Source organism: Nicotiana tabacum, chromosome 13 (genome assembly GCF_000715075.1).
Source record: "Nicotiana tabacum cultivar K326 chromosome 13, ASM71507v2, whole genome shotgun sequence".
Classification (NCBI taxonomy): Eukaryota; Viridiplantae; Streptophyta; class Magnoliopsida; order Solanales; family Solanaceae; genus Nicotiana; species Nicotiana tabacum.
In genome coordinates this window covers 57,387,866-57,445,337 of record NC_134092.1, presented here as the reverse complement: position 1 = coordinate 57,445,337, position 57,472 = coordinate 57,387,866, and the positions used below count along the sequence as shown (strand labels likewise).

Below are 57,472 nucleotides of genomic sequence, written 5' to 3'. Positions count from 1 at the left end.
TAGAGCACATGGTCTCACTCAACTTTAAGTACCATTATTCGCTGGCTTGCTTCAAGCCATAAAGTGATTTATTCAACTTGCGGACTACCCCTGGCATGCTGACTTCAAGGCCTGATGGCATTTCCATGTAAACCTCGTCGTGCAAGTCACTATGGAGGAATGCATAGTTAACATCAAGCTGTGAAATATTCTAGTTCTTCTTTACTGTAATAGCTATTAATGCCCATATGGTGGTCATCTTAACAACTAGAGAAACTATTTATGTATAGTCAATCCATACCTGTTGAGTGTATATCTTTACAACCAACCTTGTTTTAGATCTCTCAACACTCTCATTTGCCTTGTGTATCACCTTGTATACCCATTTATAACCAATGGTTTGCTTCCTTACTGGTAGGGGCACCAAGTCCTAGATATTATTTGCATATAAGGCTTCAAATTCCTATGTAAAGGTTGTATGTCAACCAGGATTAATAGTTGCCTCTTCACATAAAGATGATTCATCTTCACTGTAAACATTCATCACAAAGAATTGACTGTCATGAACTATAGATTCATATGGAATATGGTTATGCATTGAAAACAAAGTAGTTAAGGGAAGGAGTGAATCAGAATGATTATCAGAGGCAGGTTTAAGTTTAGGGATAAAATAAATACTGCGAATGTGCAGGCAGCTTGTGTTCCCTCTCTGATCTTCTTGGTTCAATTATAGGTTCTTGTGTTGAGTTGGATAAAGATAAATACAGAGGAGATGCGTGGTTATGAGTAGAGGGTGGCGATACAGATTGATGGATGGCTATGTTTGAGTCATTATGAGCAGGTGACAGTTCAGTAGATGTAACACCTATATCACTTGAATCATGTGTAGATTGTAAAGAGTTATGCTCTAGATGATCAATAAAAAGCAGTGAATACAAATCAAAGGAAGAGAAAGTAGTTACAGAAGATGTAGCAAAAGGAAATATATTCTCATAAAAAATACCATCCCTGGAAATGTATATTCTTTTTGTGTCTAGACTCGGCACATTTTGTAACCCTTAGTATCAAAAGGATAACCAACAAAGATATGAGGTGTGGACCTAGGCTCAAATTTGTCTTTACGGATTTTTGGCACTGTAAGGTAACATAAGCAATCAAAACTTCTTAAGTGAGTGTAAGTAGGCCTTCTTTTATATAATATCTCAAAGAGGCATTTATTTTTCAGGAAAGTAGTGGGCCGCCTATTTATGAGATAAGTGGAAGCTAATATATATTCCCCCAATATTTCATAGGTAATTTTTATTGAGATAAGATGGCTCTAGCAATTTCAAGAAGATATTTGTGTGTTTTTTTTATCACACCATTTTGTTATGGTGTATAGGGACAGGATTTTTGGTGAATTATGCCTTTGGATTGGAAGAAGGAGGTTGCCTCTGTGCTAGTGAACTCCGGACCATTACTTGAAATAATTTTAGTTGTAAGCTGAAACTGAGTCTCAATTAAAAGGACAAAAACCATTATAACGTGGAGTGCATTACTCTTGTAGTTGTTGTCTATTTCTACAAGATAAGGACCCCATAAATTTACATGCAAATAATCAAAGATCTTTTTAGAGGAAGTACTAGTTCTGGAGGGAAGCATGTCTAGCTATTGGACAAATAGAACAAAGGAAAGGTTCTTTCTGGGAAACAATTACTGGTATGGAGGGAATCCCTTTCATTTTAATAAAGAGCACACGTCCTATTCCATTGTGCCACAATATATCAACATCACCCACGAGATGAAGATGAAGCAAAATATGAAGTAGAAGAATGTAGAATGGAAGGAAGTGCCTTATTGGATGTGGAATGATGTACAACTGGAGTGGACTGACACTTTGAACTTCCCACTTCACAAGCAATAAGTAGAGAACATGAAGCAGAAACATTATAAATAGCTATTGGAATAGGACTACCATTTTTCAAACAGTGTGAGCAAAAAAGATGCAGACCATATTTTATTTTACCAATCTCCAGAGGCCTCTTCATTGAAGGGACATGTAGCATACATAAATAAGCCGTAAAAGCAATCAATGAATTAAGGTTTGCTGCGAATGAGGAAATAGAAATCAAACTGAACTTGAAGGAAGGAACAAAAACACTTTATGCAGAGTGATTTGAGGTGAAGTGTTATACTACCAACTTTTGTCACCTTAACTCTGTAACCATTTGGAAGTGCAACAAGAGGATAGGGTAAGTTTTTGGTGTGAGAAAATAGGGATTTGTTATATGTCATGTGGTGTGATACTCCAAAATCTAAAATCCAGATATTAGTCATTGTTTTGAGACATTTACAAGACACTGAGCCAAAAATAGTAGAAGAAGAATAGGTCATTATACCTGCGAAGTTGATAGCTCCACTGGTAATGTTGGTGTCGCCAAATTTTTTCTCCTCCATTATGAAGATGTTGCAGTAGGTAAGCAATCGTTTATACTGCTCCTTGGTAATTCCTGTAGTTTCCACATTTTGATACTCATCATGATGATGTGGATCAGTGCCATGAAATTCATTCTTTCAACAGATGTAACATGATCATTTACCACAGGTCTCTTGCCCTTGTTGAATCTGAAACCCTGAATCTGATTTGGATTGGGACCTCGAGGATAACTTTGAAGTTTGTAACATTTATCCTTAGCATGTCCAGGTCGTTAGTAGTAGTCACAAAAATGACAAGGCCTATTCACAGAGGAATAGTTACTATTAGGGGATTAATTTTTTCTAAATTTTGTGTTGCTTTGTACATTGACATGAAGGGAAGCTGATTCAATGACAAATTGATTTGAAGGCCCCATTTCCCTTTGCTTCTCATCCTAAATTGGCAAAGAAAATGCTTGTGCCAGTGAAGGAAGAAGGTTCATCATGAGTATACTCCCTCGTACCACTGTATACACCTCATTAAGATCCATGAGAAATTGGATCAGCCTCCTGTCTTGCTCAACCTTGTACATATTCTCCTTGGCACCACAAGTACATTGGAAACTACATTGTATTTTCACACTCAAATTGTTCAACTCCTCCCAAAGTTTCTTCATCTTAGTGTAGTAATTTGTGATGTCAAGGGCTTCATGAGTCAGGTCGTTATTCCCTTTTGAATTTGGTACAATCTAGCACCACCGATTTACTCATAGTGATCTTCTAACTCTATCCATGGCTCCATGGCATTGTTTGCATATACCACACTATCTGTAATGTCATTCAAAAGGGAATTTAATATCCAAAACGTCACTATATCATCCCAACTTTACTACTAATGATTGTTATGTGATTGAGGATCCGGACGCTTGCTTATATTAAGCAGACAAGCCTCTCATTACGTTATGCTTCCAGGAACGATAACAGATTCCGCTGAAAGGTATTGAAACCAACATAGTACTAGGATTATCATATGGATGCAAATATAGAGGACTGCTAATATCGATACTAGTATTCAAATTCACCTCGGTAGTCACTCTGATTCTGACATTCGCATCGAATCTATCTCATTGTTTTCATCGAGTATAGCCATGAGATCTAATGAGATTAATCGATTAGAGACAATAAGATAGAAATCAAAACCTGATGTTGCGATTTGATGCCAAGCAAAACACCACTGCATTGTTCGATCAAATTAGGGCACATGTGAGACCAAGACGAGAAATGTAGAAACCTTCTAAGAAGAGGAGAATTAGCGACTCCTGAGCTCTGATACCATGTTAAAATATGAGAATGGAGAAAGAGATAGAGCTCACATTGAGCATCAATGGAAGAATCTAGAGACGTCCACGAGAGGAGAGAGAGAGGGACAAAAGGTCTGTATTTGGGAAATGAAAACTTTTTCTATTAATCAGTGGTGAAAGTCATGCATACAGGTTAAGTAACTATCCACTAATTGTCAGCATAAGACACGACCAAGCTAGTAGTCTGTTTGGTCAAGCTTCTTCAAAATAAGTGTTTTTTTTTAAAGTTGAAGTGTTTGGCCAAACTTTTCGAAGAAAAAAAAAGTGCTTTTCGAGAAGCAAAAAAAATTAGCTTCTCTTCAAAAGCACTTTTTTGAAAAGTACTTTTGAGAAAAATACACTTATAACCTTTTTGGCCAAGCTACAAAAATCAGCTTATTTTGAGAAGTGCTTTTTCTCAAAAGTGCTTTTTTCAAAAGTACTTTTGGTGAGAAGCAATTTGTGTTTGGCTAATTTATTTGAAAAGCACTTTTGAGCAGCAATTAGTGTTTGACCAAGCTTTTAAAAACTGCTTCTAAGTGTATTTTTTCTCAAAAGTGCTTTTCAAAAAAGTATTTTTGGAGAAGCTATTTTTTCTACTTCTCCAAAACTGCTTCTGCTTCTACTCAAAAGCAATTTTTTTTGCTCCAAAAGTTTGGCCAAACACTTCAAATTTAGAAAAAAATATTTTTTTTGAAAAAAAAAGTATTTTTGGCTTAGAGAAGCTTGGCCAAACAAGGTATTAGAAGCAGTTTTTAAAAGTTTGGCCAAACACTAATTGCTACTCAGAAGTGCTTTTCAAATTAATTATTAGCCAAACACAAACTGCTTCTCACCCAGAGTACTTTTTAAAAAAGCACTTCTCAAAATAAGCTGATTTTTACAGTTTGGCCAAACAGGCTATAAGTCCTAACTAACTAACTAATTGTATGCATCACCAGCTAATTGAATACACTGAACATACAAAAACACAAAGTACATAAATATACCTTATATCTCAATAGTAATTGGCTAGAAATTTAAAGGGGTCGACGGTAAATATAAAAAAAAATTATTACATCAAGATTGGTTTGTTTATGGATAAATTATGTGTGATTATAATAATTGTAGTGAGTGATAATCACTGAATTATTTGGTAAGCATGCATCTCCTGTTGAATATCTAGTTTATTGTTTTAAAATTCAAGAGATATGGTGTACAATTTAAACATACATTTGGGAAACTTGCGGGGAAAAAGAAGGTTTCCATTATTAACCCTAGCAAATGCATCACTTCTTTGTCATCTTAAAGAACGAATGTTTATTTCATGTTTTGATTAAGGAAATGCAAGTCTCTATTTGGTTTTGATTAGGAAACTGATTTCAATAAGAGTTACCAGATAACTAAAAGGAAAAAGTCATTATTTTGAACAATGAAAATTTATCTTTTTGTTAAGAGATAGTGACTGTCTTAACAGGAAGCATTATGATTAACAGAAAGTTCAAAGATGTGACGAAATTTGAGATAGTCCAAAATGGCATCTCAGACGTCTTTCCAAGTTTCGTACCTCCATTTATGTAGTCGAGTTCCCCGGTCTCCCGAGCATCCTTTTGTATGGTGTAAGCAGTAACCCTGTTGAAGTATTTGGCAAATCTTTACATTCAATCAAAAAAAAAAAAAAAAAAGGATTGATATTTTGAGCCCAGAGAGTTTTCATATTTTTGTTCCTCTTTTCCATATTTTTTTAAGACTCCATCATCTGTTTCTAGTAATATAAGAAGTAGTAATAATATGAAGATGTAAGATGTAAGGGTCCACTGAGGCCACTCATAATTTATCGTTTAACCATCTTGTTATAGGGGGTCCTTCTTTTGGTTTGCAAATATTTTGATGTCATTTTAATGTTTATGATTTAATGTCCTTTAAAAGTTGAAATTTAATATATGCAACGGTGTATAAAATATATTTATGATAAACTATAAAATATACAGTTTATTTGGCGATATTTCCTTTTAGTATATACCAAGAAGAATGTAAGTTTTTAATTCAAAAAACTTAAACCTCTTATTTTACTCTAAATGATAAGCTTTATAGTCATATAAATATTATATGATATTAAAGATTACAAATTTCAGAATTTTATAATCACAAATATTATAGCATATTATGATTACACGTTTAAAAACTTTACCTCTTTTTCTTTAGCATTTTGCTTATTCAAATGCTCATAAATTGTAAGGGAGGTAGTATACATTATAGAGCCCAATTCACCTCTAACCGTAGCCCTTTCCCCACCATTCGACTACATCACCAGATTAGCTAACGCCATCCCCACAATTATACTTATTATATTATATTCATTTATCTTACAAAAAAAAAAAAAAAAAAACCATATGCTTCTCATTATTTCTTTTAAATTAGTTGATAATAAGGCTTTTCTTGTGACAAAAAAGTAAATATATACCCTGTTGTTGGTGTAACGATGACATCTGCCTTGGAAAATATTCTTTTGTGAATCTGAAGCTGCCGATTTCTGGAGATAAAATAAAATATTAAAACATGAGCGTTTGATCTTATCAGAACTGGGGACCTAGTTCCTGTTTTTTTTTTTTTAAAAAAAAAAAACAGGAGCAGCGCGGACGTATGCAAAGAAAAATGAGACAGCACCTGATTTCTCTTAAGGCTTGGATGATATCTCATGTTGGGAAAGTCATGTTGACATGGGCATTGATACAATGAAACAAAAAATAACTGTTTGTACCCGTATGTTGACATGGTTTTCCTATTGTAAATGTGAACAAGGTGGATCAACCTATTTGCTCTTTCTGCTTATTATCTGCACAGGTAAAATATTGAGAGAGAGTATCTTTTGACTTAAAACTTCGTCACTACTTTATCGAGATTAGTTAATATACTTACAGAGTATATGGGGTCGGTTGTACTCATACTACGTATTTTTGCACCTTGGGTGCACATCTTGGAGCTGCGTAGCTCTGGAAGACGAAGCCTGGTATTGAAAACGTTCCAGTGTTCCAGATTCAAGCTACCTCTTGTTCATGGTAGTTTAGGACTTAAATTCTGTTTATATTTACTTCAAACAGATGTTGTATTATTTTCATACCATCTTTGTAAATCTGAGTCTTAGAGGCTCGTGACTTGTTCTACTAATCCTTGGGTTATACTGAAATTCAGTTATTTCACTTACTGATTTCATATTAATTTCAGTAGAAATGAATTGACTATTATTTGGCCTGCTAGCGGATTGGGTTAGGTGCTATCACGACTAGGCGGATATTGGATCGTGACACAAAGTTTATTTATGCAGTTATGGAAGTGATATCAGAATAGAAGTGGATCGAGAGCGGTAGACTAAACTAGATCTATTTAAGCCTTGTCATAAGCTAGTAAAACAAAGAAGCGGTTATCGACGAGAAGTTTACCACAAAAATAAAATTTCTTTTCAAATCAATATAACTTGCTCATGCATGAAAGCATCAAAATCGCTCAATATTTGTATGATAAATGTAAGTTAGAGTCAAATCAAATGTGTCATGTCTAGTAAGTAGTAACCATACGTCACATATGGACTGGACCAAGACCAGCAAATCTAGTTTTCAATCGTAAAAAAGAGGAAACAAAAGCATTCTCCATTTGGGCTTACCTAATTCTCTGGGCATTCAAGTACTCCTGGCTACTAAAGGAACCATACACAGAAAGTGCAACCCTAGCATCCCATCCTAATTCTTCCTTATTCCTATGCCAATATTCAGAGATCCACAGTGTCAAAACAAATTTGTGTATAACTTCAAAGAAGAGTAATAATTCTTAAAAGTGGAAATCAAGTACTTTCAAATTCAATGTGCGGAATGTATGTAGACGTTTTAAGATACCAATATCCACATCGAAATCATGAATATAACCACTCCACTTTTAAGAATTATCCCCTAATGTCCATGTGTATATATTGTTAAGAGACAAAGTGAAGAACTTACAGCTTTTCTAGTTCACGAGCAATTGAGTTATTGCATTCAGATCCAATTGTCACATAATGTGCCAAGCGCATAACCTCTATCTCAGGTACGGTAACTTCTATAGTCTTTTAAAGAAGAAATAGAAAAAAGAAGATGTTAACATGGTCAGAAAACATGTGTATATAAGACGTTTCCTGCCTACTTAAAGAATTGGTTTGCTACAGATTTCACCTATAAGGGTGTACATGCATGTTGGATGGATAAAGAAACAAAAATGAAAGTTAAAAATCAAAGCCATGTTTCGAGGATATTGCGAGGCTGGTGAGTCCTGGAAATAAGGAAAATCACGAGGACATCAATTCAAGTGGAAGGGACCTAGGCAGGGCAACTACCTCACAATGATGGCCACACCTTGAGAGAGGACCCTAGCCTAGGCAAGGCTTGCCAATAACCTCGACAAGGATCAGATTACAAGGATCTGATCCTTGTTTCTTAAGGCATTTTCCTAAAATCTGTTATAGTTTAAGGGCTTTTAAATATGATTTGAAATGTACAAGTATGTTCATGGAGGCAACAAGGTGTGCGTCACACCATATTTTGTTTAATTGTGCATTGGTTGAACTAAAATGAAATGTAAATTTGCTTATCTAACGATATTTAACTTCAAACTTTGATATATGAAAAATAGCTCTAGATAATTATATGATTTCAAATATAATTTTACGAAGGATTACATATGTGTTATGTGTAAATATATGTTAAATCATGAATTGATAGAGCAAAATACATACACAAATCCTTGAACTTGATTGAATATTTTTTCATCTAGACACTTGAACTATGGACACTTGATATTGGATGAAAATGTACCATTTTGATATACTCTGGCCACATGCGTGTTTTTCACTTTTTATATGAGCATATGTTGCCATGTGACCAGGAGGTCACGGGTTCGAGCTGTGGAAACAATCTTTTGCAAAAATGCAGGGTAAGACTGCCCACAATAGACCTTGTAGTCCGGTCCTTCCCCGGACCCCGCGCATAGCGAGAACTTAGTCCACCGAGTTGTTTTTTTACGGGAGCATATGCCTAATGTAGCTATATGGGTCCCAAAACACACCTGTTGGTACAAAAAAAGGAAAAAATATCTTTATTCTTTTTTCTCTCTCTTCTTCTCTCTAGCTAGCCAACATTTTTCGTTCAAGACTCTAGTGATGGAGCTCTACCTCTATTCCACCCTATTTCTAAGCAAATATAAATCCTCACTAACTCACCTTCCTCAAAAATAAAGAAACCTAACAAATACACTACTTTCACCATCTACCACCCATTTTTATTTCCTAAACCATCCACTCTCAACTCTCCGGCAACCTTCAACACTGCTCATACCGGAAAATGTTCGAGGTATTTAACTTTTAGTCTTGAAAATTCCAATTTATTCTCGACGTCTAGCTCCTCGATTGGATTTCAGTTTGGTCATATTTTATTATTTATATTGGGGAAGGGAACTTATGTTTTGATTGACTACATATGACTCATGACTGTGATACTGGAGGTAGAAGATAAGTGAGTGGTTGTACTCACTGTATAGCAGTTCCAATTGTTGAAACATGAAGAAATTAATAAAGACGAAAAAATGAAGAGCACAAAATCTCAAAAGTATTTATTGTAACTTTCTGGGATGGAGCTGACGAAAGAAGACGTGTACTTTCCTTTTTAGTATGTTTCAAAATAAATGACATATTTTTAAATTTGAAAACAATTTAACTTTAAACTCTTCATTTGTTTTACATTTAATGAGAAATTTTTATAACCACACAAATGTAATGCCCCACAAAGCTTTTACCTCGTAAGCTTTTAAGACCACAAGTTTCAAAAGTCTTTTTTTTTTCTTAAACTCCGTATCGAATCAAACTATTTCATCTAAATTGAAACGGACGGAGTATTTTATTGACAGATGTGAAATGGCCCCACACAATGCCATGATGAACTTACATGTTGGCTGAGGCTCAAGGTGCCACTATTGTTAATACGTATAAATTATTTTAAGAATAATTGAGAAGAAATATTTTCAAATGACTTGCTTAACTCAAGGATTATTTTTCGTATGTCTAGGGAGGTCGATGATTTTACCGAGTATGTAATTACCTAATTAAATTTTTGTTGATGGACTAAACAAGCCCAATAATGCTTTTATGGTCTGATACTATCTGTTTTGGGTAAGCCTCCAAGATTTTTCCCAAAATATTTCATACCATTAAGAGTTTCATTCACCTTATATGTAAGCTCCTAATCTTTTTAGCTATTAATGTGGGACTTTATTCGCACACCTAACACTCTTCCTCTCGAACTAAATTCCATGTGGCTCATCAACACGATTCATGGGTCTCTCTCTAGAACTAAGTTCGGCGTAGCCCATAACCACGATCCACAAGTCAATTTCTGAGTTTTACTACGTACCACTCACATCGTTTAGAGTATTTATAGAAACTGAAGCTCGCAACTAGCTTCTTGTTGTTGTGTGTGTGTCTTCACTCTCGTAAGGGTAAGAAAACAGAGACTTGCACTCCATCACTCTACCATCGCAATATTCATCCTGTCGAACCGGGGCTCTGATACTGATTGTTAGGCTAAACTAGCCCAATAAGTTCTTAGTTTGATATGATACTGCCCGTTTTAGGTCAAGCCCACAAGATTTTCTCCAAAAAGTCTTACATTATTAAGAGATTGCTACATATTGTATAAGCTCTCAATCTTTTGAGCGATACTGCAAGCCAGGCTCTAAACACCTCTATACCTAACTAACTTTTGCTAATTCCCACTATGTCATTCAATGGTGGCAATATTTTTAGTTGACTCTTATGCATAGTCAAATTGCATCCCTAGCCTTACATATTCTTTTTCATTCATAAAGGCTCCGATGACATACTTTGGGAATATTGCATATTTCATTGGGTTGTTTTTATGAAGATTCATTTCATTATGTTATTTTATTTATGATGAGATCGGTTTACCAAAGTTATGTTTTACTCTCCGATTACTTATAAAGTATTGCTCGTGGTGACTGATGAGGATGTATGAAAGTATTGCTTGTGATGGGGATATATGAGACGCAAGATTTGCTTTGATCGTTGTGCGGTGTATAATGATGTGTCTTTAAGATTTTTGGGGCGTGAGAGGTAAGTTGTATCTAGTAGTATTATACTTTTGATAGAAATGGGCCTTAAGTAACCTTAAGGTTGGAATGGGAGTGTACTCTATTAAGGACATTTCTTAGTAGTAAAATAAAATAGAAAATAATTTTCACCCAATATTATATTCGAATTACCTTCCAGCCATAACTGTTGTACAATTTTGCTAAAGCTTGAGAACAACAAACTCTTATGTCATCACTGCAGTCATTAAACCACTAAAAAGAAGAAGAAAAAGTTGAAATTAAAAAAAAAAAGGAAAGAAAGAAGCCAATAAATTGGTATAATAATATAATTATACAAAGGAAGGAAAACTTTTAGAAATTAAATTGCAATGCTAATAAAAATAAACAAACCTCCCCATATTTGGCCAATTTGATATTAGGTATAAGCTTTGGTGACTTCAGCAGAGGGAAACATAGTTTTGCCTAGAATAAAGAAATTTGGAAGAGATAAATTATAATCAGTTATAAAGAGAAAGAATGAAATGATTGCAAATAAAATTCTTCGTTTTTCCTTATTTTTTATTAACTTTCTTGGATAAAATTGTGAGAGTACATCATCTTTTTTGTATTACAACTTCGGTAATAAATTTTACTCTAATGATCACTTTGTATTGGTAAAATACGGTTATGACACGTGGTCAGAACGATAGTTGACACGTGACAAATACTTCTTGATCAAGACCACATCACATATAGTTATTTGGAACGAAGACTAAAGATCCAAGAACTAATTTTGGATCTGCATAAGCACAACTCAAATCAGACATGGGATGTTCCGGAGCTGTACTTCTGCTTAGACATAAGAGTCCTGATAGATACTCATCCTGCAACATCGAACTCTGGCGAGATCCCCCCTCAACCATGCCCGTTAGTTACAACACAGGTACATGTAACTGAGTAGATTCGCGCTTACTGCAGATAATGGGCGTAACGTTTAGGCTAAATATTAGGAGGATAGTTACATTAAGGTTAGACTATAAATACACATGTTTCCACAATTATAACCCATTATAATTCAACTTGACTGACGGATATTATACTTCAGCTCATTTCTCTTAATTATCAGCATTGATCATCAGATGTCATTCACTGGAGTTTCTTCAATAAGAATCTCTCTTTGTCGTTCCTTGCTCGTTTCGTTATTTCAATTACTTCATAATTTTTATTATATTGCTTTTCATCAGCACGTAACGACCCGACCGATCGTTTTGTATATTTGAGCTTCATTCTCCTACTTGATATTTCTTGTATTTGTATTTGTTATTTTATGACTTTTGGGATAGTTGATTTGATTTTGGGAAGGTTTTGAGAGGGATTTGAGACACTTACTCTCTTTTTGGAAGTTTAAGTTGTAAGAATTGATCAAAGTTTGAATTTTGTACAAACGGCCTCGGATTGATGATTTGAGGGTTCCGCTAGGTTCGTAAGGTGATTTTGGACTTGTGCGTATACCCGAATTTAGATTTGGAGGTTCCTTTGATATTTTGGTGCTATTAATCGAAAGTTAGTAATTTAGAGGTTTGGAGAATTCCTAAGTTTGACCGGGGGTTGACTTTGATGATATCGAATTTAGATTTTTATTGCGGAAGTTGGAATAGGTCCATTTTATCATTTGAAACTTGTGTGCAAAGGTTGGATTTAATCCGAATTGGTAAGGCTTGAATCGAACGCTTGGTTCAAAATTTGAATACCCTTGTTGGACACCACGTGCCCTAAGAACGCCACTGAACTAAGCCAGAACACATACTTGGAGAACTTTGCATAAAGTTTGTCCTCCCTCAATCTCTGTAACACAATTCTCAGATGCTGGGCATGCTCCTCCTAGCAACGAGAGTAGACCAGGATATCATCAATGAATACAATAACGAACGAGTCAAGATAAGGCTGAAACACACTGTTCATCAGATGCATGAACGATGTTGGGGCATTGATCAGCCCAAAAGACATCACAAGGAAATCATAATGGCCATATCGGGTCCTGAAAGCTGTCTTAAGAATATCTGAGTCCCGAATCTTCAGCTGGTGATACCCTGACCTCAAATCAATCTTAGAGAACACCATCACTCTCTGAAGCTGGTCAAACAAATCATCAATACGCGGCAAAGGATACTTGTTCTCGATTGTGACCTTGTTCAACAGTCTGTAATCAATGCACATTCTCATAGTACCATCATTTTTCTTCACAAACAGAACTGGTGCACCCCAAGGTGACACACTAGGCCAAATAAACCCCTTATCAAGGAGTTCCTAAAGCTGCTCCTTCAACTCTACCGGTGCCATACAATACGGTAGAATAGAAATAGGCTGAGTGCCCAGCACCAAATTAATACCAAAATCAATATCCCCGTCGGGCGACATGCCCGATAGGTCTGCAGGAAAAACATCTTGGAAATCTCGTACCACCGGAACAAAATCAATAGCAGGGGCCTCTACACTAACATCCCTCACAAAGGCCAGATAAGATAGACAACCTTTCTCAACCATCCAATGAGCTTTCAAGTATGAAATCACTCTATTGGGAACATAGTCTATAGAGCCACTCCACTCAACCTTGGAAATCCCGGAATCGCCAACGTCACGATCTTAGCGTGATAATCTAGAACAGCATGACATGGAGACAATCAATTCATACCCAAAATCACGTCGAAATTGACCATACTAAGCAACAAGGGATCTACTCTGGTCTCCAGACTCCATATAGTCACTACACATGACTGATATATACGGTCCACAATGATAGTATCACCCACTGGAGTAGATACATGAACAGATGAAACTAGAGACTGACGGGGCATAACCAGATAATGAGCGAAATACGAGGACACATATGAATAAGTAGAACCAGAAATAATACAGAGGCATCTCTATGGAAAACTGAGACAATACCTATAATCACATCATCCAAATCAATGGCATCTGGTCTGGAAGGAAGTGCATAGAAACAGGCCTGGCCACCCCCTGATCGGCCTCCCCCTCTCGGGTGACCCCTAGATGACTAGGCTCCACCCCCAGCTGGCTGAGCGGGTGGTAAAGAAACTGGTGCTGATGTCGTAGACTGGCTCTTCTACTGCATCAGACCTCCTGTAATACGGGGACAATGTCTCCTGATGTGGCCCAACTCTCCACACTCATATTAACTCCCTGGTGCTGGTGCTGGGGACTGAAGGGAGCCCCGAGCACCTGGATGACTGGTAGAAGGACCTGGCATAGACGAGCCCTGACCCGATGGAGCACGGGATGAACTCTGAGTTGGGAGGGCACTGAGAGATGAATGTCCCTATTGATAACTGTGTGAACCATGGCAAGATGATGCACAACGGTGGACTGGGCGAGATTTGAGCATGTCTGAAAGGACGACCCTACCGTGGTGGAACTGCCCCCAGAAGGAACACCGCTAAATCCACCCTATCCATGAGGCCTCTTGGCCTCCCTCTCAACCCTCTCCTGACTGTGAACCATCTCAATCTGATGCGCAATGTCGACAACCTCATCAAAAGTAGCACCAGACACACTCTCTCTGGTCATAAGCAATCGCAGCTGAAAAGTGAGGCCATCTATAAACCTCCTGATCCTCTCCCTATCTGTGGAAACCAACCAGATAGCATGACGGGCCAACTCTGAGAATCGCATCTCATACTGCGTCACAGACATATCCCCCCTGATGAAGCTGCTCGAACTGCCTACGCAGCTCCTCTCTGCGGGTATGTGGCACGAACCTCTCCAGGAATAGGCCGAAAAACTATTGCCAGGTAAGGGGTACTGCGCCGACCGGCCTACGCCTCTCGTAATCCTCCCATCAACTGAAGGCAGCCCCAGAGAACTGAAAAGTAGTGAACGAGACCCCACTGGCCTCTAAAATACCTGATGTACGGAGTATCCTCTGACACCTGTCCAAGAAATCCTATGCATCCTCTCCCTCTACACCACTGAAAGATGGAGGTTGCAGTCTCCCAAACCTCTCCAATCTACGCTGCTCATCCTCAGGCATAATTGGAACCACATAGTCCTGAGCAGCTACAACCGGCTAGGCTGGTGGTGCCCCCGATGTCTGGAGTCCCTATACTACCTTCTCAGGTGTGCGGGTGGTGGGATTGTGAGTGCCTCCCCCGGCCTAAGAAGAGGCTGCTGCCTTCGAAATAGAGACCGCCTGAACAAGGCCGGTGCACAAGGTCAGAATCTGAGCTAAGGCCTCCAAAAGGCCAGGAATCACGATGGGCACAGGTAGTGCCTGAGCTGGTGCATCAACAACTGGAATCTGGTCCTGATTTAGGGCAATTGGTGGATCTACAGGTACTGCCCCAGCTATTGTGTGGGTTGCACCTCTGCCCCTACCGTGGCCTCTACCGCGACCTCGGCCTCTCGCTGCCCTGGCTGGTGGTACTAGTGGTTGTCCATCCTGCCTAGTGGTACGAGTCCTCACCATCTGTGAGAGGATGAAACAATAGATGTTTAGTTACTAGAACCAGCAGATTCGCATGACAAGAATTCAAGAATGTGGAGTTTCCTAAGGGTTCTGCAACCTCTCGAAGATAAATACAGACATCTCTGTACCGATCCGCAAGACTCTACTAAACCCGCTCATGACTCGTGAGACCTATGTAACCTAGGCTCTGATACCAACTTGTCACAACCCAAATACCTAACCCGTCGTGATGGCGCCTATCGTGGAACTAGGCAAGCCGACATTCTCAATATGCTTTCAATATATGACAGAAAGGACCTAAATCAATTAAATTAACCTGAGGTTTACACAATAACGGGGTAAAACCCCAAAATATAAGTGCGGAATAATAGCCCGACATCGGGGTGTCACTAAGTCATGAGTATCTAACAACCAATCTAGAAAGAGAGTCTACTATAGTTTGTGCCAAATTCCAATACAAGAGAGAAAAGATAATAAGAAAGGAGAAACATGGACTGCGGACACCGGCAGCTACCTCGTAAGTCTCCGATAATCAGCTCGCGCACGAACTCAGCGAGCGTCAGAACCGTACACACCAGGATCTGCATATGATGTGCAGGGTGTAGCATGATTACAACTAACTCAGCAAGTAACAGAATTAAATAAGGAACTGAGAAGCAGTGACGAGCTATAAAAATACAGATCATCTCAAAAGTTTTCAGTAAAGAGTGAACATGCTTTCAAATCCGGTGGTATAAGTCAAATCAGTTCGAGCTCAAGTAAAACAGATATGAGTCTTTTAGAAATTTCACAACAACAACAGATGACAACATGCATCAATAAATAAAAGCAAGTACATTCTCTCAAGGCAGCAGTCACTCAGCTCATCTCAATAGCTCATACTCTCAGCTCTCAGCCCTCAATACATATTCTTAATAGGTACCTGCGCTCACTGGGGGTGTGCAGACTCTGAAAGGGTTCCTTTCAGCCCAAGCGCTATATCGCCGCGGCATGCAGCCCGACCCAATCATATAAGTAGCCATAAGGCGCGTTGCGGCGTGCAATCCAATCCACAGTCCATAAATAGCCATAAGGCTCGTTGCAGCATGCAACCCGATCCATATACCCTCACATAGTTCACAACTCGGCACTCAGGCCCTATCTCAGTCACTAACCTCTCCAGCCCCTCGGGTTCACAGAATATCATAATAATTAGCCCGACAAGAGAATACAACAAGTATCAACAAGAAATGAGAGGGAACAAAGATGTAACACACTAGTAAGACTTTGACCAAGTACAAGACAGCAAATTAGCAGTCAATTCAACAAGTATACGACCGCTGCGAGTCCCAACAGTGATATCATATGGCCTAAGTATGGTTTCTAACATGAAAGGTAGTCAATTGCTTAAAGGCAAGGAAGAACAAGTAATAACAATGGCTATTCGACTTTACAGTCTCACGGGACGTACCAAGTCACGATCTCTCATGGTGCACGCTCATACGCCCGTCACTTACCATATGCGTCACCTCCAAACACTCACATCATACCAATTCTCGGGGTTTCATACCCTCAAAACCATATTTAAGACTGTTACTTACCTCAAACGCACAAAATCCTACTCCGCAATGCCTTTGCCCCTCGAATCAATCTCCAAACGCTCCGAATCTAGCCACAAGCAGTACGGTATAATTAATATAAGCCAAAAGAATCAATCCCACAAGAAAAACACGGAACTATAAGCCAAAAATCTGAAATCGGCCAGAACCCCCTCCCCCCCTCCGGGCCCACGTCTCGAAATCTGACAAAAGTCACAAAACCCGAAAGCCCATTAACTCACAAGTCTAACCATACCAAATTTACTCTAATCCGATAACAAAATCCCATTCAAAACCCCAAAAATCTAACTCAAGAACACTTCATCTTCTTCCCCAATTTTTCACCCCAAATCACAAATTAGATGATAAAATTAAAGATATAATCATGAGTTTTAACCAAAATCAAGTAGGAATCACTTACCCCAATCAACTCCACAAAAATCCCTTCAAGAATCGCCCAATTTCGTGTTCTCTAGTTCAAAATATGCAAAAATGGGTTCAAACTCTCATTTTTAAAATTAATACTGTCTGCCCAGATTTCCATCTTCGCGAACGCGACTGTCCTCTCACGTTCGCGTAGACCAACTCAGACTGCCTCTCAACTTAACTCTTTGCGAATGCGACCTAAGCTTCGCGAATGCAAAGCTTTGCAAACTCAGATCTTCGCGAGTGCATCCCTTACCTCACGAACGTGTAGAACAAAAGATTGGGGTCCCCAACTGCCTCACTCCCCTTCGCGACCGTGACGCCACTCACGCATTCACGATACACACACTACCATACCTTCGCGTTTGCGTCCTCTCTTTCGCAGACGCGTAGAGCAAAATCTCACCAAATCAAAACACTCTTCACGAACGCGAGGCTCCTCTCGTGAACGCGTAAGAGGAAACCAGAAAAAAATGCAGCAGCAGATATCAGCTATCTCACCAAGGCCAAAAATGATCCGTTAACCACTCAAAACTCACCCGAGGCCCCCAGGACCTCAACCAAGTATACAATCATGTCCCAAAATACTATACGAACTTAGTCGAATCCTCAAACCACCTCAAATAACATCAAAAACATGAATCACTTTTCAATCCAAACTTAATGAACTTCGAAATTTCCAAATTCTACAAACGATGCCGAATCATACCAAACCATGTCCGATTGATCTCAAATTTTACACACAAGTCATATTCAACATTACGGACCTACTCCCTACTCCAACTTTCAGAATCGGAATCTGACCCCGATATCAAAAAGTCAACCCCCGATCAAACTTTCCAAAAATTCGACTTTCGTCATTTCAAGCCTAAATTAGCTACAGATCTTAAATTCACTGTCTGGACGCGCTCCTAAGACTAAAATCACCCAGTAGAGCTAACGGAACCGACAGAATTCCATTCCGGAGTCGTCTTCATACAGTTCTGACTACGGTCAAAATTTTAAGACTTAAGCTTATGTTTTAGGGACTAAGTGTCCAAAATCACTCCAAAACCAAAAACAAGACCTCCCGACAAGTCACGTAAGCAGAAACATATACGGGGAAAATAGTAAATAGGGGATCAGGGCTAGTACACTCAAAACGACCGATCGGTTTGTTATATTTTAGGGGCGACCAAACATTGCTACAAAATAATTAGTATTTGTGGCGACCAATATTGCTACAAAACTTCATGTTATTTTGGCGACCAGAGCTGCCACTGAACATACAATTAATTTTGTGGCGACTACAATCGCTACTATAAGTTGCTCATCAGTGGCGACCAACCTCAAACCTATTTTGTGGTTGGGTTTTTACTTCACTTGTTGTGGCGAGTTAAGTCCCTACAAATGTATAGTTTTTGTGGCGATTTTCAGAAGTCATCACAAATAACATTCAGTTACAGTTGTCACAAATCGCTACCATGCTTTAGTAGCAACTTTTGTCGCCACTAAAAGTTCGATTGCTTTTAGTGGAAACTTCTCTTCAAAATCCTTGGTTGTGTTGTGCTTTCTAGGAATGATGGTGCTCACCATAGGAGGGGCAGCATCATCGGTGCTTTTTTTTTTTAGAGAACTTGAGTTCTTGGAGGAGGAGGCCATGATTAGCAGAATATAGTAAGAAATCTTTGAAGAAGAATATTAAAGAAGAGTGAAAGCAAGAAAGAGTTGATTGCAAAGAAGTTGAGAGAGTTTGAAAAACTATAAAGGGTAAAAGAAGAAGAATGAGGCGTATAAGTAAAGGAATAGATGGCTAAAATCGTGGACATAATTACCTCAAGAATCGGAGAAATTATTGTTAAATCGTGGAGTGACGCATGTTCGGGGCATTAAATGCGGAGAGACGATCAAAAAGTTTCCCGCCAAGAAAGGTATCTTCACCAATTTTCCAATAACACAAAGATGTGCCACCGGAAAGCAGAGGGACTATCTGTCGGTTCATATTAAATACTCAAATGATAGAGAGACATGTAGAACCGGAGATAGATGAAAAGCGAGGCAAGTAGAAACCAAGACCGGGGACAGCAGCTTCGGTTGGCACCGAAAAGACCACGAATGGAATATTGCTAATGAAGACAAACGAATGTTTGCCATCCGATGATATTGAATGAAGAATATTCTTCAGTATTAAATACACAATCCGTTATAGAGAATTTGGGCATTCATAGCCTTCCATTACACACTCATCAATGCCCTCCATAATTGTCATTAATGAGGGGCTTGATCCTAGGACCTTGTTCCCTGGGTGTAGCCATAAATGGTGTCTTCAACAGCCCTTGTAAGGGACACGAATTTTCTCACAAACTTATGCCACACATTAATCTAAGCTCAATAATATTTTATTTCTTGTCTATTGTTAGTCTTATTACTGTCTTTGGAAGCTGCTCCCGGAACCAAGCTATTTACTGTCTTATCTCGATTTCAATGCTAAGTCTTGTATTTTATTTAATTTATTTATCATTTTGGGATCAAATCGATTCGTTTGTCTGTAAACCATGTTACAAATTCAACTGTACCATTTTACGGATAAACAGTTGTGACATGCTGTCGTTTGAGGAAAGAGTCTCTCATTTTGATGGCTTGTAAACAAGGCAGGGTTAGATGTGTCTGTCACCCGCCAGGTGAATAGAAACAAGGAGGAGCAACACAATCATAGCTTTTACATCATGGACGTTACACAGTTGCAACTTACACCCCGGGTGTAGTTGCCATGTTATATGCTGCCTAACTGAAGTATTTAACTGTAAATACTAGTTAGAAAAACTTATGAGTTTTTTGTTAGCGAAAGTGGATCTATAACAATTACAATTTGAGTCATCGATCAGTAGAAATTATCACAAATTGAAAGAATTCCTTGTTTTTCACAACCTAGAAATTCCCTTGGAGATTCAGAGAGTTTTCTTCAATACCCTAATCGTTATAATCCAGAATGAAAAACAATATACTTTTCAACACCCATAATGGTGTTTTATACTTTTCAACACCCATAATGGTGTTTATATACACTAGCATTAGGGTTTAGGTGGAGACTAATTAACGGTCTCTTGTGAACTATTTACCACCCCTCGTGGGTGAATCCGGTCCAATAATATTTTCCAACACTAACTCACTTGTGACACATAAGAGGAACTGCAGTGCTCCACCCGTTTCAATTTATACGATATATTTTTCTTATTAGTTTACTCCAAAAAGAATGATACAAGTTTATATTTTATAATAATTTAATATTAATTTTTATATTCTATCTATTTTGCCTTTAATGGGAAGTTTTTATAGCCACACAAATGTTATTCGCCTACAAAGCTTTTATCCTTTAATAAGACCACAAGTTTTAAAAATTATTTTTTTCTTAAATGTGTCGAGTCAAACTACCTCATATAAATTAAATCATAGGGAGTAGATGACTCCTACGAAGAACAAATGCATTAAACCGTGTTGAAGAGGTTATAGGCTTTTGATTCAAAGGTATTCATTATCTTCTTTGCTTTATATTTTAGTAAAATATTACTCCCTCCGTTTCAATTTAGATGAGGTTGTTTGACTCGGTACGGAGTTTAAGAAATGAAAAGAAAACTTTTGAAACTTGTGATCTTAAAAGCTTAAGGGATAAAAGCTTTGTAGGGCCTTGACTTTTGTGTGATTATAAAAGCTTCTCATTAAGGGTAAAATGAGTAAAATGAAGAGTTTAAAATTAAATTATTTCTAAATTTAGAAATATGTCATTTATTTTGGAACAAACAAAAAAAGAAAGTATCTCGTTTAATTTGAAACAGAGGGAGTAACTCTTAGTCAAGAGATCGATGACCTAGTTTGATGAATATGATCCTGTGATGAAGTGAAAAGTTGCATTATATTCGTTCGTCGACAGTTTAAATAGGCTCATTCAATAAATTTAAAAAAGCACATGCATGTGGACACCCCCCCCCCCCCTACAATGCGCAATGCTGAACGCAGGCGAGCACGTGCTATACTCATCTAGTTCTATATATAACCAAACATAACATGAAAGTAGTTGTATGAATCCAGGCTATCCAGCCCCCACTGCGCTGCAGCCTGCAGATCAGATTAGCGGAATTCAACTACTTCCCCAATAGATCAAAGAAAACCTCTGGCCTTTTGTATTCAGAGATGCATAATGCCTGAAAAACCAAGATACGCTATTTCTTAGTCCAAAATCCAATTTTAATAATGTAAAATATGATAAGCATTCTCTTTTACGACTCATAGATTTGTCTAATTAATATGAGATCTTGCCTTCTGAAATGAAAATTTGGGGATTTGAAAACCGCATGACAATCCAAAATAAAGATAAAGATGATCAGGGATCCAAACATTCACTTACTTGCATGGCAAAAGCTATATGAATCAGTAAGGATTCATTCCATGGCTTCCCAATAAATTGAAGACCAATTGGCAAACCGGACATATCATAACCAACCTACCCCCAAAAGAATATATATATGAGTAAACTTTTAAAATAAATCTTGACAGTGTAACTAATCTTCAAAAGGTGGGGAAGTTTTCAACTGTTTGGATCACAGTTTCCACTGCAATATTCTATTTGTTGTTAGAATGGGGCAGATGATTTGACAATGGTAAATACTTACCCACATGGGTGTTTACACAACTAATTTATTTAACTTTACTAGTTAAAAATTAAAGTAATAATAAATATATACCATTTAACCATAGTCAACTGATAAATGTGTATATTTAAGACACTGTCTTGTACTACTTTAGCATAAATACTTAGAGCCGTTTGGACATAAGAATTTTTTCACTTTTTTTCGAAAATTTTTCATTTTTTTCGAAATCAATGTTTGGCCATAAAATTTCCAATTTTTACTGGAAGATGAATTTTTGAATTTTTTCAAAATTTGAAAAACTCCAAAAAGCTGTTTTTCAAAATTTTCATTCAGATCACTCACAAAACTTCAAAAATAACCCAAAATTATATTCATGTCCAAACACAACTCTAATTTTCAAATACTATTTTCACTTGACAAGAAATTTCATTTTGTTTTTGAAATTTTACAATTCTTATGTCCAAACGCCCACTTAATATGGGTAAGTTATTACCATTCGGGAATTTTCAATGTAGTCCCTGATCTGAATCTTAAAAAAAATATAGATGTAGTAGAAATTGATGAAGAGCATACTGGTATAGTAACAGCAGGCAGTCCCAGAAAATTTCCTGCTATCTGGTATCGAACTAGTGCAGCTGAAACAATGAGGCACATAATCGTAACGGGCACAACTGATAACTATTATGACTAAAGGCCACTCTAAAACGTTAATCAATAAATAAGTACATATTAAAATACAATGCTTTAGCGATGTGGAAAGTTTTAATCTTATTATTCAATTTTTGAAAATCTTCAGCTTTTGAGTTATAATTGTTTAACAATTTCAGTTACATACAACTTAACTTACTAACTATCAATTGCCATTGCACATGTGTAAGTTCCTTCCCATTGTAATACCATATATCTAAGACTGTCCCCCAAGGGATCTCCATAAACTTTCCGCTAATACAAAACATTGATTACATTAATGAAAAAATGTCCAACCTGACCAGCAAGGCCCAGGATCAGGATATACTGAAGGAACAAGAGGGAAACGATCAGCAAAAACCAGAAGCTAAACCCCCAGACTCAATGGAAGAACTGTATAATGTCCCTGTGGGTCTAGTGCAAGAACTGGAAACAGTTTCTGGTGACAAGCTCAATTAGGAATTGTTCATGGAATGTATTGAAGTTGAACTAGAAAAATCTCTATCAGATGATGAAGTGATCAGGGGGGATATCAGTAAATCTTACTCTGAAGAGGAGCTAAGCTTGCAAGACAAGAAGCAGACAAAGATCTTTAACACCAACAACCTATCACCAAGAAACAAACACAACATGGGAGGGAGTCATATTTTCAGAGACAAGTCGATTGACCCCTCAATACCAGACCAAAGCTCCCCCCGATCCTAGACCTTCCCATGATTAGTATAATATCGTGGAACATCAAAGGTATAGGGTCCAAAGGATCTCTTGAAAGACTCCAAACTTTAAAACTTCAATATCAACTCCCCTCATCTGCCTTCAAGAACCTATGGTGGATAGTGGCAAGATAGAGAAATTCAAAAAAAAACTAGGAATGGTAAAAGCCTACTTTAATTGCTCCAACAAGGTTTGGATCTTCTGGACCAATGACATCAACATTACTATCTTACAAGACAAAAGCAGCATGTTCATATTAAAGCTGAGCACAACAATTGCCCCTCCTTCCTTTTAACGATTGTTTATGCTAAATGCACATAAGAATTGTGAAGGGAGCTATGGTCAGACTTAAGGAACTTAACCTCTACAATTCAAGAACCATGGGGAGTCATAGGTGATTTCAATGTGATTACTAATAGAGAGGAGAAATTGGGAGGCAGACCTCATAGACTAGAGGAAAGCCTGGAGTTCATAGAATGTCTCAATGAATGTGGCCTTCAAGATGCAGGTTTTACTGGTGCTAAAGTGACTTGGTGTGATAACAGGTATCCACCCCTCACCATATGGAAGAGACTTGATATATTGGTTTACAATTCGGATTGGTTTGATAATCTCAACAACACTGATGTAACTCACCTATCTAGATCTTGCTCAGATCATGCGCCTCTTCTGGTTAAGCTTCACCATGAAGATACCCAAGGAACCAGATACTTCAAGTTCCTCAACTTCTAGACTGAACACCCTGATTTTAAGCAGACAGTGCAGAATAGTTGGAATATCTTCATCCATGGTAACCCCCTATACATTCTACAGCAGAAGATCAAGAACACTACTAAGGCCCTTAGTACATGGTCCAGGGCTACCTTTGGAGATATCTATGAAGAACCTAAAAGACTGGAAAATCTCATTAGGGACCTAGAAGAAATCTGTATGACTAATAACACCCCAGAGAATAGAAGTGAATTGTTTAAGAGTAAAGCTGAGTTTATAAGGTACCTAAAGATTCATGACTCTATTTTGAGCCAAAAAGTCAGAATTAATTGGTTCAATGAGGGCGATGCCAATACTGCTTACTTCCATGCGACTATCAAAGAGAAAAGGAGAAAACTGACAATTAGAAGGATCTAAAATAGTGAGGGTAATTGGCTTGAAGATTGTGAGTCTATTGCTGAGGGAGCTGTGAACTTTTACAAGAACCTTTTTTCCGAAGGCCCCAGCAACACAGATTTTAGGGCACTGAACTACATTGAAATATGTATTACAGATGATGACAACATTAGAATCAGTGCCATCCCTACTCTCCAAGAGGTCACTAAGATTATTTTATCCATTGATGCCAATAGCTCCCCAGGACCTGATGGCCTTAGTGGGATGTTCTACCACAAATGTTGGGACATTATAGCTGAGGATATGCATAATGCTGTAAAAGCTATATTTAGTGGCTCAACACTTACCAAATTCTACACTCACACCTATATTGTCATGATTCCTAAAGTGGATCACCCCCAAAGTTTCTCTTACCTCGGACCTATTAGCCTTTGTAATGTGTCTTCCAAAATTATTTCTAAAATCCTCGACGCCAGGCTCTCCAGCATTCTTCCCAGAATCATATCCAGAAATCAATCTGGCTTTATTAAAGGGAGAACAATCTTAGAAAATATCCTCCTTGCACAAGAGATCATCAGCGACATCAACAAACCAAATAGAGGAGGCAATATTGTCCTGAAACTTGATATGACCAAAGCATATGATAGAGTCTCATGGATTTTCCTCAGGAAAGTTCTTAAGAAGATGGGGTTCAGTGATCAGTGGATAGAGATTATCCACTAATACATCTCCAATAATTGGTACTCTGTGTTGGTTAATGGAAGAAGAAATGGCTTCTTTCAATCTGAGAGGGGCTTAAGGCAGGGAGACCCTCTCTCCTCTTCTCTCTTTATTTTAAGTGCAGAAATTCTTTCACAAATGATGAACAATCTATATAATAGAGTGGGCTACAAAAGTTTTTATATGAATGCTAACTGTCCTAAAGTTAACCATCTTTCTTTTGCAGATGACACTATTCTGTTCTGTAATGGAAACAAGAGGTCCATGAGATTGGTATTGAGCACCTTAAAGGACTATGAGAAGATCTCTGGGCAACTCATTAATAAGAACAAGAGTTGTTTTGCAATGAGCAATAAGACTAGCCTGGTCACTATCAACAGAATGAAGGCCATCACTGGCATGAAATATCAAAAGTTTCCAATCAAATACTTGGGATGTCCTCTCACTACAGGGAGAAAGAAGATTGAATTTTATTCAGATATTGTGAACAAAGTCATTGGAAGAATCAGAGGTTGGCATACCAAACTCCTCTCAACTGGAGGAAGAGCAATTCTCATCAGACATGTCGTCCTGGCTCTCCCTATTCACCTCTTGGCTGCAGTTAATCCACCAAAAGGAACTATAGAGCTCATTGAGAAATTTGTAGCCAGATTCTTCTGGTCTGGGCAAGATAGTGGAGGAAATTATCACTGGGCTATATGGAAAATCTTGTGCTATCCTTATGATGAAGGAGGTGCTAATTTTAGGAGACTCAGTGATACTTGTAAGGCCTTTAGAGCTTAGCAGTGGTGGAATCTGAGAACATCAAACTCTCTATGGGGATCTTTAATGATTGCTAAGTACTGTGGGTCGAATCACCCTATTACCATTAACTGGAACAAAGGGAACTCGCAAAATTGGAAAGCCATATGTGACATCAAAGAAGAAATTGAACTCAATATTGTCTGGAACATTGGAAGAGGAGATGTCTCCTTCTGGTTTGACAACTGGTGCTCATTAGGTCCTCTATACAAGATTACTACCTATGAGGTCCCAATGCCAAACATCAAACTGAATGAAATTCTTCAGAACAACACCTGGAATTGGAGCATGCTCACCATTCAACGAAATGAAGACACCAAATCTCATCTATTATCCTTAGGCATTGAATTGGATAGCAATTGCTATGATAAAGCCAACTGGAGCCTTTCCAAATCAGGAAAATTTACCATAAGCTCCACCTGGAACGCTATTAGGCAAAGAAAAGACCACAACCCTCTCTATAAGAACCTATGGACTAAGGACATTCCTTTCAAGATGTCTTTCCTCCTTTGGAGAGCCGTAGGTAACAAACTCTGCACTGACGAGAGTGTGGCCAGTCTTGGAATTGCACTAACTTCCCAATGCTACTGCTGTAACTCTGTCAATAGTCAAACTGATCTGGAAGACACTAACCACATATTCTGCCAAGGTGAACTTGCGAGGAAGATTTGGAGGAATTTTGCGGGGCCTTTGGGTATTGGTTGGAATTTCAACAACTTGAACATGACCCTTCTTAGTTGGTGGAACCACAAATCGTCCAATCCAATCTCGAGATTCATCACCAAGAACTTCCCACTTATCATTTATTGGCAACTTTGGAGATCAAGATGTCGCAACAAGTTTGAAGGGACTAGACCCTCAATGTATAGAACCTATTCTAATATCACTTCCTTTCTTTTGCAGATGATCAAGAAACATTTCAGAAGAGTACGCATCGGAGACAACTAGAGCAGTATATACACAGCATGTGAAGCACAGATCCAACAGACTAGCAGTGTCCCAGTGCGATGGTTCAGACCACCTGCGCAAATAGTTAAACTGAATAGTGATGGAAGTTGCACTAACGGGCTATGTGGAGGGGGAGGGATTATTAGAGATCAAGAAGGAAATTTCATCATGGCCTACTCCATCCCTCTAGGAGCAGGCACCAGCAACTACGCTGAAGCAGAAGCACTTCTCTTTGGATTGAAATGGTGTGCAGACAGAGGTCTGGAGATGGCCATAGGAGAGTCTGACTCGCTCCTAATAGTCAGGTGTGTCAAAAGAGAGTGGAAGCCACCATGGAACATCAGCAAACAAATAAAAGAGATCCAGAAAATGATTGAAGATCACAGCTTCAACATCAATCACTGCTTCAGAGAAGCCAACAAACCTACAGACAGTTTAGCAACTCTGAGTCACAGAATTGAAGGAAACAAGATCTTCAACCTTTTCTCTGATCTTCCTAACCATATAAAGGGCCTAGTAAATATGAACAAATGAGGCTTGCCTACCTTCAGAATCAAGCACACAAAACCCTCTAACATCATCTATGATCCTCCTTGAGCATACTCTGATTTTGCTATCCTTTAGCTAGGATATAGATTGATAGTCACATCTCAATGATCATTTACAAAGTTTGGGATACCAAACTCAAATTCTAACTTTATGCAACAAAAAAAATATATATATAAAAAAAAAAGTTCCTTTCCATTATTTTTTACGAGATTGCTGCCTGCTAGGAGGTTATATATATTCAGTGCTTGCCATTGAATATAGTAATTGTTAAGATGTGAGAATGGATAAAGAGATAGAGCTCAGATTGAGCATCAATAGAAGAATCTAGAGTCGTTCATAAGAGAAGAGAGAGAGAGGGAGAAGAGGTATATACTTGGGAAATAAGTATTGTTCTATTAATTAGTGGAGCTCTACATACAGGTGAAGGGACTATCCACTAAGTGCCAGCTTAAGACACAGCTAAGCTAAGTCCTAACTAACTAACTAACTGTATGCATCACTAATTGAATACATTGAAAATATAGAAATAGAAAGTACATAAATATACCCTATATTTCAATACACCACCTCAAGTTGGAGGTGAAGACTTCACAGCCAACTTGCGCATGACTGCAGAATACTTGATCCCTGTTAGGACCTTGGTAAGAATGTCAGCTAGTTGTTTATTTGGTAATGACATGATTCAAAGAGATTAGTCGATCTTGAAGTTTATCTCTCACAAAGTGGCAATCTACTTTAATATGTTTGGTTCTGTCATGAAAGACGGGGTTTTTGACAATATGTAAGGTTGATCGGCTGCCACAGAACACTGTGACTGGTTTGGAGTATGGGACATTCAGCTCTTCAAACAATCTGCACAACCACGTTAACTCACCAACAACCTTTCTAAGAGACCTATTCTGCTTCTGTTGAGGATAAGGAAACAGTATCCTACTTCTTAGACTCCCGGCTGATGGGGTTGTCTCCTAAAAGCACTACATAGCCACTAACTGGCCTTCTGGAGTCTGAGAAAGCTACCCAATCTGAATCACAGTAAGCTCTCAATGCACAATCAGGATTATTAAAATTCCTAAAGTAAGATCATTTTTCAAATACCTTAATAGGTGGAAAGCAACCTTTAAATGGGGTTCTCTATGATATTACATGAATTGGCTTAAGTACTGCACAATATAAGCTATGTCAAGTCTGTTATTAGTTAAGAAATTCAACTTCCCAGTTAGTTTCCTGCAATTGTTTGGATCCTTCAGCACTACTCCCTCCTTAGCCTTCAGTTTCTCATTAGGATCCAGAGGAGATGATAGGTTGTTGTAGTGTAAGCAGTCATACTCTTTGAGCAGATCAACTGTAAATTTCTTTTGAGATATGATAACTCTATCCTCCTTATATAAAATTTTGAACCCCAAAAATAATGCAATTTTTCCAAGTCTTTGATCTTGAACTTGTCATGCAAAAACCTTTTCAGCTATATGATCTCCTCTATATCAATCCTTGTTATGATCACATCATCAAAATAGACTGCTACATAATTGATGGTAGAGTTAGTCTTCTTACAGAACAAATATTATCATCCATGGAATGCAAGTAATCTCTAGAGCACATGGTCTCACTCAACTTTAAGTACCATTATTCGCTGGCTTGCTTCAAGCCATAAAGTGATTTATTCAACTTGCGGACTACCCCTAGCATGCTGACTTCAAGGCCTGATGGCATTTCCATGTAAACCTCGTCGTGCAAGTCACTATGGAGGAATGCATAGTTAACATTAAGCTGTGAAATATTCTAGTTCTTCTTTACTGTAATAGCTATTAATGCCCATATGGTGGTCATCTTAACAACTAGAGAAACTATTTATGTATAGTCAATCCATACCTGTTGAGTGTATATCTTTACAACCAACCTTGTTTTAGATCTCTCAACACTCTCATTTGCCTTGTGTATCACCTTGTATACCCATTTATAACCAATGGTTTGCTTCCTTACTGGTAGGGGCACCAAGTCCTAGATATTATTTGCATATAAGGCTTCAAATTCCTATGTAAAGGTTAATAGTTGCCTCTTCACATAAAGATAATTCATCTTCACTGTAAACATTCATCACAAAGAATTGACTGTCATGAACTATAGATTCATATAGAATATGGTTATGCATTGAAAACAAAGTAGTTAAGGGAAGGAGTGAATCAGAATGATTATCAGAGGCAGGTTTAAGTTTGGGGATAAAATAAATACTGCGAATGTGCAGGCAGCTTGTGTTCCCTCTCTGATCTTCTTGGTTCAATTATAGGTTCTTGTGTTGAGTTGGATAAAGATAAATACAGAGGAGATGCGTGGTTATGAGTAGAGGGTGGAGATACAGATTGATGGATGGCTATGTTTGAGTCACTATGAGCAGGTGACAGTTCAGTAGATGTAACACCTATATCACTTGAATCATGTGTAGATTGTAAAGAGTTATGCTCTAGATGATCAATAAAAAGCAGTGAATACAAATCAAAGGAAGAGAAAGTAGTTACAGAAGATGTAGCAAAAGGAAATATATTCTCATGAAAAATACCATCCCTGGAAATGTATATTCTTTTTGTGTCTAGACTCGGCACATTTTGTAACCCTTAGTATCAAAAGGATAACCAACAAAGATATGAGGTGTGGACCTAGGCTCAAATTTGTCTTTACGGATTTTTGGCACTGTAAGGTAACATAAGCAATCAAAACTTCTTAAGTGAGTGTAAGTAGGCCTTCTTTTATATAATATCTCAAAGAGGCATTTATTTTTCAGGAAAGTAGTGGGCCGCCTATTTATGAGATAAGTGGAAGCTAATATATATTCCCCCAATATTTCATAGGTAATTTTTATTGAGATAAGATGGCTCTAGCAATTTCAAGAAGATATTTGTGTGTTTTTTTTATCACACCATTTTGTTATGGTGTATAGGGACAGGATTTTTGGTGAATTATGCCTTTGGATTGGAAGAAGGAGGTTGCCTCTGTGCTAGTGAACTCCGGACCATTACTTGAAATAATTTTAGTTGTAAGCTGAAACTGAGTCTCAATTAAAAGGACAAAAACCATTATAACGTGGAGTGCATTACTCTTGTAGTTGTTGTCTATTTCTACAAGATAAGGACCCCATAAATTTACATGCAAATAATCAAAGATCTTTTTAGAGGAAGTACTAGTTCTGGAGGGAAGCATGTCTAGCTATTGGACAAATAGAACAAAGGAAGGGTTCTTTCTGGGAAACAATTACTGGTATGGAGGGAATCCCTTTCATTTTAATAAAGAGCACACGTCCTATTCCATTGTGCCACAATATATCAACATCACCCACGAGATGAAGATGAAGCAAAATATGAAGTAGAAGAATGTAGAATAGAAGGAAGTGCCTTATTGGATGTGGAATGATGTACAACTGGAGTGGACTGACACTTTGAACTTCCCACTTCACAAGCAATAAGTAGAGAACATGAAGCAGAAACATTATAAATAGCTATTGGAATAGGACTACCATTTTTCAAACAGTGTGAGCAAAAAAGATGCAGACCATTTTTTATTTTACCAATCTCCAGAGGCCTCTTCATTGAAGGGACATGTAGCATACATAAATAAGCCGTAAAAGCAATCAGTGAATTAAGGTTTGCTGCGAATGAGGAAATAGAAATCAAACTGAACTTGAAGGAAGGAACAAAAACACTTTATGCAGAGTGATTTGAGGTGAAGTGTTATACTACCAACTTTTGTCACCTTGACTCTGTAACTATTTGGAAGTGCAACAAGAGGATAGGGTAAGTTTTTGGTGTGAGAAAATAGGGATTTGTTATATGTCATGTGGTGTGATACTCCAAAATCTAAAATCCAGATATTAGTCATTGTTTTGAGACATTTACAAGACACTGAGCCAAAAATAGTATAAGAAGAATAGGTCATTATACCTGCGAAGTTGATAGCTCCACTGGTAATGTTGGTGTCGCCAAATTTTTTCTCCTCCATTATGAAGATGTTGCAGTAGGTAAGCAATCGTTTATACTGCTCCTTGGTAATTCCTGTAGTTTCCACATTTTGATACCCATCATGATGATGTGGATCAGTGCCATGAAATTCATTCTTTCAACAGGTGTAACATGATCATTTACCACAGGTCTCTTGCCCTTGTTGAATCTGAAACCCTGAATCTGATTTGGATTGGGACCTCGAGGATAACTTTGAAGTTTGTAACATTTATCCTTAGCATGTCCAGGTCGTTAGCAGTAGTCACAAAAATGACAAGGCCTATTCACAGAGGAATAGTTACTATTAGGGGATTAATTTTTTCTAAATTTTGTGTTGCTTTGTACATTGACATGAAGGGAAGCTGATTCAATGACAAATTGATTTGAAGGCCCCATTTCCCTTTGCTTCTCATCCTAAATTGGCAAAGAAAATGCTTGTGCCAGTGAAGGAAGAAGGTTCATCATGAGTATACTCCCTCGTACCACTGTATACACCTCATTAAGATCCATGAGAAATTGGATCAGCCTCCTGTCTTGCTCAACCTTGTACATATTCTCCTTAGCACCACAAGTACATTGGAAACTACATTGTATTTTCACACTCAAATTGTTCAACTCCTCCCAAAGTTTCTTCATCTTAGTGTAGTAATTTGTGATGTCAAGGGCTTCATGAGTCAGGTCGTTATTCCCTTTTGAATTTGGTACAATCTAGCACCACCGATTTACTCATAGTGATCTTCTAACTCTATCCATGGCTCCATGGCATTGTTTGCATATACCACACTATCTGTAATGTCATTCGAAAGGGAATTTAATATCCAAAATGTCACTATATCATCCCAACTTTACTACTAATGATTGTTATATGATTGAGGATCCGGACGCTTGCTTATATTAAGCAGACAAGCCTCTCATTACGTTATGCTTCCAGGAACGATAACAGATTCCGCTGAAAGGTATTGAAACCAACATAGTACTAGGATTATCATATGGATGCAAATATAGAGGACTGCTAATATCGATACTAGTATTCAAATTCACCTCGGTAGTCACTCTGATTCTGACATTCGCATCGAATCTATCTCATTGTTTTCATCGAGTATAGCCATGAGATCTAATGAGATTAATCGATTAGAGACAATAAGATAGAAATCAAAACCTGATGTTGCGATTTGATGCCAAGCAAAACACCACTGCATTGTTCAATCAAATTAGGGCACATGTGAGACCAAGACGAGAAATGTAGAAACCTTCTAAGAAGAGGAGAATTAGCGACTCCTGAGCTCTGATACCATGTTAAAATATGAGAATGGAGAAAGAGATAGAGCTCACATTGAGCATCAATGGAAGAATCTAGAGACGTCCACGAGAGGAGAGAGAGAGGGACAAAAGGTCTGTATTTGGGAAATGAAAACTTTTTCTATTAATCAGTGGTGAAAGTCATGCATACAGGTTAAGTAACTATCCACTAATTGTCAGCATAAGACACGACCAAGCTAGTAGTCTGTTTGGTCAAGCTTCTTCAAAATAAGTGTTTTTTTTTAAAGTTGAAGTGTTTGGCCAAACTTTTCGAAGAAAAAAAAAGTGCTTTTCGAGAAGCAAAAAAAATTAGCTTCTCTTCAAAAGCACTTTTTTGAAAAGTACTTTTGAGAAAAATACACTTATAACCTTTTTGGCCAAGCTACAAAAATCAGCTTATTTTGAGAAGTGCTTTTTCTCAAAAGTGCTTTTTTCAAAAGTACTTTTGGTGAGAAGCAATTTGTGTTTGGCTAATTTATTTGAAAAGCACTTTTGAGCAGCAATTAGTGTTTGACCAAGCTTTTAAAAATTGCTTCTAAGTGTATTTTTTCTCAAAAGTGCTTTTCAAAAAAGTATTTTTGGAGAAGCTATTTTTTCTACTTCTCCAAAACTGCTTCTGCTTCTACTCAAAAGTACTTTTTTTTGCTCCAAAAGCTTGGCCAAACACTTCAACTTTAGAAAAAAATATTTTTTTTGAAAAAAAAAGTATTTTTGGCTTAGAGAAGCTTGGCCAAACAAGGTATTAGAAGCGGTTTTTAAAAGCTTGGTCAAACACTAATTGCTACTCAGAAGTACTTTTCAAATTAATTATTAGCCAAACACAAACTGCTTCTCACCCAGAGTACTTTTTAAAAAAGCACTTCTCAAAATAAGCTGATTTTTACAGTTTGGCCAAACAGGCTATAAGTCCTAACTAACTAACTAATTGTATGCATCACCAGCTAATTGAATACACTGAACATACAAAAACACAAAGTACATAAATATACCTTATATCTCAATAGTAATTGGCTAGAAATTTAAAGGGGTCGACGGTAAATATAAAAAAAAATTATTACATCAAGATTGGTTTGTTTATGGATAAATTATGTGTGATTATAATAATTGTAGTGAGTGATAATCACTGAATTATTTGGTAAGCATGCATCTCCTGTTGAATATCTAGTTTATTGTTTTAAAATTCAAGAGATATGGTGTACAATTTAAACATACATTTGGGAAACTTGCGGGGAAAAAGAAGGTTTCCATTATTAACCCTAGCAAATGCATCACTTCTTTGTCATCTTAAAGAACGAATGTTTATTTCATGTTTTGATTAAGGAAATGCAAGTCTCTATTTGGTTTTGATTAGGAAACTGATTTCAATAAGAGTTACCAGATAACTAAAAGGAAAAAGTCATTATTTTGAACAATGAAAATTTATCTTTTTGTTAAGAGATAGTGACTGTCTTAACAGGAAGCATTATGATTAACAGAAAGTTCAAAGATGTGACGAAATTTGAGATAGTCCAAAATGGCATCTCAGACGTCTTTCCAAGTTTCGTACCTCCATTTATGTAGTCGAGTTCCCCGGTCTCCCGAGCATCCTTTTGTATGGTGTAAGCAGTAACCCTGTTGAAGTATTTGGCAAATCTTTACATTCAATCAAAAAAAAAAAAAAAAAAAAGGATTGATATTTTGAGCCCAGAGAGTTTTCATATTTTTGTTCCTCTTTTCCATATTTTTTTAAGACTCCATCATCTGTTTCTAGTAATATAAGAAGTAGTAATAATATGAAGATGTAAGATGTAAGGGTCCACTGAGGCCACTCATAATTTATCGTTTAACCATCTTGTTATAGGGGGTCCTTCTTTTGGTTTGCAAATATTTTGATGTCATTTTAATGTTTATGATTTAATGTCCTTTAAAAGTTGAAATTTAATATATGCAACGGTGTATAAAATATATTTATGATAAACTATAAAATATACAGTTTATTTGGCGATATTTCCTTTTAGTATATACCAAGAAGAATGTAAGTTTTTAATTCAAAAAACTTAAACCTCTTATTTTACTCTAAATGATAAGCTTTATAGTCATATAAATATTATATGATATTAAAGATTACAAATTTCAGAATTTTATAATCACAAATATTATAGCATATTATGATTACACGTTTAAAAACTTTACCTCTTTTTCTTTAGCATTTTGCTTATTCAAATGCTCATAAATTGTAAGGGAGGTAGTATACATTATAGAGCCCAATTCACCTCTAACCGTAGCCCTTTCCCCACCATTCGACTACATCACCAGATTAGCTAACGCCATCCCCACAATTATACTTATTATATTATATTCATTTATCTTACAAAAAAAAAAAAAAAACCATATGCTTCTCATTATTTCTTTTAAATTAGTTGATAATAAGGCTTTTCTTGTGACAAAAAAGTAAATATATACCCTGTTGTTGGTGTAACGATGACATCTGCCTTGGAAAATATTCTTTTGTGAATCTGAAGCTGCCGATTTCTGGAGATAAAATAAAATATTAAAACATGAGCGTTTGATCTTATCAGAACTGGGGACCTAGTTCCTGTTTTTTTTTTTTTAAAAAAAAAAAACAGGAGCAGCGCGGACGTATGCAAAGAAAAATGAGACAGCACCTGATTTCTCTTAAGGCTTGGATGATATCTCATGTTGGGAAAGTCATGTTGACATGGGCATTGATACAATGAAACAAAAAATAACTGTTTGTACCCGTATGTTGACATGGTTTTCCTATTGTAAATGTGAACAAGGTGGATCAACCTATTTGCTCTTTCTGCTTATTATCTGCACAGGTAAAATATTGAGAGAGAGTATCTTTTGACTTAAAACTTCGTCACTACTTTATCGAGATTAGTTAATATACTTACAGAGTACATGGGGTCGGTTGTACTCATACTACGTATTTTTGCACCTTGGGTGCACATCTTGGAGCTGCGTAGCTCTGGAAGACGAAGCCTGGTATTGAAAACGTTCCAGTGTTCCAGATTCAAGCTACCTCTTGTTCATGGTAGTTTAGGACTTAAATTCTGTTTATATTTACTTCAAACAGATGTTGTATTATTTTCATACCATCTTTATAAATCTGAGTCTTAGAGGCTCGTGACTTGTTCTACTAATCCTTGGGTTATACTGAAATTCAGTTATTTCACTTACTGATTTCATATTAATTTCAGTAGAAATGAATTGACTATTATTTGGCCTGCTAGCGGATTGGGTTAGGTGCTATCACGACTAGGCGGATATTGGATCGTGACACAAAGTTTATTTATGCAGTTATGGAAGTGATATCAGAATAGAAGTGGATCGAGAGCGGTAGACTAAACTAGATCTATTTAAGCCTTGTCATAAGCTAGTAAAACAAAGAAGCGGTTATCGACGAGAAGTTTACCACAAAAATAAAATTTCTTTTCAAATCAATATAACTTGCTCATGCATGAAAGCATCAAAATCGCTCAATATTTGTATGATAAATGTAAGTTAGAGTCAAATCAAATGTGTCATGTCTAGTAAGTAGTAACCATACGTCACATATGGACTGGACCAAGACCAGCAAATCTAGTTTTCAATCGTAAAAAAGAGGAAACAAAAGCATTCTCCATTTGGGCTTACCTAATTCTCTGGGCATTCAAGTACTCCTGGCTACTAAAGGAACCATACACAGAAAGTGCAACCCTAGCATCCCATCCTAATTCTTCCTTATTCCTATGCCAATATTCAGAGATCCACAGTGTCAAAACAAATTTGTGTATAACTTCAAAGAAGAGTAATAATTCTTAAAAGTGGAAATCAAGTACTTTCAAATTCAATGTGCGGAATGTATGTAGACGTTTTAAGATACCAATATCCACATCGAAATCATGAATATACCCACTCCACTTTTAAGAATTATCCCCTAATGTCCATGTGTATATATTGTTAAGAGACAAAGTGAAGAACTTACAGCTTTTCTAGTTCACGAGCAATTGAGTTATTGCATTCAGATCCAATTGTCACATAATGTGCCAAGCGCATAACCTCTATCTCAGGTACGGTAACTTCTATAGTCTTTTAAAGAAGAAATAGAAAAAAGAAGATGTTAACATGGTCAGAAAACATGTGTATATAAGACGTTTCCTGCCTACTTAAAGAATTGGTTTGCTACAGATTTCACCTATAAGGGTGTACATGCATGTTGGATGGATAAAGAAACAAAAATGAAAGTTAAAAATCAAAGCCATGTTTCGAGGATATTGCGAGGCTGGTGAGTCCTGGAAATAAGGAAAATCACGAGGACATCAATTCAAGTGGAAGGGACCTAGGCAGGGCAACTACCTCACAATGATGGCCACACCTTGAGAGAGGACCCTAGCCTAGGCAAGGCTTGCCAATAACCTCGACAAGGATCAGATTACAAGGATCTGATCCTTGTTTCTTAAGGCATTTTCCTAAAATCTGTTATAGTTTAAGGGCTTTTAAATATGATTTGAAATGTACAAGTATGTTCATGGAGGCAACAAGGTGTGCGTCACACCATATTTTGTTTAATTGTGCATTGGTTGAACTAAAATGAAATGTAAATTTGCTTATCTAACGATATTTAACTTCAAACTTTGATATATGAAAAATAGCTCTAGATAATTATATGAATTCAAATATAATTTTACGAAGGATTACATATGTGTTATGTGTAAATATATGTTAAATCATGAATTGATAGAGCAAAATACATACACAAATCCTTGAACTTGATTGAATATTTTTTCATCTAGACACTTGAACTATGGACACTTGATATTGGATGAAAATGTACCATTTTGATATACTCTGGCCACATGCGTGTTTTTCACTTTTTATATGAGCATATGTTGCCATGTGACCAGGAGGTCACGGGTTCGAGCTGTGGAAATAATCTCTTGCAGAAATGCAGGGTAAGACTGCGCACAATAAACCTTGTAGTCCGATCCTTCCCCGGACCCCGCGCATAGCAAGAACTTAGTCCACCGAGCTGTTTTTTTACGGGAGCATATGCCTAATGTAGCTATATGGGTCCCAAAACACACCTGTTGGTACAAAAAAAGGAAAAAATATCTTTATTCTTTTTTCTCTCTCTTCTTCTCTCTAGCTAGCCAACATTTTTCGTTCAAGACTCTAGTGATGGAGCTCTACCTCTATTCCACCCTATTTCTAAGCAAATATAAATCCTCACTAACTCACCTTCCTCAAAAATAAAGAAACCTAACAAATACACTACTTTCACCATCTACCACCCATTTTTATTTCCTAAACCATCCACTCTCAACTCTCCGGCAACCTTCAACACTGCTCATACCGGAAAATGTTCGAGGTATTTAACTTTTAGTCTTGAAAATTCCAATTTATTCTCGACGTCTAGCTCCTCGATTGGATTTCAGTTTGGTCATATTTTATTATTTATATTGGGGAAGGGAACTTATGTTTTGATTGACTACATATGACTCATGACTGTGATACTGGAGGTAGAAGATAAGTGAGTGGTTGTACTCACTGTATAGCAGTTCCAATTGTTGAAACATGAAGAAATTAATAAAGACGAAAAAATGAAGAGCACAAAATCTCAAAAGTATTTATTGTAACTTTCTGGGATGGAGCTGACGAAAGAAGACGTGTACTTTCCTTTTTAGTATGTTTCAAAATAAATGACATATTTTTAAATTTGAAAATAATTTAACTTTAAACTCTTCATTTGTTTTACACTTAATGAGAAATTTTTATAACCACACAAATGTAATGCCCCACAAAGCTTTTACCTCGTAAGCTTTTAAGACCACAAGTTTCAAAAGTCTTTTTTTTTTCTTAAACTCCGTATCGAATCAAACTACCTCATCTAAATTGAAACGGACGGAGTATTTTATTGACAAATGTGAAATGGCCCCACACAATGCCATGATGAACTTACATGTTGGCTGAGGCTCAAGGTGCCACTATTGTTAATACGTATAAATTATTTTAAGAATAATTGTGAAGAAATATTTTCAAATGACTTGCTTAACTCAAGGATTATTTTTCGTATGTCTAGGGAGGTCGATGATTTTACCGAGTATGTAATTACCTAATTAAATTTTTGTTGATGGACTAAACAAGCCCAATAATGCTTTTATGGTCTGATACTATCTGTTTTGGGTAAGCCTCCAAGATTTTTCCCAAAATATTTCATACCATTAAGAGTTTCATTCACCTTATATGTAAGCTCCTAATCTTTTTAGCTATTAATGTGGGACTTTATTCGCACACCTAACACTCTTCCTCTCGAACTAAATTCCATGTGGCTCATCAACACGATTCATGGGTCTCTCTCTAGAACTAAGTTCGGCGTAGCCCATAACCACGATCCACAAGTCAATTTCTGAGTTTTACTACGTACCACTCACATCGTTTAGAGTATTTATAGAAACTGAAGCTCGCAACTAGCTTCTTGTTGTTGTGTGTGTGTCTTCACTCTCGTAAGGGTAAGAAAACAGAGACTTGCACTCCATCACTCTACCATCGCAATATTCATCCTGTCGAACCGGGGCTCTGATACTGATTGTTAGGCTAAACTAGCCCAATAAGTTCTTAGTTTGATATGATACTGCCCGTTTTAGGTCAAGCCCACAAGATTTTCTCCAAAAAGTCTTACATCATTAAGAGATTGCTACATATTGTATAAGCTCTCAATCTTTTCAGCGATACTGCAAGCCAGGCTCTAAACACCTCTATACCTAACTAACTTTTGCTAATTCCCACTATGTCATTCAATGGTGGCAATATTTTTAGTTGACTCTTATGCATAGTCAAATTGCATCCCTAGCCTTACATATTCTTTTTCATTCATAAAGGCTCCGATGACATACTTTGGGAATATTGCATATTTCATTGGGTTGTTTTTATGAAGATTCATTTCATTATGTTATTTTATTTATGATGAGATCGGTTTACCAAAGTTATGTTTTACTCTCCGATTACTTATAAAGTATTGCTCGTGGTGACTGATGAGGATGTATGAAAGTATTGCTTGTGATGGGGATATATGAGACGCAAGATTTGCTTTGATCGTTGTGCGGTGTATAATGATGTGTCTTTAAGATTTTTGGGGCGTGAGAGGTAAGTTGTATCTAGTAGTATTATACTTTTGATAGAAATGGGCCTTAAGTAACCTTAAGGTTGGAATGGGAGTGTACTCTATTAAGGACATTTCTTAGTAGTAAAATAAAATAGAAAATAATTTTCACCCAATATTATATTCGAATTACCTTCCAGCCATAACTGTTGTACAATTTTGCTAAAGCTTGAGAACAACAAACTCTTATGTCATCACTGCAGTCATTAAACCACTAAAAAGAAGAAGAAAAAGTTGAAATTAAAAAAAAAAAGGAAAGAAAGAAGCCAATAAATTGGTATAATAATATAATTATACAAAGGAAGGAAAACTTTTAGAAATTAAATTGCAATGCTAATAAAAATAAACAAACCTCCCCATATTTGGCCAATTTGATATTAGGTATAAGCTTTGGTGACTTCAGCAGAGGGAAACATAGTTTTGCCTGGAATAAAGAAATTTGGAAGAGATAAATTATAATCAGTTATAAAGAGAAAGAATGAAATGATTGCAAATAAAATTCTTCGTTTTTCCTTATTTTTTATTAACTTTCTTGGATAAAATTGTGAGAGTACATCATCTTTTTTGTATTACAACTTCGGTAATAAATTTTACTCTAATGATCACTTTGTATTGGTAAAATACGGTTATGACACGTGGTCAGAACGATAGTTGACACGTGACAAATACTTCTTGATCAAGACCACATCACATATAGTTATTTGGAACGAAGACTAAAGATCCAAGAACTAATTTTGGATCTGCATAAGCACAACTCAAATCAGACATGGGATGTTCCGGAGCTGTACTTCTGCTTAGACATAAGAGTCCTGATAGATACTCATCCTGCAACATCGAACTCTGGCGAGATCCCCCCTCAACCATGCCCGTTAGTTACAACACAGGTACATGTAACTGAGTAGATTCGCGCTTACTGCAGATAATGGGCGTAACGTTTAGGCTAAATATTAGGAGGATAGTTACATTAAGGTTAGACTATAAATACACATGTTTCCACAATTATAACCCATTATAATTCAACTTGACAGACGGATATTATACTTCAGCTCATTTCTCTTAATTATCAGCATTGATCATCAGATGTCATTCACTGGAGTTTCTTCAATAAGAATCTCTCTTTGTCGTTCCTTGCTCGTTTTGTTATTTCAATTACTTCATAATTTTTATTATATTGCTTTTCATCAGCACGTAATGACCCGACCGATCGTTTTGTGTATTTGAGCTTCATTCTCCTACTTGATATTTTTTGTATGTGTATTTGTTATTTTGTGACTTTTGGGATGGTTGATTTGATTTTGGGAAGGTTTTGAGAGGGATTTGAGACACTTACTCTCTTTTTGGAAGTTTAAGTTGTAAGAATTGATCAAAGTTTGAATTTTGTACAAACGGCCTCGGATTGATGATTTGAGGGTTCCGCTAGGTTCGTATAGTGATTTTGGACTTGTGCGTATACCCGAATTTGGATTTGGAGGTTCCTTTGATATTTTGGTGCTATTAATCGAAAGTTAGTAATTTAGAGGTTTGGAGAATTCCTAAGTTTGACCGGGGGTTGACTTTGATGATATCGAATTTAGATTTTTATTGCGAAAGTTGGAATAGGTCCATTTTATCATTTGAAACTTGTGTGCAAAGGTTGGGTTTAATCCGAATTGGTAAGGCTTGAATCGAACGCTTGGTTCAAAATTTGAAAGTTAATGAACTTAAGAGAAACTTAACATGTGGTTTGGATTGTTGATTCTTAGTTTTGATGTTAGTTCTGGTATTTGAAGCATTTGGACAAGTATTGATAAGGTATTTGGACTTGGTGGAATATTTGGATGGGGTCCCGAGTGCTCGGGTGTATTTTCGGGTAGTTTCAGATCATTTCCATGAGTTGAGAAATCAGATTTTTGCTGGTATCTAGTGTTCATAGCATTCACGGGGATGGCACCGCATTCACGATGAAGTATTTGAGGGCTGGGGGTTGTTGTTCTTCGTGTTCGCGGAGGGGCAACCTCGTTCACGAAGAAGGAAGTTGAGCTAGGGAGTAGACTTTCGCGTTTGAGAGGGAGTTAGCCGTGTTCGCGAAGAGGATGGGCTTTTGTCCTTGGCATTAGCGGGACCCTTATCGTGTTCACGAAGAAGGTTTGAGGATGAGGCAGTGTATGATTCGCGAACGCGAGGCAGGTGACGCATTCACAGAGGGTATAACTAGGCGGTGTATTTAATGACATAATTTCGGGATTTTGCCCATTCTCTCATATTTGAACCCTAGACTTTGAGAAGTGGAGATTTTAGAGAGCAAGTTCACTACTACTTTGGAGGTAAGAAATCTTTACTTGAATTTAACTTTATATCATGATTTTTTATGAATTTCTACACCTAAAAGCATGGATTTTAAAGTGAAATTTGGGGGATTTGGCAAAACTTTTGGAGTCGATTTTGAAATATACTTGTATATTTGGACACGTATTTGAATGGATGTTCGAGATTTGTGAGTTTTGTCGGGTTTCAAAAGGCGGGCTCAGGTTGACTTTTTGATTGATTTTGTGTATTTTATTAAAGATTTCATCTTTATCTTCGATTTCTATAGTCTTATTCAATATTATTGGGTTGTATTTTACTAGATTCTAGCCGTTTGGAGTTGGATTTTTGAGAATTTAACATATTTGGTGATTTTAAGGCTACCGGGTAGCGGAACTCTTGGCTAACCTTTTGTTAAGAGAAATCCCCTTAGGATTTGACTTGATTGCTATGTGTTTAAGATATTGGAGGTGGTGTAAATACGTGGTGGCGAGCGTATATGTACTTACCGAGTTTATATCATGACCAAGGTAGAATTAAAATATTGTATGCCTTATTTTGACTATGTGCACATTTGATTCATGATTTATTTGATTAGTGTGACTACGTTTGCTCTCTTTTCATGTTAAAAATCATGCATTGGTTTACGATTATTTATGAAGGTATAGGAACTTATCCTTGATATGTTGAATTTCTTAAATTATCCGTAGTCACATAGATATTAGGTCTTGACAAAGAATTTAATTGATTTGGTTTAATCATATTGTTTGTGGTCCAACGTATTAATTCAATTTCTTAATCTATTTGTCAAATGTTAGGTTGAAAATTTTGGCGCTCACCATGGATCCCTAACAATTGTATAGTTATTCTAATATGTCATTAATCATTTCTTGATTCCTTAGTTCTCACTTGTTAATTGTATTCTAAGGCAACATAATGTTTGGACACAACAACTGGCCAATTAATCCTGTTAAGCAAAATGACGAAACCCGACCAAATGAATAAGGTCTACCAACCGGAGGAATAGCACGATCAACTCCAGATAATTGGAGTCAGGAATACACCATTCACATCTAAAGAGAATTCCCTTGTACGATCTTCTAGTAGGGGGAGAGAACAATCCGGTCTGGAAGAAACAATGATATTTCATAGCCCAATAATAGACATGGAGCAATCAGATTGGGATAGTGGTGATAGCCCTAACCAGCAGTGCGAACACCAAAATGCTGACGCTCCAACAAAGAACAGAACCAGTTGTGAAAACTCCCAAACTACACCCCAAGAAAAGTTGAACTCCCTGATGATCTAGAGACTGGAAGTTCAGGTACAACTGGTCATTCAGAATTGTAAAGTTTGATATTAACTCTGCAAGACTCTTTGCTGAAATAGATCAAGGAGAAAAATAAGCAGATTGATCAAATTCCGGGGGTTTCACCCATTCTCAAAAGGATAGACATAGAAAAGTATCCCCAGTAGCCCTGGAGCCGAGACCATATCATAGCTTAAGTTCAAAATATTGGATATCCTAAAGTATGATGGAACTTCAAACCCCCGAGACCATGTCATAGCTTAAACAACCAAATCAAGGGAAACGATCTTGGCAAAGTAGGAGATCGAATCGATACTCGTCAAGAAGTTCGAAGAAATTCTCACGAAGGGGGCATTAACCTAGTATTCTCTTTTGCCTGAAAATTCAATTAGTTCATTTGCAGAACTTGCAATGCCTTCGTTAAGGCATGCACCAGAGCCTAGAATGTTGGGAAGAGAATGGAGGACATCTTCAAAACTCAACAAGGGAGCATATAGTTACTCTGAGACTTCATGGACCGATTTTAGCGAGAGGGAGGATACTACTACACACGGTCGCGAACAATTGGGCTGCAGGCCTGCAGTGGCCTTCACAAAGAATTTGAAAAAAAGAGTTTAGAGGCTACGCGGAGATTGAAGGATAGTCTTCGAGATTTCCACCCAAAAAAATAGAACGATATATTATCGGTATAGCACTAAACTCCAGATAGAGGACGACATGGTAGTTCAAACTGGTGTTGATAAAAAATTGGGAAGTAGATACATCGACCGTTTGGAGAACACAATAAGATGAATAGAGCATGACCATAGGAATTCAAGGAGTTGGTACAAAACCTTACACTGGATCTTCTCGGCAAGGATCCGAGAAGAGATGGGAAGCAAGCCAGGATAATAGAGGTTCCAACTGAAAAGACAACACCGAACCTTCACGAACTGGAAAGGTACATGATGTACCAAATCTCACAGAACACATTTTTTGTATCAGTCCAACTAAGTTAGTAGTTGATTTGATGCATATTGAAGACAAACGTGTCAGTCATGATGCACTGGTAGTTATATTATGAATTTTAGAAGCTGATGCCAAACTTGTTTTAATTGGTTCAAGTATCTCCATAAATATCATCCGATTAAGGGTTGTGGAGGAGATGCAATTGATAGAAAAAAATCATTATGGCAGGGCGTGTCTCTCTAGATTTAGCAAACTCCAGCGAGAAAACCCGGGGAGAAATTACTTTGTCAAATTTTGCAAAAGGGTCCAAAGACACCCTATTCCAAGTGATAGCCGGAGATATGGCCTACAATATCATCATAACGAGATCGTGGATTCATGACATGCAAAAGCGTTCATCTACATTCAAGTATTGATGTTCCCGACTAAATAGGGTTTTAGAGAGATCAAAGGAGAATAAAGAGCAGCTCAAGAGATGAACTTGATGGTTCTCACAAGCAGCCTTGCCGAAAGCAGGAATTCTATATAGTAATTAAAGCAGCAAAGGTCACCAATGTTCCCAAACTCATGACCGATCTAGTAGACGAAGTGCCAAATATTGATGAACTCAAGTCCCGATGGTTCAAGATACGATCAACAATTCCGACAAACTAGATGCTACTAAACCAACAATCAAAGAGATAGATACAGTCATCCTTTTCATCAATTTCTTGGAGAGAAAGGCTTATGTCAGTTCGAGTCTTAACCTCAAAGTCAGAACCATATTTATTGAATTCTTACATTTTAATATAGATTATTTTTCCTGGTCCCACAAATATGATAAGTATTCCAACGTAGTGGCAGTTCCAAAAAATAATAGTAAGTGGAGAGTATGCATTGATTAGACTAATTTGAATAAAACATGCCCCAAATTTTTTTTTCCATTACCGCATATTGATCAACTCATAGACGCTACTAATGGGCGTGAGCTATTAAGATTTTTAGATGTATATTCTGGGTAAAATAAAATTATAATGGACCCGAAAGGTCAGAAGAATACTTTATTTTTTGTTACGGACCAGGGGACAACGTAATGCTATTCGGACTTAAGAACGTCGGAGCCACATATAAATGATTGGTAAATTGAATATTTAAGGACTACATCAGAAAATCTATGAAAGTTTACATTGATGATATACTGGTAAGTCTGTCCAATCAGAGGATCAGTTGAGCCATTTAAGGGAAATTTTCGCCATTCTTCGGAGATACAATATGAAGTTAAACTCGGAGAAATATCCATTTATAGTAGCTTTCGAAAAGTTATTCGGACTTCTCGTTTCTAATAGGGGAAGTAAAGTCAATCTGGATCAAATCAAAGCCATTAAAGGAATATCGGATGTGCTAACAAGTAAAAAGGGCAAAGGTTGACAGGTCGGATAGCAGCTTTGGGAAGACTTACATCCAGATCTTTAGAAAGTATTATAAGTTCTTCTCCACACTCTAAAAAATAAAAAGACTTTGACTAGACTCCAAAATCTCAGCAACTTCTCAGAGATGTAAAGAGTTATTTGGCTAATTCATCACTACTCTCGAAAGCCCAGATGGAGAATAGTTGTTAGTCTACTTGGCAAGTTCAGAAATATCGGTGAGTATTGTCTTAGTACGAGAAAATAAAGGTATACAATCTCTTATATATTATGTCAATGAATCACTTCTAGACATAGAAATTAGATACCTACACTTAGAAAAATTAGCTCTGGAACTAATAGTAGCTGCCCAGAAGCTTTATGCATTATTTTCAGTGTCATCATACGTTTGTTGTCACGACTTTTCTATTATAGAGCATCCTTCACAAACTAAAACTCCCGGGATAAATTGCTAAGTGGACGGTCGAACTTAGTAAATATGACATTACATATCAACCTTGTACTGCCATCAAATCACAAGTCTTAGCTGACATTTTGGTTGACTTCAGTTTGGGTATACTCCCCAAGGCTGAAAAAGAAGCGATAATAGCTTCTGGTACAGTACCCGAATTTTGGACCCTTGTCGCGGATGGGTCAGTCTTTTAACATTAAGGACTCCCAGCTTATGGTAAAATCAAATCCAAGGAACGTATGCATCACGGGAGGCTCGCATGTAGCAATACTTAGCTAAATTCATGAATCTCTAAATGCATTATGAGAATAGAAGGTCATACAAATACCTCGGGAGAATAACTTTGAAGAAGATGCACTGGCACATCTAAGTTTAGCAGAAGATATCATTGAGTCGGGAAGCAACTAGTGGTTCATCTATTCTATTCTTCCATCGACAAAAGTAGAAATAAGGTAAATTCGATACATTTAACTTGAGATTGGTGTAATAAATTTGTCAATTACTTGGAGAACAGGATAGTACCCTAAGACAAGAAGAAGCTAGACAACTTAGGATCCCGACAGGTAGTTATTATCTTATTAAAGCAGAACTATTCCGGAGAACATTTAGTGGTCCTTTTGCTAGGTGCCTAGGACCAGGAGAGAGAGATTATATAATGAGAGAAGTTCATGTAAGATGTTGCGACAATTATACCAGGGACAGAGCTTTACCTCATAAGCTCATTAGGTCCGAATACTATTGGCCCAAAATGGAGCAAGACATAAAGGATTTTCTCATAAAATGTAAAAAAATATCAGCATTTCGCCCATCTGCTACACCAATCGGCGAGCCCCTCCACCCCTTCTTCGCCTTGTGGCCATTCATGAAGTGGGATACTGACATAGTTGGATCACTTCTATAAGCCTCGAGACAAGTAAACGTTTTGCTAGATTTTCATTCTCTAAATGGGTGGAAGCATGTACATTTTCAAAACTCTGAGAGAAAGAAATTAAGGACTTCATATAGAGAAATATCATATGTCGTTTCGAAGTTCCAAAAGAGATCACGTGCTATAACAGACCATAGTTCATCAGAGCAAAACTGACAAAATTCCTCAAAAAATAGAAAACTAAAAGAATTACTTCAACTCTGTATCATCCATAAGCTAATGGACATGTTGAATCATCCAACAAAATCGTGTTGGATATTTAAAGAAGAGGTTAGAAGCAGCTAAAGGTAAATGGCCAGAGTTATTGTTCTGAGTGTTGTGGGCATACCGGACAACAATGAAGATCAGCACCGAAGAGTCCCCATTCTACTCGTCTATGGATCAGAAGCGCTTTTTCTTGTGAAAATAGGACAATCGAGCTTAAGTTTTTCCTACAACCGAGGAATCAAACAACAAAGCCTTGGCAACTGTATTGGACTTAGTGGAGGGACATCAAGAAATGATGTTAATCAAGATGACCGCACAGAAGGAGAGAATTGAAAATTATTATAATTAAAGGGCAACCTTAGATACTTCAAGGTAGGGGACTACGTACTTCAGAAGGAATTCCCCGGAACTCAAGAACATAATTTCGTTAAACTCATGTTGGTCAACTAGAATATTGCTCACTTGAGAACATGGACAAAAACCTCATTTTGGTCAACTGGAATATTGCTCACCTGAAACGGTTTTACTTCAAAGAACCTAAATGGTTTATTCTACCTCTCTATAGTTATTTTATTTGTACCAATATATTCAGATGATAGGAAAAGCTAGCCCGAATGATGATATTAATGACCCTTGGTATATTTTCGAAACTAAAATAATTCCCTACCAGGGTCAAGGCGGTGTGACCAAAAAGGCTAAAGTGTCGCCTTCATCTATGTACTACATGTCTCCTATATTTCTTTTTCAAGAACATGATATATGGAAGGGTAGATGACAATGATGAAAGATCAAGTGGCTACGACAAGGCAATCAAGCGAAAAATTTAGTGTCCGAGTTTTAATCCTTCAAACTCAAACACTAAGTGGATTACATAGAGACCAACACTCATAGACAACTTAGTCTAACCGAATATTATAATAGTAATATATCCGAGAATAATATTTACACTTGGAGCAAAAACATTAATCATCCGGGACAAGCAAGCATTATTCATGTATCAGCGATCAGACAATGATAATTTTTATTGAAATAAAAAGCTCTTCTAAGAGGATTGAATTGTTTTTCTTAGGATATATTATCCCTTATTTTCGTTCGAAATAGAACTAAGTTCATCAAAGAAACTTAGTAAAAGTTATACGGATCAATTATCCTATACTATTAAATAAAAATCTTGAATATTATATAATTTTCATTTACAAAAATAAGCCATATCATTATGTTTAGCATTTTATTACATGCAAACAAGTAAGGATGCGATATCCATGCTTAGGTAAGGATGAGACGTCATCCTGATAAGCATCAAACACATTATGGGCACATTTTATGCCGATTTTATAAGAACATTATCTATGAATATCGAACAATCAATGTATCAGTTTAAAAAAACTTTTGCTCCAGCATAAAAAAGACAAATTTTGAAGTCTACATACGACTAAGTAAAATGGCCGAGGGACTAAGATGAAACTTTTATTCCAAGATTGCCCAAAAATATAAGAAAATATTTTTAAGTATGATATATTCAAAGCAAACACAATTTGCATATTATTAGAGAAATAAATTTGATTGATATTTTATTAAGAGCCCAAACCCGGTATGTACATAATGCATTGTTCAAGAAGGAGGGTCTAGTGAATGCAGAGATTGCATCCAAAGCGGAAGCATGAGGTAGGAAAGATAAGGGAACATTCGGGATATCAATCACCGGAGGGGAGAAGATGCAAGATGTGCTAATATCTCCTCCTCCTCCTCCTCCTCCTCCTCATCATCATCATCATCATCATCATCATCTCCCTCTTCTTCTTCTTCTTCTTCTTCTTCTTCTTCTTCTTCTTCTTCTTCTTCCTCTCTCTCGCCTATATCTTCTGAGTTATTTTCATTCATCCCTAGGCTATATTTCTTCTCTCTCGCCTATATTTTCTGAGTTATTTTCATTCATCCCTAGGCTATATTCTCTTCCATCGAGGGATGAAAATCCCAGAAGTACCCCGATATATTTTGATTGGTCTTGGAGATCCATAATCTTCCTATCTATGTTCGGCTTCACGACATAGACTTCACGAAGAGTTTCCAAATGGGTCTCCAGAGTAACTCAATTATGGTCTAACTCTGTCTTCTCCTTCATGTCTTCAAGCTATCTGGCCAAGTTGTTATAAGCTTCCTACATAGTAGCCCTATCGGCAGCACTAACTTTTCAAAAAAGAGCTTGCAAGTGGAGGAGGCTAATTCTTTTCAAATGCTGGATAGACCTGAAACTAGTGGAGCAGGACCAAGCAAGCAAGTTAGAAATGAGGGAGGCCATTTAAAACCTCCCTTAGGGAATGAATAGCATCATGTGCTGGAATACTAGAGGGCTCAATGGCCCTAATAAGCATTGGCAATCTTTTCTAATTTAGAGTTTCATTATAATGGTAGAATTTGATTAACTTGGCGACCATATTACTATCATGCTAGTTACCTAAATGGGAATGCCCAAGCTATCACATGGCAGGTGCAAAATATGGGGTTGCAGTTGTAATTTATTATGACAATTGTGTATGCATATAATACAAAGGAAGAGAGGAAGGAATTGTGGAGGTACTTGAAAGATGTAAGTAGGAACTGTCAATGCCCTTGAATTATCATGGGAGATTTGAATTCCATTTTAAACATTACTGACAGAAAGGGAGGGACTCCAGTCGCTGTTAGTGAAGTACTGGATTTCCAAAGATGTGTAGAAGATTGTGAGCTAATGAAGCTGCCATCCAAAGGGAGCAGGTGCACTTGTAATGATAAACAAGGGGAGCACATAATTTTCTCTAAAATAGACTGAGAGTTTGTAAATAATGACTGGCTATTAAATATGCCTCACTACATAGCTAATTACTTACCAGAGGGAATTAGTGACCACTGCCCAGTGAAAGTAGAGCCAATTAACATCAGACCAAGCATAAGGAAGCCATTTAAATACTGTAATGTATGGGCTAGTCATCCAGGTTTTTTGGAGAAAGTCAAGGAAGTATGGCAAGTACAAGAAGGAGGATGTAAAATGTTGCAAGCAATGAAGAAGCTTAAACTGCTGAAGAAGAGCTTAAAAGAGCTAAATAAGCAGCACTTCATGAATGCCCACAACACTATAGAGCAATATAGGAAATTCAGAAGATCATCCTACCAAGTTGAGATGTTTCTTCAGCAAATAAGTAAGGCTACATGGATCAAATTAGGAGATGATACCAACAGGTATTTTTACTCTATCATCAAACACAGGAAGCTCCAACAAGCAGTCACTCAAATACAAGACAAACATGGAATCAGCATGATCCGGAGAAGATAGCTATGGTCTTTGTGGACTACTATCAGGAATTGCTGGGGAGGAAAGAGCAGGGAAGGGTTAAAGCTTTTGGGAGTTTTTTGAAGAATGGTCACATATTGACAGTGGAAGAACATGTGCAATTGGTGAGACAATACAATAAAAAGGATGTCAAAGAGGCTTTGTTTAGCATTAATATTACAAAAAGCCCAGGGCCTGATGGATACAGTATTGATTTTTTCAAGAAAGCATGGTCAATTGTGGGAGAGGATGTGACTGAAGTTGTACTGGAATTTCTGAGCAATGGGAAGCTTTTGAAGCATCTCAATGCAACCATGATCTCCTTGATTCCAAAAGTAGAGGTGCCACAAATGGCAAGCCAATATAGACCAATATCTTGCTGCAATGTATTATACAAATGCATTCTAAGGTAATATGTCAAAGATTGAACAAGACACTAACCTCACTGGTTGTAGAAAATCAAGCAGCTTTTGTTGAAAGGAGAGCACTAGCTTACAACATTCTAATCTGTCATGATCTAATGAGACATTATAATAGGAGGACTTCACCAAGGTGTTTGATGAAGATTGACTTGAGGAAAGCATATGATACAGTTAGTTGGGACTTCATTGAGGAAGCTCTGATTGGATATGGTTATCTTATTTCATTTATCGAGTTGATCATGGTGTGTATCACATCAACAAAATTCTCAGTAAAAGTAAATGGAGTGGGGTATGGATACTTTGAAGGAAAGAGAGGGCTGAAACAGGGAGACCCAATCTCACCATTGCTCTTTGTACTTGTTATGGAATATCTCACTAGAACTTTGAAAAGGATGAGTGAGCTCCCAGATTTCAAATTTCATCCAATGTGCAAGAATTTAAAGCTGACACATTTAATATTTGCAGATGATCTAATAATCTTTTGCAAAGGAGATATACAATCAATTCTAAGGGGGTAATAGAGGCTTTGCACTACTTCAGTAGTGTGACAGGTTTAGAGGCAAATGCAGACAAAACAAACATCTTCCTGGCAGGAATGGAAGATGAAAGGAAGGAAGAGATATTGACATACACAGGATTTTCAATAGGAACTCTACCTATTAGATATCTTGGTTTGCCTTTGTCATCTAAAAATGGAGTAAGATGGATTGTCACCAACTAGTGGAGAAGATAACTAATAGAATTAATATTGCTTACTCAAAGCAATTGTCCTATGCAGGTAGATTACAGATTATCAATGTTGTTTTATTCTCAATCTATAATTTCTGGGGAGCTATCTTTATATTGCCTCAAAGTGTGCTAAAGGAAGTGGATAGAAAATGTAGGGACTATCTGTGGGGTAGCTCTACTGAGCATAAGAGGGTGCCTCTGATAGCATGGGACAAAGTATGTGTTCCAAAGCGATTTGGAGGGCTGAATATAAAGAGCTGTAGGAAGTGAAATATGGCATCAGTGGGGAAATTGCTATAGCAACTAGCAATGAAACAGGATATGCTTTGGGTGAGATGGGTGCATGGGTTATATATGAAGAATGATGTGAGTATATGGGATCACAAATCACCTCTTGACTGCAGTTGGTACTGGAAGAAGCTCAACTCACTCAAGTTGGGAATGAAGGATTGGTATAAGGATGATAGGTACATGTTGACAGTAAATGGAAACTATTCTGTAACTATGAGCTACAATGTTTTACTAGGAGACATGGTGAAGCTGCCAGAAGCATGGAATAGGCTCATGCAACCAAAGCATAGATTCATAGTATGGCTAGCAAATCAGGAGAGGCTGCTGACCAAGGAAAGGCTCAAGAGATTACAAGTACCAATAAGTGATGATGCATGCTGCTTATGAGGGGATGGGCTGACTGAAACTAAAAAACATATATTTGCTGAGTATACATGGGTTACTGAATTAAGGGAAGAGCTGTTCATATGCTTGGAATACAATTTGCAGAGATATGGGGCGAGACAAACAATAAGATGGATCAAGAGGAAGCACTGGAGACAAACAACAAAGGAGGTGATCATGGCAGTCTAGGGAGCGATGATATACCATGTATGGCAGGCCAGGAATTGGAAGTTGTTTCGAAATATAAATGGGTTGAACTTCTTTTCCAGATCCAACCACAACAACACCATTGCCCCCTTCTTCTTCCTCCCTGAGGCGACAATGAACAGCCGGGGGACTAACTTGAGAACTACTCATCTCAAGCTCGGATTGTCAACCCTTATGCTTTGTAACCTTTTTTCTTTTTGAAGGAAGCTTGACAGGGAAAACACCGGATTCGTCGGCACTCTATTGTCAGAAAAGTAATTCCCGAATTCTCTATGGGGCTTCTCTGTAAACAGGTAGACCAACTCAGGGCCGGGATTGTCGTTTGTCTCCTTCCAGGCCTGATTTTTGGTCCTTAGACTAATCTCAGAAGCAATGACCTTCAATCCCCATGAAACCGTAGAAGAAATGTCCAAGATCTTGGAAATTCGCCTTTTGATACCATTAACCCCACCTAACTCTACCATGGTAGCTGTAATTCACAAAATACTAGTTAAGTAGAAATATAATAAATGAAGAAGATAGGTGAGAAAAGAGAAACTTATGGTTGATGTATTCCACCTTTCAGGGAAAGGCATTTCTCTGAACGAACTAGATACCGGGTTGGCATTATAACAAACCTTTCGTACCACTTCTAAGTGTAATCGTCATCACAGTCAGAAAACGAGATATTTTTCCCTTAGAGGTCATAGTAGACATGCCCCCTCGGTAAAGCTTGGAAGAATAAAGATGGAGAAGATGTTGAAAAGTGAAGTCTATTTAGATTTAGAAGCAAGGTGACGAAGACAAGCAACCAACCTCCATAATCGAGGATCGACTTGAGCCAAGCAAATGAAATATTGCCTGCACTTTTTCTCAATAACTTTGTCTAACGGAAGCTTGAATCCGATGATAGATGGTGACTTTGTTTTAGTAAGTGTATACAAAGGAGTGCCCAGGTCGATAGCTAGTAATTAGTTCATTTGTTCGAATACAATGAAACTTAATACTATCATCATCCCATTTGCAATCATACCGGACGGTAGAAAGATGGTCACGTATAATCACCAAAATAAATTCACCTATCGGTTTGTTCCCAGTACCGTATTGCTTCTTGGTCTTGTCCTAGACCTGAAAATCCATCTTAAGTCCAATATCTTAGGATAATATAAGATATCATATTTTTCTAATCGGGATTTAAGTCGGATCCCCTATTCTTAGAGGAAGATTCGCCGACAGTCGCTTTGTTTACTTTGCTCCTCTTTGTCAATGGCGAAGTATCCAATATTTTTTCTATTTTTTCAAAGACGACCGCTAAGGAAAACCTCTCAGCAACATTGAGACCGATAGAAATAGAAGGCTCATTTTCTTGAGAATTGTGGCTTTGAGATTCCATGTCTGGAAATTGCAGAAATGAAGAAGAAGAAGAAGAAGAAGGAGAAGAAGAAGAAGAAGAAGAAGAAGAATAAGAAGAAGAAGGAGGAGGAGGAGGAGGGGGAGGAGGAGGCTGATTTTCTTGAGAATTGTGGCTTTGAGATTCCACGTCTGGAAATTGCAAAAAAGAAGAAGAAGAAGAGGAGGAGGAGGGCAAAGAGCTTGGGGAAGAATCAGGCAACAGTAGGAGATGTCGAAGGAAAGGAATATTATTTATAGGCATAACAGTCATCATTATCTTGATAATTGACTATAATTTAACCTTCTATCAGAATTTATCATGTGTTAGAAGCATTAAATGAAAAGGATTCACGTCGTTTCAGATTCAAAAGTGTAATGGCGGTTACTTGTGATTTTCGCTTAAATCATTTCATTTTTAGGATACTTTTCCAAAACTACCGAAAAAGTGAGGAACTATCTATATTGGTAAAATACGGCCAGCACAAGAGTTCTGGGTAGACACAAGCGTCCAGGTAGATAGTCATTTTGTAACACCGAACTCTGAGATACACATGATCTGTAGATAAATGTAACCGACTAGATTCATGCTTACTGCAAATAATGGGTGTAATATCTAGGCTAGATATTAGGAGAACAGTTGCATTAAGGTTAACTGTATATATCCTTCTTCCCACAATTATAACCTATTCTGATTCAACATGACAGACTGATATTATATTGAAGCACCTCTCTCTCAATTATCAACATTGCTCATCAGATTTTATTTATTGGAGTTTCTGAAATAAGAATATATCTTTCTCATTTCTTGCTCATTTGGTTATTTCAATTACTTCATGATCATTGTTATTATTATTATTATTACTATATTGCTTTTTATCAACAAGGATCTAATTTCTTTGATTTAATTATATTATTATTTGTAGCCCAACGTATAAATTTAATTGCTTAATTTATTTATCAAATTCTAGGTTGAATACACTTTAGAGTTAATACAACTAGTAGGCGAAACAAAGAATATAATAGAGTAAATATGCATCTATTACTTTCTAATTAAAGTCACATCATGACGTCCAGTCTCAAGATATAAAATATATGTTCAGTCAAGATTTCTTTATAACAAAATTCTTTTATAAACTTCTTAGTTAGCGGATAAAGAGACTGAAGAAGCTGGCGAAGTTAAATATATAAGTATCCAAATACCCTTATATTCCTTCTAAATTGATTCATGTTGAACCACTTTTAAGGTTAAAAGTAAACTAAATTCAATTTTGTAGGAAAAGAAGGAAAAAAATAATCTAACATTGGGTTGCGTTGGTTGATATAAAAATTAAACCACATGAAACAAAAAATAATAATTTTACTTAAAAGAAGAATTAAAAAATGACCACAAGCGCAAAATCCTTCTAATGAATCTCATGATTTAAAATTACTTAATATTAAAATATTCCTAATGTCAAATTGTAATGAGAGGAGAAGATAAATCTTACCTGAGCAGTTTCAGATTGATCTGATGATTTGGGGGAAGTGATAGCTGCATAACTGGAAATTATGAGATTGTAAGTGGGTTTAATTTGCAAATTATTTAAAAATAAAATTGGGCTTAAAAATTAACTTTTAAGCCAATAATACTAACACTAGAAGTGCATCTTCAACAGTAGCAGCCAGTATCCCTACCATTCCAACTGTCCAATTCAGAGGAAGAATACTGAAAAATAAGACACATGCGTGCATTAAATTTTAAATAATAAATAGTAAATACATAGTAGTAATAAAGAAAGGTTGTGAGAAGAAGGTACCCTGAGTGTGAGATACGTCCAAAGCTTGGCTTAAAACCAACAACTCCACAAAGAGCAGCAGGCATTCTAACAGATCCTAAACTTATCCAGAACAATGGGTCAATAACCCAATCCAACTCAAAACTCAAAACCATTTTGTGAGAATGATAAGATTACCTCCTCCATCGACACCAAGGGCAGCAGGGCATAAACCTGCAGCCACAACAGCAGCAGAACCACTAGAAGAACCACCGGCAATCCTTGCAACATTATAAGGATTTCTAGTAGTTCTATAAACAAATTAAGCATCAAAATCAGTACTAGTTAATTATGAGGATTAATTAATAATGGAGTAATGTATAAAACTAGTGTTGTTGTAATATTTTATTTACCCATGATGAGGATTAATACCACTAGTTCCAGCACCAAGCTCATGCATGTTTGTTTTTCCCACCAATATTGCACCACATGATCTCAAACGCCTCACACACTCTGCATCATCCTTGCACCCTCTTACCTTGTGCATCCACTTTGTGCCTCCTGTATTAATAATACTCTACAACTTACCTGAAAACTTAACTTACTGCTCATTTTAATTTTCAACTACCTACTCACCTGTAGTGGGATAAGGCATACAATCAATTTCATCTTTTATTGCAATTGGCACTCCATCTAAAACTGATAATGCTTCTCCTGGGGAACAATCATATGCCGCCAATATTAAACCAATTAAGAAATATTTCTCTAAAATAATAATTAATAAATAGCACTATTTTATTTACCGCCCTCTTCAGATCGTACCTTGTTCGTATCGATTAGTTGACATAGTAGCTTGTCTTAACATATCCTCAGCATCAAAGTTAATAAAAAATGACATTTGCATTGAAGAAGTAGATGATCGATGAACCGCTGATAAAAACCAAAAGACATATGTTGTAAGTCATAAAAGAAAGTCCTAAAGAAATTTAATATATGTCTGAAAAAGCAACTCGAATTGATAATTAGTAATAAATATAAGTCGTTATTAGAAATAATTCAACATAATTCTTTCCATATTGAAATGAAGAAAATGACCATGTGTTTTAAAAATCTCTTGTGATTTATTTTCAGATCTTTTAAGTGTTGTTGAAAAATTTAAAATAAATTAAAAAAATTGTAAAGTGCCATAAAATCAATTTAAGAAGCATGGTTGATCAGGAATTGGCGGCGATATTCGAGCTTTCGCAAAATTCACCATCTTATCCAAGGTCCCAACAACCTCTTTTTTTCTAGAAAAACTAAGAGAATATTAATTGGGGTTTCTCATGATTACTCAAGCGGCCTGATATATTTACCTGTCAATACAAAAATTTTAAATTTTTAAAATTTTACACTGTAACAATATTATATTTTGTATACCTACGAAATATACAATTCACATTTTATATACCTTAATTAATTATATACAATACAAAACTGTATTGTACACACTAAATGTATACAAAATATAAATTATATAGCCCGAAAATATATAAAGTACATATTTGTTGGGGACTTCATACATATTTTATCCTAAATGGGAACAGAGTGTAGTATTTTTCAAATGGGTA

At 36.9% G+C, this 57,472-nt stretch overlaps 2 protein-coding genes across 2 annotated transcripts; both read right to left on the bottom strand.

The window, feature by feature from the left end:
• Positions 1 to 2,694: 2,694 nt before the first annotated feature.
• LOC107772412 (fatty acid amide hydrolase-like) lies at positions 2,695 to 18,926 on the bottom strand. The gene is made up of 8 exons (XM_075228792.1): positions 18,858 to 18,926; positions 11,211 to 11,282; positions 10,992 to 11,072; positions 7,685 to 7,788; positions 7,354 to 7,446; positions 6,157 to 6,225; positions 5,260 to 5,324; positions 2,695 to 3,201 (listed from the first exon to the last, which is right to left on the bottom strand). Exons 1-8 carry the CDS (start codon positions 18,924 to 18,926, stop codon positions 3,137 to 3,139), a joined length of 618 nt encoding a protein of 205 aa, XP_075084893.1. The 3' UTR covers positions 2,695 to 3,136.
• A 2,120-nt stretch (positions 18,927 to 21,046) lies between these two features.
• Positions 21,047 to 56,804, bottom strand: LOC107814284 (fatty acid amide hydrolase-like). Its single transcript, XM_075227990.1, has 17 exons — positions 56,685 to 56,804; positions 56,499 to 56,576; positions 56,276 to 56,423; positions 56,061 to 56,173; positions 55,905 to 55,980; positions 55,742 to 55,813; positions 55,596 to 55,647; positions 40,218 to 40,289; positions 39,999 to 40,079; positions 36,692 to 36,795; positions 36,361 to 36,453; positions 35,164 to 35,232; positions 34,268 to 34,332; positions 22,895 to 22,924; positions 22,484 to 22,545; positions 21,667 to 21,762; positions 21,047 to 21,463 (listed from the first exon to the last, which is right to left on the bottom strand). The coding sequence occupies exons 1-17, from the start codon at positions 56,764 to 56,766 to the stop codon at positions 21,404 to 21,406; spliced, it is 1,353 nt and encodes a 450-aa protein (XP_075084091.1). The 5' UTR covers positions 56,767 to 56,804; the 3' UTR covers positions 21,047 to 21,403.
• Between the last annotated feature and the right edge of the window lie 668 nt (positions 56,805 to 57,472).

Bases quoted from the DNA above. Each gene is read 5' to 3' on its own strand.
- LOC107772412 (XM_075228792.1), bottom strand. From the start codon at position 18,926: ATGGCCTCCTCCTCCAAGAACTCAAGTTCTCTAAAAAAAAAAAGCACC. The intron at 7,447-7,684 runs GTAAGTTCTTCA...ATATTGGCATAG, and splicing joins GCTCGTGAACTAGAAAAGCT to GAATAAGGAAGAATTAGGAT. The intron at 5,325-6,156 runs GTATATATTTAC...ATACTTCAACAG, and splicing joins ATCGTTACACCAACAACAGG to GGTTACTGCTTACACCATAC.
- LOC107814284 (XM_075227990.1), bottom strand. From the start codon at position 56,766: ATGCAAATGTCATTTTTTATTAACTTTGATGCTGAGGATATGTTAAGA. The intron at 56,174-56,275 runs GTAAATAAAATA...ATTTGTTTATAG, and splicing joins GGTATTAATCCTCATCATGG to AACTACTAGAAATCCTTATA. The intron at 55,981-56,060 runs GTAATCTTATCA...GGATAAGTTTAG, and splicing joins CCTTGGTGTCGATGGAGGAG to GATCTGTTAGAATGCCTGCT.